The sequence below is a fragment of the Phyllobates terribilis genome, unplaced genomic scaffold, assembly GCF_046119375.1.
Source record: "Phyllobates terribilis strain yellow unplaced genomic scaffold, ASM4611937v1 Scaffold_1__5_contigs__length_1240528914, whole genome shotgun sequence".
Taxonomy (NCBI): domain Eukaryota; kingdom Metazoa; phylum Chordata; class Amphibia; order Anura; family Dendrobatidae; genus Phyllobates; species Phyllobates terribilis.
This window is the reverse complement of record NW_027362761.1, coordinates 53,658,756-53,730,844: the sequence shown is the minus strand read 5'-3', so window position 1 is coordinate 53,730,844 and position 72,089 is coordinate 53,658,756. Positions and strand designations below refer to the sequence as shown.

General features: G+C 43.8%; 1 protein-coding gene and 1 pseudogene across 1 annotated transcript; both read right to left on the bottom strand.

The window, feature by feature from the left end:
* Positions 1 to 25,967: 25,967 nt before the first annotated feature.
* Positions 25,968 to 27,252, bottom strand: LOC141257716 (general transcription factor II-I repeat domain-containing protein 2B-like). The gene has a single exon (XM_073672956.1). The coding sequence runs from the start codon at positions 27,237 to 27,239 to the stop codon at positions 25,968 to 25,970; it is 1,272 nt and encodes a 423-aa protein (XP_073529057.1). The 5' UTR covers positions 27,240 to 27,252.
* Positions 27,253 to 30,843: 3,591 nt separating this feature from the next.
* On the bottom strand, positions 30,844 to 32,817 carry LOC141257124 (general transcription factor II-I repeat domain-containing protein 2B pseudogene; annotated as a pseudogene).
* Between the last annotated feature and the right edge of the window lie 39,272 nt (positions 32,818 to 72,089).

Sequence of the window (72,089 nt, the reverse complement as noted above, 5' to 3'; positions counted from 1 at the left end):
CATTATACATCCTCAATGGGATGTACATTTTACTAGGTTTTTATAATATTATTCAATAAAGATTCATAATTTTTACTCACACCTTTTCCCTTCTTTTCCCTTTCCTAACCGGACCCTTATACTGAATGGTCGGCAGGCATTGGGGGTCATCATACTGAGTGGGGGGCTGGCATTGGGGTTCATTATACTGAGTGGAGTGCTGGCTGTGGGGGCCATCGTAATGAGTGATGGGCTGGCTCTAGGGGGGTTGTGAGAGCATCATACTGAGGGCCAATCATATTGTGTAGGGTGCTGCGGGGACCATGATACTGTGTGGTGTGGGGGCTCTGGGGTATCATACTGAGGGAGGTGATCATAGTGAGTGAGGCTGTGAGAGCATCATAGCATCATATTGAGGAGATGTAGTAGCAGCATTCTGAGGAGCCATCATGCAGTGTGTGGGTTTGTGGGGTTATCATACTGAGTGATGGCTGTGGAGGCATCATATCAAGTGGGGGTCATCATACTGAGTGGAGACTGGGAGAGCATCATACTGAAAGGATGTGAGAACACCTTGCTAAGGGGAAATCATAATGTGTAGGAACTTTAGGGACCATGATACTCTGTGGGGTGAGGAGGGGGAGCATCATATAGAGAGGCAATGACACTGTGTGGTGGGGTGAGGGGGCAATGATGCAGTGTGGTGTTAACATACTGAGTCATGGCAGTGGGGGGCATTACACTGTGAACAGGTGTTGGACTATATATGAAGAACTTGGCACTCAAATATGTATTTTTATAGAAATATTTAATTGCAATCCACAGTGAAACATAAGTATGACATTTTGGTCTTTAATAGACCTTCAGCAGATAAACAGATTGCTTCAGAAGTACATGCCACAGAAAGATGCTGAGTGCTTGTATATGTGAAATAGCTCAAAGTAGTAGTGGAGCAGCCACTTTAAGTATGGTGCCTGTGCAAGCCATTGGATTGCAGTTAAATACTTCTATAAATGAAAATGCGTCTTTGAGTGCCAAGTTCTTCAAATATTTGAATACCAGAATACCACAGGAGGGGGGTATTGAGGCGATTCATTCAATCTTGATCAATAAGGGTAAAGATTGAACTTTTGTTGATTTTGTATGTGGGGCTACCAATTTTATGTTGAAACATACTGCCTTTAAATTCGGGGAGCAGCGGTACCTGCATAACACTGGCACAGCCATGAGTACTCCAGTGGCATGTACATTTGCAAATTTATTCTTGGCTGAGTTTGAGGATAGTTATGTATATTTCGGACTTAATCCATTCCTTAAGTACATGAGATTATTCTTAAGATTCGTGGATGACATTTTTGTGGTTTGGGCTGGTAGTCAGAATCAATTTTATGATTTTGTGTCGTTCCTAAATTCTACCAATATGATGAACATGAGGTTTACCTCGGTTTTTGGAGGCTCTAAACTATTTTTTTTAGATGTAAATGACTCGCCCAGGGGGGGATATGGGGGGAAACTCGGTACCCGGGCCTTGACATTCTATGGGATGTCACGGCAGTCGGCTCCCGGGCCCGTACCCTGGGGTCTCTCTTTAAAAAGGGGGATTGTTAACAGTTTTGACTCGTGACGCCACCTGTGGTTCCCAGTAATGAGTACCGGCGCTGCTGCAGACCTCCGGGGGTGATGGGATGGCAACTGGGATGTTTCTGCTCCCTACAGGCAGAGCGGGCCCCCAGGGCAGAGTTGATGGAAGGGATGCAGGTGGTAATGCTGGGCGTTGTAGTGAAGGCGCGGTAGAGTGGTAGAAATAACTGACGGAGACAGTGAAGTGAAGTCGTCCGAGTTTACTCACAGTTCTTTTAGGTTCCTCGGGTACACTGTCCAGGTGTCAGCCTCCCGCGTCTCACTGCGTTTGCCAAGAAGGGGTCCAGCACTCCCTCAAGTATATCAGAAGCACTTAACGGGACCCCCTTTCTTTATGTTCCTTCCTTGACCGACTTCCCGCGCTGGGTCTTCTCCCTCCTGCCCTGCGCTCCCCCACACAAAGTCCCGATAGGGTACTCTGAGAAACCTCTGGGCAACCTGGAGATCCCGGACCTACTTGGTGCCCTTCACGGCGACTTGGGTGAGGTTGTGGCAACTGCACCATGGAAGTGCAGAAGCCTCCAGTTTTCCAACCGAGACCTGGAGTAACACGGCTGGTCCAGGGACTGGTTCCCTTCCTGCGGCCTGATCCCTCTGACGCTTTGCAGATTCGGGCGTACGGGTGCCATCCTTCACTCACCGTACTCCCTGGGATCCCTTCTGTTACCGGAGCCTTCCTCCCTGACTCCCCTCTCACTCCTGGGCCTCTCTTACTAGGCCCCAATACGGAGCAGAGCTCCTGAAGAGACTCTGCTCCTCTCCTCTCTTTCTGAATCCACTCCCTGACTAACTAACTAGTCTAAGATGGCTCCCCTTATTATACTACTCCTGACAGTGCTCTAATCAACTCTTCAACTTATCATTAACTGCTGGTACCTTCCTTTCTGCTTTCAAACATGCCACAATTACACTCATCCTGAAGAAGTCATCCCTCAACCCGACCCCTACATCCAGCTATCGGCCCATATCACTGCTCCCGTTCACCTCCAAACTCCTCAAAAAGCACGTCCACACTGTACTTACCTCCAATCTACTTTTTGACAAACTTCAATCCGGCTTCCACCCCCACCATTCCACCGAAACTTCCCTAACCAAAATTACCAACAATTTAGTGCCAAAGCTAACAAATATTTCTCTACACTACTTTTGTAGATATTTCCTCAGCCTTTGACACAGTCGATCACTATCTCCTACTACAGATCGTTTCTTTATTCGGTATCATAGACCTTGCCCTCTCCTCGATCTCCTCATACCTTTCAAACCGCACATTAAGCACCTCTCATTCCCACACTACCTCTTCAACCCATCCTCTCTCTGTCAGAGTCCCTCAAGGCTCTATCTTCGGACCCCTACTCTTCTCTATCCATGCCTTTGGCCTGGGACAACTTATAAAGTGCCACGGCTTCAAGTACCATCTATACGCTGATTATACTCAGATTTACCTCTCTGACCCAGACATCACCTCTCTGCTGTCTAAAATCCCAGAGTATTTATCAGCCATATCCACCTTCTTCTCCTCTCGCTTCCTAAAGCTCAACTTAGACAAAACTGAGCATCTCATATTTCCTCCATCTCACCTATCCTCCCTACCTGATCTGTCTATCACAATAAATTACATCACACTTTCCCCTGTACCTGAAGTCCGCTTCCTCCGAGTAACCCTTAACTCTGCCTTGTCTTTAAAACTGCACATCCATGCTCTTGCCGCCTCCTGCCGCCTCCAACTTTAAAATATTTCCAGAATCCGTCCTTTCCTCAACCCTCAATCTACTAAAATAATAATGTATGCTCTCATCAACTCCCGCCTTGACTACTGCAATATCCTACTCTATGACCTTCCTGCTAACACTCTTGTACCTTTCTAGTCTGTCCTTAACTCCGCTGCCCGATTATTCTACCTCACTCTGCCCAACTCCTCCGCTTCTCCCCTCTACAAATCCCTTCATTGGCTCCCAATTCCACAACATATCCACTTCAAGCTACTAACACTGACCTACAAAGCCGTCCATAATCTCCCCCATATATCTCTGAACTAATCTCCCAATATCTCCCATCACGTAATCTCCAATCCTCCAAAGATCTCCTTCTCTCCTCCACACTTGTACATTCCTCATTCAATTACCTGAAAGATTTATCCTGAGTATCCCACATCTTCTGGAATTCTGTACCCCATCACGTCCAATTATCCCCTACATTCAGAACTTTCAAGCGGAACTTGAAAACCCATCTCTTCAGAACAGCTTACAGTCTGCAATGCCATGCTGCCACCTCACCACTACCAGAGCTGCTGCCTCACCAACACCAGAGCTACTGTAATCACCAAACCTACTGTTTCGTTCCCCATTATCCTATAGAATGTAAACCCATAAGGGTAGGGTCCTCTCCCCCCACCCCGTACCTGTCTGAACTATTAGTTTGTTCATTGAAATTTCAAATTGTGTTTTGTATGTAACCCCATCTCATGTACAGCACCATGGAATCAATGGTGCTCTAAAAATAAATAATAATAATGAGGCCACACAAATGTCCAATTTTTTCCTAGGACTGAAAGAATTGGAGCGAGTTTTATCTAATATTCAGAAAAAGAAAGTTTTGATATAGGGATCCATGAATTTTATGTATTACCTTGATAGTTACCTACTGTATATTGTCGTCTAGACTGCTATTTTATACATACTTGGCAGTGTGCCTAACTAGGTATGCATAAAATAAGTATACACATGTAGTGTCTGTAATGACAAAACAAATGGAACAATCTACTGTAATATAATTAAACATTGTATTCATTAGCCCACAGTAGAAAATGATACCAGACACTGAATGCTGAACATATGAGAGCATGCACCAAGGAATTTGCTTGCTATCATTTAAAAATCTGCAAAAGGGCATTGGAGTATTGTTTAAGCAAACAAATCTTCTCCATCACAGTGAAATGATAGATATATCTATATGATTTATCATTGTAGTTGTGACGATTCAGAGTAAAATGTTAATAAGCCAGACGTTTAGATTTGTTAAGCCAAGAGAAGTACACTATTGTGTTTAAATTGACTTGTAAATATATGTGTATCTCTGTGGCTGTGATCAGAACAGTATTTGTATATTTGTATAACCCTGAATGCTGAATCCTATTTATTTGGAACAATCATGTTTACAATGCTAATGACAAATTGTACTAAAAATCAGCTAGAGGTATATTTGCAGTAATCCCTGTGATACCAACTATGTAAATGGATTAGCTAAAACAATGATAGCTGAGCCATGTGAGGCTGCCCTCTAAAAAACCCTTGACCTGTGAATGTGTTTTTAAAAAGGAGATATGCTTCTGTAGGAGTCAGACTTGGGACAGAGAACCAGGGAGATTCAGACAAAACTTTAGAAGGAGAATGAGAGACATCCTTCAGGACTGCAGATGGATTGCATGTCATTATACAAAGAGACACAGATTTGTATTCTACATAATTCTAGTCTAAGGGTACCGGCCCTGACTGGAAAGATATGGATCTGCTCCATTTAACCATCAGAGAGACATGGATACATTTTGGGGAGTCCAGGAGATGACAAAGAAGTCACCTGGCCCCATGGATATGTTGTTTTGGAGTTGCTAGGAGGGACCCACCAGTCGCCTAGAGCCCATGAAGACATTTGGAGTTTCCAGGAGGGACCCACCGGTCGACTGGCCCCATGGAAACTCTCGGAGAGTCCAGGGTGGGACCCTTGGGTCCCCTGGCCTTGTACCTCGATGGATTGCTAGCTTCCTAAGCTTGCCGCTACCTTCTCTCTGTGGAGGCCACCAGAAGCAGGGGGCCACTGGTTGAGGTAGTCGGCCCTGGAAGTCTACAGCTGTTCTATCCCAGGTGGGCGGAGAAGGAAGGGTGAGATTGCGTAATGTTGTACCATCTTGGGTATTTGCTGGGACTGTTCTGTGTGTTTATTGTCCGCTTTGTGGTTCAATCAAGTATTGCCACGCTGTTTTACCCTCACCCTGTGCTGTCTGACGCCGGGTCTTCACAGCAGTTTTGCTGCAATTGCAGAAGAAGTTTGAAAAGGAATATTTTCCTTATGCCACATTTACATGATCAGTATTTGGTTAGTATTTTACAATTAGAGGAAAAGTATAATAGAAACACGTCACCACTTTTGTATTTCTCATTCATTTTTCGTTTACAGAGGTATATGACCCCAAGGCTATAGGGTCTAATATCTTACCGGAGGAAGGCTATTTTGTACAAATATATAGCCGAAACGCGTTGTTCTATGTACCGTTTTTTTGATGATTTTTATCTAAGTAAATTTCTGAAGAATTTTAATACCTCCGCCTGGTGCCTGTCTCCTGGGAGCGCTGAATAGACTGGATGAATCCTTTCATTTTTGGTTTACAAATACTGATGTAAAACACTGACCAAATGCTGAAAAGCTGTAAATGGGAACCTGCAACATGTTGTAGATCTTACGCTCATGTCAAGATAATCATTGAATTTATAATATGAGAAATTTAATTCTTTAACAAAATTTGCAGAAAGGTAAGGGTGGACACAACTGTACTCTTAAAAGAATTGGGTTGTGGTCCTAATACCAGTTAATACATTAGCACGATCCTATTTGTTGTCCAGTGTCATATTTTTCATTTTGTTAATGCCTTAACAACCGACGATACGCATAAACACTGCGGCCGCTAAAGGGCCTTAGGCCCTCATCACTGTTTTAAAGCAGAGATCGACAATAAGTGTATAGCACCCCACAGTGTATGAACATTTTTGAGGTTTCAGCAACCAGGGGAAGCTGAGATCCTGTAGAACACAATCGGGACCAGTTTTTATGGTCCCCGATCACGTGATCACCATTGAAAAAAAAGTGCAAACAGAATTAAAAATGATTTCTCTGTCCTCTGACATGATCTAATTAGTCAGAGGAGAGAGAAAGAGTGTTACCATGCCCCCACAGTACCTTGGTACCAGAACCGCCATCCCTTGCCCCCCCTCCTCCTGTTCACGAAGCAAAATGGCGAGCGTATGTGCTGTGCGCCCACCGAGATCTGCCGACCTGCACACAGCAATGTCAGTAAACAATTTTATTGGTTCCTGTCATTTGGTCACTGTGATGGACCTTATCACAGTGATCAAAACTCCAATATTTGGTATATATTGCAGCCTTTGGAATGTGGCACTCTCTTCTTCCCTTTCTGTTGTTCTGGGAGAGACGCTTAAGTGATGTCCTGTCAGTGAAGAAAAAATCAAATTTCTACATCAATTCCAATAAATTCTTTCCAAAACTCCTAGTGAGATAAAAAAAAATGTATTTCTTTTATTTTATAATTTTTATTTCTGTTATTCTTTGAGGTTAGGGTTAGGGTTAGAACTAGGTTAGGGTTTTTTCAAAAGTTATAAAAAAAATAAATAATAATAATAATAATAAAAAAAATATTTTAGATTTACTAGTGTTAGATTAGATTTAGGGTTTTTGTTTTGATACTCCATCGAGCATCGTGGTGCTCGAGTGTCATATTCGACTTCCCAACCCGCATGTTTCACGCCTGTTAGACAGATAATAAACATGCGGGGATTGCCTGACATACACCGTAATGCCATAGGCATGTTGGCTACTGGCATTTCTGTGATTGGTCTGCTGCATCGTGTCATTAGGTCTTATATAAGAAATGGTGATATGATGCTCAACACACTGTCCTTAGAAAGCAGTTCAGAGACAGTTGTTATAGGAGGGAGAGTGTATTTTAGAGCAGGCATATAGGCAGTGTTTAGTATTGCTATTGAAGTACTTGTATGCCATTGATGTACCATTTGACAAAAAAGTCCTTTTCAGGGCGACATATTTTCTTTTCTCTAATAAAACCGCTGTTACCTACATTCAGTGGAGGGATAATTTTGAATTACAAGCGTATGGGAAAGGATTAACATAGCTATTGCAGAACTTCTATACTGCTGCATCATTAAAAGAAAAGTCCTTTTCAGAGCTACATATTTTCCTTTCTGTAATAAAACTGCTGTTACCTGCAATCAGGTGGAGGAGGGATAGTTTTGGATTAGAGGTATATAGGCAGGGTTTAATATTGCTGTTGCAGTCCTTTTATAGGTATACTGCTGCTGCAATCTAAAACCAAATGTCCATTTCAAGGCTATATAATTTATGACGCCAGAATCAGCATAACCATCCCGCATCTGTGTCTAATTAAACGCTCGCTGCTCACAATTAAAGAGGAAGCTTTGCATGTGGACCAGGTGGAGATGAAGAAAGAAAGTACACAGAGTGATACTACCCAGTGCAGCCTCATCTCATCTTCTCAGTGCGGATTGGGTGATAATAATGAAGGGGAGACTGAAGAGGAGGAGGAACAGGAGATGGTTGCCTGTGCTACAAAGGGTACTACCCACACCAGCTTCATCCAGTCTCTTCAGTGTGGATAGGCTGAAGAGGAGGAGGAGTTGGAGACTCATCCTCCTGGTGAGGACCGGGAAGTCTTGCCTGTTGAGAGTCTGGCATACATGGCTGACTTCATATCCAGCTGCCTTTCTTGTGACCCTTGTGTTAGATGAATTTTGGCCAACACTGATTACTGGTTGTTCACCCTTCTCAACCCATGCTACAAGGAGAACTTTTCATCTCTCCTTCCTGCAGCGGAGAGGGCTAGTAAAATGGTGCAATACCAGAAGGTCCCAGTTGAACAATTTGTACAAAAATTTCTATGTGACAACACTGGCGGCAGAGGTTATAGATCCTTGGACAATCAAGGAGGAGAGATGAGGGAGACAAACACCAGGTCTAACAGAGGTAGGGGAACACTATCAAAGGTCTGCGACCATTTCATTAGACTCTTCCGGCGCCCAGACCCTGATGCGCGGGGTAGTCTGACAAGAAGGAAAAAATTTTGGAAGATCGTGAAGGAATACCTTGCTGACCACACAGACAAGGATATACAGATCATGGTTTCTTTTTTTTCTTATCCTCCTTCCTCCACAATATCAACAGGGTCATCAGAGGTCATCAGACAGCCCTCACTCATAATCTTTATATGGTCATCAGGAGGCCCTCACTCAAAATCTTTATATGGTCATCATGCGGCCCTCACTCAAAATATTTACAAGGTCATAAGGCAGCCCTCACTCAAAATCTTTAGCGGGTCATCAAGCGGCTAATACTAAAAGTTTTTAGAGGGTAATCATGCGACCCTCGCTCTTAATTTTTTCAGGGTGTTTACGATGCCCTCCTTCATAATTTTTCCAGCATGTGAATGAAGCCTACCTCTATAATTGTCTTACAAATATATCTATATCCTCCAGGAGTAAATGTTTTTCAGCCCTTGCACTTAGGGCATAGGCTTTACCAGTGTAGGATTCCCAATCCTAAAAAAAAATTGAAAAAAAATGCTTTCTGATGCCCTCCTCTACGTGGATTTCAGGGTGTATTGCAGTCCCACCTTCTAATTTTTGGCAGCCCTTGTACTTAGTGCATAGGCTTTATGAGTCTAAAAGTCCCACTAACTAACAGTTTTAACATAATGTGTGTGATGTCTTCCATTATGTCTAATACAGGGTGTATCAGAGGCCCGCTTCCTTCTAATTTTTGGTAGTTCTTGCATTGTCAGCATAGGCTTTGTGAGTTTCAAAGACCCTCCTTCAAAAATTAAACAGAATGTGTCTGACCATGTCACACACACCACATGCCCAGTTAAGGTAGTAAAAAGCTAAAATTACATTTACTAGTGACTACTGGTGGGTGTAGTTTTATTTCCCCCTCTACTGTGTCATCTACTGTAGTTATAGGTGGGAAATATAGTGAGAGATCAACCGGCTATTAAAGGGTGGAGGAGGCATTTTTTTTTCTCTTTTTAATTTTGCCTTATATACAAGTTATTATACAGGAAAGAATGTTTTCTAACATTTTTTCCTGTAAAATCCATTTTACTTTGGTTTTGAATGTTTTATTGTAAGTTTGTTAAAGAGGAGTAATGCTCTGACAACATTGTTCCCAGCAGAGACCTCGGAGTCAGAGATGCGTTCAGGTGTCTTCCCCATGCTCTTCCCATTCCATTTGAGCACTGTTTCCTGCCTCATCAGCCCTACTGTTAGGGTCTTCCGGAAAAATGCTCATTTCCCATTGTCTTCCATTATACTCGCTACTCGAGTTGAGCCCGTCCGAGCATCCGACCTGCTCAATTTGAGTACTGAGCTCTCGAGCATTTTATTGCTCACTCATTACTATTGCCACCAAGTAAATTTATGTCCCAAGCCCATTATAAAGCCCTAATGTGATTCCTTCATTTTAATGATAATTCCCAAGCCCCCCCAAGAAACGACCCCACCTATGACTGCCTTAACAAATTGAGAGCCCTAATTTTCTTCCTAAAAGATTAATTTTTAAATTCTTATATCCCGAAGAAAAATGTTGCAGTTGACAAGCTCTTGATGAGTTTCAAGGTTCATCTGTCATTCCGGAAATTCATCCCCTCTAAGGAAGCCAATTAAGGTGTCAAATAATACAAAATGTGCGAGAGCACAACAGGGCACACGTCCATTTTCTAATATATGAAGGTTGGGACCATTAAATAAATCCTCAAATCGACCCCAGACAATTGTCATCCCAGGTAAAATTGTCTGGGAACTAATGACGCCATTTTTACATCAAGGTTCCCACATGTACACCAATATTTATTACACAAATATTCCTCTATACAAATCCCTCCATGTTGCAAATACAGGGGCCTGTGGAACAGTCAGGAAAAAATTAGTAGGCTTTCCATCACAATTGTTGTCCAGACATTTGGAGAAGGGGGCACCATTCTCACTGGCAAGTGACCAACTTCTTGCAGTGAAATGGAATGCCTGAAAAGACATCTACATGCTCACTACGCTGCATGTGGACACCACTGTGACAGTCAGAGACAAGTGTGCCACCAGGGACAAGTAAAAACTGGTCTGCAAAACAGACTATAATAAATTTATGCGAGACGTTGACCTGGGCTTAAACTGTATCTGGGGAAGCAAAAGACTAGGGCCTGGTATAGAAAGGTAGCAATCTACCAGTTTGAGGAGAAAATTGTTGAGTGTCTTATATTTGACTTAATGGCACAGGATGCAGTCTTCGAGTCAGAGGACGTCAGGAGATTATCACAGCGATATTTTATTCACCCCATCCCTGCCACTCCCACTCAAAACCGTCCCCAAAAAAGTTCCTGGGTTTTTAGGAAGCACGGTAGAAGGAGTGATTCCCGGTATTATTGCCCCATGTGCCCATCTCAGCCAGGCCTTTGTATCTCCCACTGTTTTGAGATCTACCACACAACTTTCCAGTATGAAATTGACATGAATAACACCAAATTGTGTGGTAGCTTCTTTTTTTATTAAATAATAGTGTTGAGCGAGCACTAAAATGCTCGGGTGCTCGAAGCTCGGGCCGAGCTCACTGTGATACTCGGGTGCTCAACCCGAGCAACGAGCCCAATGTTAGTCTATGGGAGACCCGAACATTTTTGCGGCGGCACCCCCGGCAGTCTGTAGAAAGCCTAAAAAGTGCCCAAAACGACAGTGACAGTGCTCAAATGATATGGGGACAGCATGGGGATCGCCCCTGGAAGCATTTCTGACCCCCAGGTCACTGCTGTCAACAACGTGGTCAGAGGTATTAAGCCACTTTTACAGGCTCACAATAAAATGTTCAAAAACGAAAGTGAAAGTGCTTTCCTGTGAAATATGTTAACCCCTTAACGACCATGGGTCTTTCTGTTTTTGTGTTTTCCTTTTTTGCTCCCCTTATTCCCAGAGCCAGAACTTTTTAAATTTTCGTTCAATATGGCCATGTGAGGGCTTATTTTTTGCGGGACGAGTTGTACTTTTAAACACCATCACTGGTTTTACCATATCGTGTCTTGGAAAATGGGAAAAAAATTCCAAGTGCAGTGAAACTGCAAAAAAAATGCAATTCCACAGTTGTTTTTTGGGTCCTTTTTTTACCACGTTCACAGATTGCTAAAAATGACCTGCCATCATTATTTTCCAGGTCGTTACGAGTTCATAGACACCAAACATGTATAGGTTCTTTTTTATTTAAGTGGTGAAAAAAAAATCCAAAGCTTGCTAAAAAAAACAAAAAAAATGGTTCCATTTTCCGAGACCCTTAGCTTCTCCATTTTTCGGGATCTGGGGCCAGGTCAGTGCTTATTTTTTGCGTGCCAGGCTGACGTTTTTATTGATACTATTTTGGGGTAGATCCGATGTTTTGATCGCCCGTTATTGCATTTTATTGCAAAGTTGTAGCGACCAAAAAAACTTAATTCTGGCGTTTAAAATTTTTTTCTCGTTACGCCATTTACTGATTGTATTAATTCTTCCTTTATATTGATAGATCAGGCGATTCTGAACGCGGCGATACCAAATATGTGTATGTGTTTTTTTTTTTATATATATATATATTTTATTTTGAATGGGGCGAAAGGGGGGTGACTTAAACTTTTATATATTTTTTATTTTTTTTATTTTTTAAAAAACTTTTTTTTTTACACTTTCTGCTTGCTTCTATAGTCTCCAGAGGAGACTAGAAGCAGCAGTTGTCTGATTGCTTCTACTGCATACAAGCGATGAGCAGATCGCTTGTATGCAGGAGAAATGCTCACTTGCTATGAGCGCTGACCACTAGGTAGTGCTCATAGCAATTAAGACATGACAACCACAGGCGTCTGCTGCAGACCCTGAGTTGTCATGCCCACCCATTGGTGATCCGCGATCACGTGACGGGGTCACTGATGGGCGGGGCTTAGGACTCCCGGAAGCGCGAGTTAAATGCCACTGTCAGAGATTTAACATGTTAACAGCGGCGGGTGGATTGCGATTCCAATAATCAGCTGACATGTGCTCGCTTCAGTGCGGGCTCACCGCCGGAGCACCCGCTGAACCAGCCTTCCCGACCTGGTGCGTACTATTACTGACCAGGTCGGAAAGGGGTTAAGGAACATCCTTTCCAGGGTAAAGACTTGTGTATAAGGTAAAATAAATAACCAAAAACAAAAATACTCCTCCACACCTTGGGCTATGTTCACAAGTAGCATTTTTTATGCGTTTTTGCACGTTTGTATTGCTTTCAACCGTGACAAATGCATTCACCGGGAAATGTCATTTTAACATTTTACAACCTTATCTGGCCATGTGCTGTGTGACACATGCATACAGTGCTAAAAAGACATGGGAACAGCATGGGGAAGACCCCTGGAAGCATCTCTGACATCCAGGTCACTGCCTAAAAGTGTGCCCATCAGAAGTGATCCTTGCCGCATCAGAAGATGCAGACTTGCAACTATCCCCGTGCAAGTCCTTGTCCCAGGGCACTGTTCAATTGTACCTCCCCCATAACTTGCAATACAAGCGCAAGTATGCAGCCTGCCACCCACCCATCCCCAGGCTGCAATACCATACTGCTAGCTTGCTTGCACTTGAAATTGGGCCTTTTAGGCATGTGGAGGTGGAATCTGGCCACCACGTCATGGCTGCGTCGGTAGCCTGGTATTCATACTCAGTCCCCAGCCGCCCGGAGGACGGGTGTCCACGCTTGGTCCCCAGCCGCCAGGGGGCAGCCGGGTGTCCATACTCAGTCCCCAGCCGCCCGGCGGCCGGGTGCCCACACACAGTCCCCAGCCGCGTGGGGGTGGCCGGGTGTCCATAAACGGTCCTCAGCCGCCCCTATTTGTCCCAGTGCACCTTATACACAAGCACGCATATCAAAACATTACCTGTGCCCTCCCCAGTGCATTTAGTGGGAAGGACAGCCTAACCACAAACACGTGGACAAGTGAATGTGGCCAGGAATGGTCCATCTCACTGACGCCTTCACACTGGGTTAATATTGTGGAAGCCGGCACACAGTTGGACACTGGGATGCAACACGTCCTCCAGACATAGAGGATTGCGGGTCCTGGGTCAATCAGGCTTCAACACAAAGTTCAGAAGGTAGACAGCAGCAGTGGTCGGCCTCCTACACAACGAGTAAATTATTCATGATCATGAGGCCATCCACCTCCTTAGCTTTCTGTTACTTGGAATGCAAGCGCATGTATGTAGTAGCAGCTAGGCCTGAGGTGGTCAGCGTTTTGGCGTATATTCTACCTCCTTCGAGGATTGCTGGATGTTTTCCTGCTACTATCCCAGTTCTATGACTCCCGTTAAAACAAAGCTTCAGGTGATGAATGATGGATGAGGTGGTGGCAAAGGAGAAAGAACAGGAGGAACAGGGACCATTCACATCAATATCAGGCCAGCCAACCACACATGTCTTGTAGGATATGTTTCTGTACCAAAAGGAGCGGTTCAGCTACACAGTTATAAGGCATACAGTGAATGCAATGCCTACCAAAAATTTTGAGGCACTCCAATGCCCCTTGGAAGTGACATGGAGGTCAGAGGGCCTTAACTAAACCGTTTTTTCCATTTATAGCAACTGGGTCTCCTGTACACTGTTGGCCTAAGCAGGGAATGGAAGGCTTTCCAAAAATTATTAGGCACTGCAATGCCCCTTGAAACAGACGTGGATTACAGCGTATTAAAAACCTTCTACCCATTAGAGTGGGTCTCCCTTAGTGTTCGTCTATGCATTGAAAAGCAAAAGCTGACAAAAATTAGGCGGAAATGCAATGCCCGTTGCAAGAGTCGTGGAGGTTAGAGGTAATTAAAAACAACATGTCAATGCCCCTTGGAAGAGCTGTGGAGTTCAGAGTGGTTTAACAAGACAGTTTTAATGCCCCTTGGAAGAGTGGTGGAGTTCAGAGTGGTTTAACAAGACAGTTTTAATGCCCCTTGGAAGAGTGATGGAGGTTACAGTGGAATAAAAAGACAATATCAATGCCCGTGGAAGAGAGGTGGAGGTCACAGTATCTTAACAAGACGGTTTTAATGCCCCTTGGAAGAGTGGTGGAGGTCGCAGTGGAATAAAAAGATAATATCAATGCCCCTTGGAAGAGTGGTGGAGGTTACAGTGGAATAAAAAGACAATATCAATGCCCTGTGGAAGAGACGTGGAGGTCACAGTAGCTTAACAAGACGCTTTAATGCCCCTTGGAAGAGTGGTGGAGGTCGCAGTGGAATAAAAAGACAATATTAACGACCTTTGTAAGAGACATGGAGGTCACAGTAGCTTAACAAGACGATTTTAATGCCCCTTACAAGAGCCATGCAGTACAGCATATTAAAAACATTATTCCCATTATTGGGGAGTGGGTCTCCCATAGTCTTTGCCTATGCCTTCCAAACAAAAGCTGCCAAAAATTAGGACAGAGGAACTTGAAATGCTGGCAACATGGACCACGGTCACCCTGGTGGTATAGTGGTCGTGGAGGCTGAGGATAAGGAGAAGAAGATTAAACAGCCGAAACGAGGAAGCGTATACCCATGTGTGGGTGTGAAGCGGTGCATGTGAATGCACCTCCCGAAATAACACAGTGGATTTGACTTTATGTTACTCTGCTGTCATTTGGTGGTGATGAGAAGTCTGGCCCAATCCAGCCCTTGTTCATTTTGATAAGGGTCAGCTTGTCAGCATTGTCAGTTGACAGGCGAGTGCGCTTATCAGTTATAATTCCCCCAGCGGCACTAAAAACACGCCCCGATAACACGCTAGCATCAGGGCAGGCCAGGACCTCCAAGGCGTACAGAGCGAGTTCATTCCAAGTGTCCAGCTTGGATACCCAATAATTAAAAGGCACAGAGGAATCACGGAGGACGCTGGTACGATCGGCAAGGTACTCCCTCACCATCTTTTGAAACTTTCCACTCCTTGTGAGAGTACCCCGCGCCTCAGGGCCTGTAAGCTGGGCGGGTGTCAGAAAACTGTCCCAGAACGTTGACAGTGTTCCCCTGCCTCTGCTGGATTGGAGTTGCATCTCTCTCGCCTGTACGCCTTGGTTGGGCAACGAACTGTGACCTCTGCCGCTAGCGTGTTCAGATGGGAATTTTTTTAAGAGTTCTGCAGCAAGGGCCTTCTGGTATTGCCCCATTTTTGTAGACCTCTCCACCTCAGGAATAAGAGAGTGAAAGTTCTCCTTGTAGCGGGGGTCTACAAGTGTCACCAACCAGTAATGACTGTCACCCAACATTTTGACAACGCGAGGGTCACGGTTAAGGCAGCGTAACATAAAGTTAGCCATGCGTGCCAGACTGGTAACGGGCAAGATTTTCGTGTCCTCACCAAGATGACGACTAGTGTTGAGCCACCCCCGTAGTGTTCGAGTTCGGTTCGGTTCGTCGAACACCCGTGTGTTCGCCGAACTGTTCGTCGAACTGTTCGTCGAACACCTTCGAACACCGTTAAAACCAATGGCAGGCAAACAAAAACACATAGAAACACATAGAAAACACCTTCAAAGGTGTCCAAAAGCTGACAAACTGCTCAGAAGACACAACTAACACATGGAAAAGTGACAAGTACATATAGTCATGCGAAAAGAAAAGAGGTGGAGGAGTAAAAGGAGGGGGAGACACAGATATAGGCATGTCATGCCCTTCTAAAATCCAAAAAGTGAGAAGCCGACACGTTCAGTCCGCTCCTGCCCGTGCCACCTCCGTGTCGCCGGGTTTGTGCCAGAGCCGCGGTGAACCCTGACGGCCAGCCCCCCTCTCCCAATACTGGTGCCTGTCCGCTTGTGGGTCGAGCGAGCCCCCCTGTGGTGGAGGCAGCTCTAAGCTTTTTAATTTAAATTGTCTCTCTAATTTGAATGAATACACTTTAAATCCATTTACAAGCATCTATTGGAGGGCAAGTCTCATGCCAGCAGCCGCGTAATTCCAGCTCCAGTAGCGTCCACTAAAGCTGCTGCAGTTAAAAAGCTTTTATAAGGATCGAGCTCGGCTGTCCACCGCAAGGCATCCTACTGCCAGTCCCAGCCCCTATGCCTTGGGGTGCCTCCTGATGCTCTTCACTGAGTATCCCGTGGTCCCGAAGCATTTCCTTTGAAAAAATTAAGTGTCCAAACTACAGGTGGTGTAGCTTGCTTAACAGCCGGGATAATCCGCTGACTAGCAGACACTGCTACTAGGCACAAAGTATTTCCTGGGCTAGATGCAGTTAAAAATTTGTAATTAGATACTCTCGTTGGATGCTGAGAAAGCATTCCATAGAGTCTCCTGGCACGCCATATATGATTCTCTTAAAAAGCTTGGGGTAGGGGTCTAGGGGACCCTTTTATAGCCAAAATCATTGCCCTGTATCACAATACGTCACCTAGGCTGAAGATAAATGGAACTGTAGCACCCTGAGGGCTCGGTTGCTACAGAGGTATTGCACCTCACCCAGAGGTGTGATATCTCACTCTCAGGTAAGGATGGAGTGTGGATCAGGACCCGACACCTGCATGCATTACACCACATTGCCGTGGGGCAGGGCAACCAATATGCCTCTGAGATGGGCACGACAGTCCCTGTCCCTGGCTGGAGTGGGGGGAGGGAACACTGAGGAAGGGGAACCCTGTAGTGCAGGAGCAGGGAGGAAGCAGTTCCTGGGTGCATTGAGAAGGGAGTATAAAAGGTGGGCACCATCTTAGTTCAGTGCAGAGAAGTCTGAGCAGAAGTGGCAGGGAGCAGGGGCTCTGCATGAGCTCTGCTCCGGAGGCGGGCCTAGTAACAGAGGCCCAGGCCTGGAAGAGGGAGAAGGAAGGAAGAGGAGCGGAGAAGGCTCCAGGAACGAGGAATGAAGGGATCCCAGGGGTGCGGACGGGCGAGTCGCCACCGCACGCCCGAATCCACCTGCGTGGAGGGGTCAGGCCAAAGGGGGAGACCGGTCCCCGAAACTAGTGGAGGCAGGAAACGACCCTCAGCTAGAAACCGGAGGCTGTGACATTTTATGTGGCGCAACCCCTCGCTACACCCGCTAGGAAGGCACCACATAGGGTCAGGGAAACTGGCGCCAAGTTTACCAAGAGGAGGCCCGAGGCAGCCGGACAGAAGGGTTGGTAAGAAAGGCCAGACAAAGGACACACAAAGGGGGTCCTGTGAAGCGCTCCAAAGTTATCTGGGAGTTGTCTGAGCCCCTCACCTGGTGAGCACAGTACGACGTGGGCAGCCGTTACCTGCAGACGTGGTCTGGATAATAAGAACTGTGAGTAAAGGCCCTGGACTGCATCACTGACTCCGTGTCGTTACTGCTGCTGCCCTGCACCATCACCCCCATCCTCCGCATACACTGCCCTGAGGCTATACTCCTCCCGTGGGGAGTTATGCTACGCTCTGCTGCACCCACAACACCAGCCTCAGCGGTCTGCCCTGCAGCGGCGGTTCACTCTGACCGCAATCCACGGGTGGCGTAGTCGGACATTTAAACATCAAAACCACATAAATAGTTCCGCCACTGGTTTGACCACCCTGAGCCACGGAACCGGGTCGCCGACACGAAGACTACAACCACCAGCATCCACCAAAAAGGGTCCGGCTCCGGGTGTCCCAAGGCCCAGGGGGTGCATCAGAACATTTTCATCACCTTTCACAATCACCAATGGGACAAGGCAGGGATGTCCTCTGTCCCCTCTCTTATACATCCTAGTGACGGAGCACCTGCTCTCATCAATTCGCCATAACCCCAATATTAGGTGGATTGAGGTGGGAGGCACCGAGTACAAGTGCTCTCTATTTGCTGATGATGTCCTAGTATATATCACTCAATCACATATATCCATCCATGCTGTTATGGCTGAAATAGATCACTTTGTTACATGGTCAAATTTTAAAATCAATGCAGCAAAGTCTGAGGCCCTCGATGTCTCCCTCCCCAAATCCATATAGGATTCCATCCAGTCCAACTTTCCCTTTGCCTGGCCCTCACAGGGTATCAAATACTTAGGAATTCCTATTCATAGAGACCTCTCCCATCTATGTTATCTTAATTTTGGGCCCTTTATTGAACAACTCCATACAGACCACGGTTGGCAAGTTAGAACTGTAAGATTCACTATGTGAACCACTGGTGTTTTGTGGAAAAGCACATGTGCACTGTGTTCCAAATTATTATGCAAAAAGTGTTTAGGAGTGATAAGGGAAGAATTTGTTTGTTTGTCAGTTAAACTCATTGATGGTGATGTGTGTCAGGGGTCTTTATATCACTGTAAGCAATTGCAGACACCTGTGCTAATTAGTTTGGCAGGTGTGTCCAATGAAAGGCAAGACTACTTAAGAAGGCTGTCTCACATTATTAAGCAGCCTACATTTTCTGCCAAAATGGGAAAGAAAAAGGATGTGTCGGCTGCTGAGAAGCAACAAATTGTGGAGTGTTTAGGTCAAGGCATGACTACAATCAACATTGTGCGATGATCAGGATGAAGTGTCTTGGCAATCAAGAAGTATGTAGCTGATTCACAGTACACACGTGTGCGTGCTGATAAGGGCAAATTGAGGATTCTTTCCTACAGGCAATTACATCAGGTTAAAAGAGCAGCGGCAAAAAAGCCTTGTCATAGCAGCAGACAAGTTTTTGAAGCTGCTGGTGCCTCCAACGTCCCCCGAACAACAAGATGCAGGGTCCTTCAGAGGTTTGCAGCTGTGCATACGACCTCCTCTATCCACTTCACACAAGCAGAAACGGCTCCAGTGGGCCAAACATTACATGAAGACTGATTTCAAAACTGTTTTGCTCACGGATGAGTGCCGTGCAGCGCTCGATGGTCCAGATGGATGGAGTGGAGGATGGCTGGTTGATGGACACCCCACGCAAACACGGCTACAGCGCCAACAAGGAGGAGGTGGAGTAATGTTTTGGGCTGGAATCATGGGGAGAGAGATTGTCGGCCCCTTTAGGATCCCTGAAGGCGCTAAAGATGAACTCCATAATGTATGTGGATTTTCTCAAACAGCACTTCCTGCCATGGTTCAAGAAGAAGAACCGTGTATTTCACAGCAAGATCATTTTTTTGCATGATAATGCACCATCTCATGCTGCACATAAAACATCTGCATCTCTGGCTGATATGGGCATAAAAGGGGACAAACTTATGGTGTGACCCCCATGCTCCCCTGACCTCTACCCCATTCAGAACCTCTGGAGCATCATCAAAAGGAGTGTCTATGATGGCGGGAGGCAGTTCACATCTAAGCAACAGCTCTGGGAGGGTATTCTGTCCTCATGCAAAACAATTGAAGCAGAAACCATCCAAAACCTGACAAATTCAATGGACGAGAGAGTTCAGAAGCTCCTTTCGAACAAGGGGTCCTATGTGAAAATGTAACATCACCTAGAATAAATTTTTTAGTTGAAAACTGTTTGATTTCAGTTTCTAACAACCTGTTAATGCTTATTATTTCAAAAATGACCATTTTTTTGGTCTTTATTAAAATGAAAAGGTTGATCGAAAAGTTTGGGGGATCTAAGAGTGTGGCAACCCAGTAGTCATGATTACTTCGAATTCTGACAATATGAGGGTCATGCTGCAGGTAGTGCAGCAAGAAGGCACTTATGTGTCTTGCGCATCTCGGAGCCCCAAAATTATTTTACGGGCTAGATGCAGCTAAAAATTATTATTAATTTTAAATCTGGTGAAGCTTTAGTATAGATGGCCTAATAGGATCAGTGCTGCACACTGCTACAAAGCCCAAATTATTTTCCAGTCAAGATACAGATAAACATGATTAGTAATTTTAAATCTGGTGGAGCTTATTATAGATGGCCTAATAGAATCAGTGCTGCACACTGCTACAAAGCCCAAATTATTTTCCAGCCAAGATACAGATAAACACGATTAGTAATTTGAAAGCTTAAAACGGTTGGTAGGGTGATTTTAACCAATCATCAAGCTTTTACTCTCCCCAGGATGACACAGGGGTAGAAAAGTCGTTTCGGATCCATGATTTGTTCATCTTTATGAACGTGAGTCTGTCTACATTATCAGTGGAGAGCCGCGTGCGCTAATCTGTCAGCACACCACCAGCAGCGCTGAACACACGTTCAGACAGAACGCTGGCTGCGGGGCATGACAAGATCTCCAAGGCGTAAGTGGCTAGCTCCGGCCATTTATCCAGATTGGAAGCCCAAAAAGAGCAAGGGTCCAGTGACACAGTCATGGCTTCAATGTTTACTTGGAGATACTCCTGTACCATCGTCTCTAGGCGTTGACTATGTGTCAGACTTCTTGTCTCCTGTGGCCTTGCAAAGGATGGGCTAAAAAAGTGGTGAAATGATTCCGCAAAATTGATGTTACCAGCAGATACTGTGGTTCTGTTACGGTTTGAGTGCTGAACACTTGACGGTCCCACGGTTGGCAAGTTGGAACTGTGAGATTCACTACGTGCACCACTGGTGTTTTGTGGAAAAGCACATGTAAGATTCTGCAACAGTCTCTGCTGATACTCCAGCATGCGTGCATCCCTTTCTATGTCAGGAATAATTTCTGCAAATTTACTTTTGTACCGGGGATCTAACAGTGTGGCAACCCAGTAGTCAGGATTATTTCTAATTCTCACAATTCGAGGGTCATGTTGCAGGTAGTGCAGCAAGAAGGCACTCATGTGTGTTGCGCATCCAGGAGCACCAAGTCCCTGTTGTGTTGGTGGTGAGGTAACAATCATGCTTCCTTCCTCTGTCCTCTCCCCCCAACCTCGCACAACAGAAATGTGATCAAGGTCTCTCTCATCTGATGAGTCTTCCATCAGTTCGTCCTCCACTTCTTCCTCGGCTCCTGCACCTTCCTCACTAGTTTGGCTGCTACCATGCGCCCTGGTAAAACCATCTCCCCCACCCTCACATGCCTGCCGCCTTGGTGCTGCCGACCGTCTGGACCTTGCAGATGTTAGCCCTTCCGCATACAACTCCTCCTCCTCTACTTCCTCCACCTCCTCTTGTGCCACCACCTAACTCCGAATTCTGTTTAACATGTGCTCCAGCATGTAAATCACCGGAATAGTCATGCTGATAATGGCATCGTCAGCACTAAACATCTTCGTCGCCATTTCAAAACTGTGCAGAAGGGTGCATAGGTCCCTGATCTGAGACCACTCCTCCAGCGTGATTTGCCCCACCTCTGGATCTCGTTGGCCCAGGCTATACGTCAGAACGTATTGCACCAGGTCTTGTCGGTGCTGCCACAGTCGCTGCAACATGTGCAGAGTTGAATTCCCCTGGGTAGGCACATCGCATTTTATCCGGTGAAGTGGCAGGCCCAACGACTTCTGTAGAGATGTAAGTCGCTGAGCTGCGGGATGCGAACGGCGGAAGTGAGCACACAGCAACCGTGCCCTCTGCAGAAGGCCATCTAGTCTGGGATAGTGGGCTAAAAATTGCTGGACAACCAGGTTCAACACGTGAGCCATACAAGGCACGTGTGTGACATTGCACCGGCGAAGGGCCGCACTCAGGTTTGCAGCATTGTCGCACACGGCCTTCCCTGGTTTCAGGTCCAGTGGAGAAAACCATTCATGAAATTGGTTCTCCAGAGCTGACCACAACTCCTCAGCTGTGTGACTCACATTTCCCAGACATTTCAAAGTAAAAACCGCCTGATGACGTTGAGCCCTACTGCCAGCATAGTAAGGAGGTGTGCAGGATCCCTTCTGTGCAGTTAGAAAGCTTGTGGCATGACCAGACAGGCTTTGGGTGCAGGTGGAAGACCGAGAGGAGGTTGAGGAGGCAGAAGCAGTGGAGGAACTTTGACATAAAGAGGATTGACGCACAACTCGTGGGGACGGCAAGACTTGGACAGCAGCCCCTTGTCCTGCTGTCACCATAGTTACCCAGTGCCCAGTCAGTGACATGTAACGCCCCTGTCCATGCCTACTCGTCCAAGTGTCTGTGGTGAAAGCACCCTGTCACACACAGAGTTTCTCAAAGAAGCGGTGATGTTGTGTGCGACATGCTGGTGGAGCGCAGGCACACCTTTCTTTGAGAAGTAGTGCCGACTGGGCATCTGGTAGTGGGGCACTGCGACGGACATAAGGTCTCGAAAATCCTCTGTGTCCACCAGGCGGAAAGGCAGCATTTCTGTAGCCAAGAGCTTGCAGATGGTGAAATTCAACCTCTTAGCTTTCTCATGGCTAGGAGGAAATGGTCTTTTACTTGTCCACGTCTGAGGGACCGAGGGCTAGCTATTAAGCTTAGACGGGGTTGATAAGGGTGTCCCCGGCAAGCTGCCGGTCTGTGAGGAAGATGCAGGCAGACATGTTAGGTTGCCTTGATCCAAAGGTGGTGCTATCGATGTCGGACAGCGCTCAACACCAGCTGGTGTTACCACCTCCAAAGAAAATGATGACCTGCCAATCACGCTGGCTGTTGCGGGTAAAGAGGTGGCAGGTCTGCACCCCAAAACAGATGTGACTGCTGTCCCCCCAGTCACAGAGGATGAAGAGGCCGCAGATGCACAAGATATGGCAGACGGTGGTTGGCCCGGCCGGCTAGGCCGCATTGTAGCACACTGAGCTTCCCACTGCAACTTATGCTTCATGTCCATGTGCCGGTTCATGCATGAAGTACTCAAACTATGTATTTTTTGGCCTCTACTTAGCTTTTGCTGACAAATGTTACAGATAATACGAGTTGGGTCATCTTTATCGATCTGAAAAAATGCCCAGGCTATGCAAGGCTTAGCACCCATGCGACCTGAAGAGCCACCACGACTTGTGGTGAGAGGCAGAGTTGTGTTTGAGGATGCAGTTGTTGACGTGCTTCCAGTACTACGTCTCTGTCCAGGAAGGCGCAACCTGACCTCGTCGTCATTAGCATCTTCCTCCACCTCCTCTGCTGACCTCATCTCTTGGCTGACTGTGGGTTGACAGTAAGTGGGATCTCCAACCTCATCATCATCACCCTGTGCGTTATCACACCCGTCGTCCTCAGAGCCAACCTGTTCCTGCCCTGACAAAAAACTAAAGTTGTCGCTCCAATCAGGTATTTGAGTCTCATCATCGTCTTCCTCATTGTCTCCACTAACAGGAGTTACAGTTTGGGAATGAGGGTCTACATTATGGTCAGAACCTTCTGCGTCTGGTCCTGGATCTGACTCATAAAGATTCTGGGCATCAGTGCAGATCATTTCCTTGCCTGGATTCACAGAAGCTCTGGAGTCGACCTCTGATTACCAGGCTATAGTATGAGTAAACAGGTCTGCAGACTCAACCATCTGTTCTACCTCATACTCAGACGGACAGCTGGATATTAGGGAGCTGTAAGGAAGCAAGTGCGATTGGGGTGACACCTTTGAGGACTGGAGTATTTGTGATGTTGAAGTTGATGTGGAGGAGAGCCCACTTAAAGAAGCACTTGATATCCGTTGAAGCACCTGCTGTTTTTGTGCCTCATCTGGAATTTTTAGCGATTGGCGTGGCCGTAAGAAAGGGATCTTATCACATTGTCCGCTAAAAGAAGTAGACATTTTAGTTTGACTGGAAGATGGTCTTTCTTCTGCAGATGTTACTGTTGCTTTAACACCTACCCCACGGACACAACCTTTTTTCCCCTTCCCAACACGCCTATTCCCCTTTCCACCAGCAGCAGGCCTTTTTCCACTCATTTCGGTGGTTAACTAATTCACAACTCTGGAGTTGTTTGCACAAAAAAACAATGGATGGGAACCGAGCAGAGCTGAGTGGCCAAACTGTGGTATTAGGCCAAAACTATTGGCTGGGTTAGATGCAGAAAAGAATTATATTCAATTTGCAACCTGATGGAGGTCAGTATAGATGGACTAATAGAACAAGTCCCACACACAGCTAGAAGCCCAAATATTTTTTCAGAGGTAGATGCAGAAAAAAATTGTATTCAGTTTGCAACCTGATGGAGGTCAGTATAGATGGACTAATAGAACAAGTCCTACACACAGCTAGAAGCCCAAATATTTTTTCAGAGGTAGATGCAGAAAAAAAATATATTCAGTTTGCAACCTGATGGAGGTCAGTATAGATGGACTAATAGAGAAAGTCCCACACACTGCTAGAAGGCCAAATATTTTTTCAGAGCTAGATGCAGACAAAAAATTATTTTTAATTTGCAACCTGATGGAGGTCAGTATAGATGGACTAATAGAGAAAATCCCACACACTGCTAGAAGGCCAAATATTTTTTCAGAGCTAGATGCAGAAAAAAATTATATTTAGTTTGCAACCTGATGGAGGTCAGTATAGATGGACTAATAGAACAAGTCCCACACACAGCTAGAAGGCCAAATATTTTTTCAGAGCTAGATGCAGATAAAAATTATTTTTAATTTGCAACCTGATGGAGGTCAGTATAGATGGACTAATAGAGAAAGTCCCACACACTGCTAGAAGGCCAAATATTTTTTCAGAGCTAGATGCAGAAAAAAATTATATTCAGTTTGCAACCTGATGGAGGTCAGTATAGATGGACTAATAGAACAAGTCCCACACACAGCTAGAAGCCCAAATATTTTTTCAGAGGTAGATGCAGAAAAAAATTATATTCAGTTTGCAACCTGATGGAGGTCTGTATAGATGGATTAATAGAACAAGTCCCACACACAGCTAGAAGCCCAATATTTTTTCAGAGGTAGATGCAGAAAAAAAATATATTCAGTTTGCAACCTGATGGAGGTCAGTATAGATGGACTAATAGAGAAAGTCCCACACACTGCTAGAAGGCCAAATATTTTTTCAGAGCTAGATGCAGACAAAAAATTATTTTTAATTTGCAACCTGATGGAGGTCAGTATAGATGGACTAATAGAGAAAGTCCCACACACTGCTAGAAGGCCAAATATTTTTTCAGAGCTAGATGCAGATATAAATTATTTTTAATTTGAAACCTGATGGAGGTCAGTATAGATGGACTAATAGAGAAAGTCCCACACACTGCTAGAAGGCCAAATATTTTTTCAGAGCTAGATGCAGAAAAAAATTATATTCAGTTTGCAACCTGATGGAGGTCAGTATAGATGGACTAATAGAACAAGTCCCACACACAGCTAGAAGGCCAAATATTTTTTCAGAGGTAGATGCAGATAAAAATTATTTTTAATTTGCAGCCTGATGGAGGTCAGTATAGATCAGGGGTGGGCAATTAATTTTGCCAGGGGGCCGCATGAGAAATTGGGATGGTTTTAGAGGGCCGGACTAATATAATTAACTCCGTTCTACCCAATACTGTATATATACATATGCTATCTTTTCATAAACAAACAGTATGTTAAACAATGCTAAGATTTAAAATACAATGAAAATACGGAGGACCTAATTACATCATTATTTAATGATAAGATGTTGAATTGCAACCAGCTTGTGATTGTTCACTTTAGAAAATTGTTAACTTTAACAGTGTTTGGAAAAAACTTGCTATTTTAGGTCAAGATATCATGTTAGTTTTTTAACGAACGGCATCCCTTTAACTTCGTAAAGAACAGAAAATTAAACATTTCAATAACATGAAAATGTTCAATGAGAGTAATCTAGTCTGTTTTGGGCCTGAACAAGTTCATTGAAGTTAGGTTCAATATCTGAGGTGGATATGCGAAGAACAGCACACAAGTGATCATCACTGAGAGAGGATCTGTATCTGGATTTGTTGAACTTCATCAGTGAGAATGTTTGTTCACATACGTAGGTAGATCCAAAGAGAACCAACATCCTCTGAGCATGCCTCCTTATGTTTGGAAAGTTTTCCTCTTTGAGAGAAGAATAAAACTCCAGCAGTGATACTGATTTAAAAAGCTCTGCCAGTAGATTGTCAGACTGCAGATCAATGAGTTCTAACTGGACATCACTGGGTGCATTATCCACACAGCATGCAAAGGGAGAGGAAATCGTGTGCATTTCACTCTCAACTCCTTTGAAGTCTTCAAATCTTCTGGAAAATTCATCATATAAAGCCGCTAACATGGATGAATACTTGTCGAGGTGATCAGCTGATGGTGTGACTTCTTTCAGTGTTGGCACGTGAGTGAGAATTTTGTCCTTCAATTGGCTAGAAAGAAACTTCAACTTTCTCATGAAAGCTGTCACCAAGCTGAACATTTCATGTGCAAAGAGGCCTTTGCCTTGGAGCTTGCTATTTAGCTCATTCATTAGTGTAGTCACATCAATGGCAAAGGCCAGATCTGCCATCCAGTGCTTATCTGAGAACTCTGGGATGTCTTTGCCTTTCATCTTACAAAAATCCTGAATCTCAGCTCTCAGGTCCCATACTCTTTTAAGCACCTTTCCAAGGCTGAGCCATCTCACAGCGGTGTGGTAGCCTATGTCACTATGTTCACTTTCTTGCTCCTCCAACAGTGCAACAAACTGTCTGTGATTCAGCCCTCTTGCCCTGATAAAATTAACTGTCTTAGTTACAACATCAACAACATGGCTGTTTTTTAGCACCGACTTGCACAGCACTTCTTGATGAATAATGCAATGCAAAAATATCAATTTCTGTTCTGGGTTTATTTCATTCACTTTATCTTGCATCCGCTTCAAAAGTCCAACGTTTTTCCCTGTCATATTTGGACAGCCATCGGTTATAACACTTACTAATTTGTTCCATTTTAGGCCCAGTTTGTCCATGGATGCATTTACTTCGGTGAACAAATCACTCCCTGTTGTGGTACCTTTCATTGATCGCAAAGCTAACAGCTCTTCGGTCATCTCGAATTTTTTTGTTATTCCGCGTACAAAGATAAGTAACTGGGCGGTATCACGGATATCACAGCTCTCGTCCAGAGCCATGCAAAAAAAAAATAAAATCATCAACTTTGTTTTTCAGCTGAAACTCCAAATTCCCCGCAATGTCTTCTACCCGTCTTGTTACGGTTCGTCTGGAGAGGGGCACATTTGAAAATGCTTCTTTTTTCTCAGGACAAATTATCGCTGCAGAGTCCACCAAACATTCTTTGACGAACTCCCCTTCACAGAATGGCTTACTGTTTCTTGCAATTTTGTGGGATATTACAAAGCTTGTCCTGACGGCTGCATCCCTGGATGTGTGGAGCTTTGTAAAAAATCCTTGCTGCCTTTGCAGTTTTGATAGCAAATCTTCAGATGCCCGTGCCTGCTCTGCCTCTGTCAAGTTCTTGTATTTCTCTGCATGTTTAGTCTCATAATGGCGACTTAAATTGTAATCCTTAAACACAGCTATCTGCTCTCCACAAACTAAGCATACAGCTTTACCTTTGGCTTCAGTAAATAAATATTTAGAAGTCCATTCCTTTTTAAAAACTCTGCATTCTGCATCAATCTTCCTTTTTTTAATGTTAGCTGACATATTTAAGGGCTAACTGTGACCCGCAGATGTCAGGGTCTACTCTGGTGCAAGGATGATAAAGCTCACTGCGTCTGCTGGGACTCCTGTGGTTCCTGATGTATCATGAGAACAGGAGTGGTACACACATACCACGTGCTTCCTCCCCTGTCCCCTGCAGCAGCCACTCTGTTCTTCTGACACTCGGGCAGAGAATCGGGACTCCCATTGGAAGAATTGTCTGCCCGAGTGTCAGAAGAACAGAGTGGCTGCTGCAGGGGACAGGGGAGGAAGCACGTGTACTCATCATTCCTCAGGAACCGGAGGAGTCCCGGCAGACGCGGTGAGCTGTGTCCCGCGGCCGGTCACATACAGAAACATTCCCCCCTTCCTTTTCATAACCAGTGTAACACAGCCCAACTCACATGCTCCAGAGACCATACAGTACGCCTGCCCTGCAGGCTCTGGAGCAGCACCAAGGCCCCCACCACAGCCCCCCTCTATCCCCGCACTGACTTACATAGCCGCTGCTCTGTCAGCGGTGCGCGGGATGAGTCACCGCCTCAGTCCATCCAGGGATCCCAGCTTCAGAGGTTGCGAGCTGCCCCCGCCCCCTAGACCCGCCCCCTAGCATCAGAGAGGACGCGCCCGGCGTGTCTATCAAGCGCCCGGCGTGTCTCTAAGTCACGGCAGAAGGAAGGAACCGGAGGAGTCCCGGCAGACAAGGTGAGATCATGCATCCTTGCTGATCTGCCGGAGCGCCTCCGCGGGCCGGTCACTGACAGCCGGCGGGCCGGATGCGGCCCACGGGCCGCCCCTTGCCCGGGTCTGGTATAGATGGACTATTAGAGAAAGTCCCACACACTGCTAGAAGGCCAAATATTTTTTCAGAGCTAGATGCAGAAAAAAATTGTATTCAGTTTGCAACCTGATGGAGGTCAGTATAGATGGACTAATAGAACAAGTCCTACACACAGCTAGAAGCCCAAATATTTTTTCAGAGGTAGATGCAGAAAAAAAATATATTCAGTTTGCAACCTGATGGAGGTCAGTATAGATGGACTAATAGAGAAAGTCCCACACACTGCTAGAAGGCCAAATAATTTTTCAGAGCTAGATGCAGATGAAAAATTATTTTTAATTTGCAACCTGATGGAGGTCAGTATAGATGGACTAATAGAGAAAGTCCCACACACTGCTAGAAGGCCAAATATTTTTTCAGAGCTAGATGCAGAAAAAAATTATATTCAGTTTGCAACCTGATGGAGGTCAGTATAGATGGACTAATAGAACAAGTCCCACACACAGCTAGAAGCCCAAATATTTTTTCAGAGGTAGATGAAGAAAAAAATTATATTCAGTTTGCAACCTGATGGAGGTGTGTATAGATGGATTAATAGAACAAGTCCCACACACAGCTAGAAGCCCAATATTTTTTCAGAGGTAGATGCAGAAAAAAATTATATTCAGTTTGCAACCTGATGGAGCTCAGTATAGATGGACTAATAGAGAAAGTCCCACACACTGCTAGAAGGCCAAATATTTTTTCAGAGCTAGATGCAGACAAAAAATTATTTTTAATTTGCAACCTGATGGAGGTCAGTATAGATGGACTAATAGAGAAAGTCCCACACACTGCTAGAAGGCCAAATATTTTTTCAGAGCTAGATGCAGATATAAATTATTTTGAATTTGCAACCTGATGGAGGTCAGTATGGATGGACTAATAGAGAAAGTCCCACACACTGCTAGAAGGCCAAATATTTTTTCAGAGCTAGATGCAGATAAAAATTATTTTTAATTTGCAACCTGATGGAGGTCAGTATAGATGGACTAATAGAGAAAGTCCCACACACTGCTAGAAGGCCAAATATTTTTTCAGAGCTAGATGCAGAAAAAAATTATATTCAGTTTGCAACCTGATGGAGGTCAGTATAGATGGACTAATAGAACAAGTCCCACACACAGCTAGAAGCCCAAATATTTTTTCAGTGGTAGATGCAGAAAAAAATTATATTCAGTTTGCAACCTGATGGAGGTCTGTATAGATGGATTAATAAAACAAGTCCCACACACAGCTAGAAGCCCAAATATTTTTTCAGAGGTAGATGCAGAAAAAAATTATATTTAGTTTGCAACCTGATGGAGGTCTGTATAGATGGATTAATAGAACAAGTCCCACACACAGCTAGAAGCCCAATATTTTTTCAGAGGTAGATGCAGAAAAAAAATATATTCAGTTTGCAACCTGATGGAGGTCAGTATAGATGGACTAATAGAGAAAGTCCCACACACTGCTAGAAGGCCAAATATTTTTTCAGAGCTAGATGCAGATATAAATTATTTTTAATTTGAAACCTGATGGAGGTCAGTATAGATGGACTAATAGAGAAAGTCCCACACACTGCTAGAAGGCCAAATATTTTTTCAGAGCTAGATGCAGATATAAATTATTTTTAATTTGAAACCTGATGGAGGTCAGTATAGATGGACTATTAGAGAAAGTCCCACACACTGCTAGAAGGCCAAATATTTTTTCAGAGCTAGATGCAGAAAAAAATTATATTCAGTTTGCAACCTGATGGAGGTCAGTATAGATGGACTAATAGAACAAGTCCCACACACAGCTAGAAGGCCAAATATTTTTTCAGAGGTAGATGCAGATAAAAATTATTTTTAATTTGCAGCCTGATGGAGGTCAGTATAGATCAGGGGTGGGCAATTAATTTTGCCAGGGGGCCGCATGAGAAATTGGGATGGTTTTAGAGGGCCGGACTAATATAATTAACTCCGTTCTACCCAATACTGTATATATACATATGCTATCTTTTCATAAACAAACAGTATGTTAAACAATGCAAAGATTTAAAATACAATGAAAATACGGAGGACCTAATTACATCATTATTTAATGATAAGATGTTGAATTGCAACCAGCTTGTGATTGTTCACTTTAGAAAATTGTTAACTTTAACAGTGTTTGGAAAAAACTTGCTATTTTAGGTCAAGATATCATGTTAGTTTTTTAACGAACGGCATCCCTTTAACTTCGTAAAGAACAGAAAATTAAACATTTCAATAACATGAAAATGTTCAATGAGAGTAATCTAGTCTGTTTTGGGCCTGAACAAGTTCATTGAAGTTAGGTTCAATATCTGAGGTGGATATGCGAAGAACAGCACACAAGTGATCATCACTGAGAGAGGATCTGTATCTGGATTTGTTGAACTTCATCAGTGAGAATGTTTGTTCACATACGTAGGTAGATCCAAAGAGAACCAACATCCTCTGAGCATGCCTCCTTATGTTTGGAAAGTTTTCCTCTTTGAGAGAAGAATAAAACTCCAGCAGTGATACTGATTTAAAAAGCTCTGCCAGTAGATTGTCAGACTGCAGATCAATGAGTTCTAACTGGACATCACTGGGTGCATTATCCACACAGCATGCAAAGGGAGAGGAAATCGTGTGCATTTCACTCTCAACTCCTTTGAAGTCTTCAAATCTTCTGGAAAATTCATCATATAAAGCCGCTAACATGGATGAATACTTGTCGAGGTGATCAGCTGATGGTGTGACTTCTTTCAGTGTTGGCACGTGAGTGAGAATTTTGTCCTTCAATTGGCTAGAAAGAAACTTCAACTTTCTCATGAAAGCTGTCACCAAGCTGAACATTTCATGTGCAAAGAGGCCTTTGCCTTGGAGCTTGCTATTTAGCTCATTCATTAGTGTAGTCACATCAATGGCAAAGGCCAGATCTGCCATCCAGTGCTTATCTGAGAACTCTGGGATGTCTTTGCCTTTCATCTTACAAAAATCCTGAATCTCAGCTCTCAGGTCCCATACTCTTTTAAGCACCTTTCCAAGGCTGAGCCATCTCACAGCGGTGTGGTAGCCTATGTCACTATGTTCACTTTCTTGCTCCTCCAACAGTGCAACAAACTGTCTGTGATTCAGCCCTTTTGCCCTGATAAAATTAACTGTCTTAGTTACAACATCAACAACATGGCTGATTTTTAGCACCGACTTGCACAGCACTTCTTGATGAATAATGCAATGCAAAAATATCAATTTCTGTTCTGGGTTTATTTCATTCACTTTATCTTGCATCCGCTTCAAAAGTCCAACGTTTTTCCCTGTCATATTTGGACAGCCATCGGTTATAACACTTACTAATTTGTTCCATTTTAGGCCCAGTTTGTCCATGGATGCATTTACTTCGGTGAACAAATCACTCCCTGTTGTGGTACCTTTCATTGATCGCAAAGCTAACAGCTCTTCGGTCATCTCGAATTTTTTTGTTATTCCGCGTACAAAGATAAGTAACTGGGCGGTATCACGGATATCACAGCTCTCGTCCAGAGCCATGCAAAAAAAAATAAAATCATCAACTTTGTTTTTCAGCTGAAACTCCAAATTCCCCGCAATGTCTTCTACCCGTCTTGTTACGGTTCGTCTGGAGAGGGGCACATTTGAAAATGCTTCTTTTTTCTCAGGACAAATTATCGCTGCAGAGTCCACCAAACATTCTTTGACGAACTCCCCTTCACAGAATGGCTTACTGTTTCTTGCAATTTTGTGGGATATTACAAAGCTTGTCCTGACGGCTGCATCCCTGGATGTGTGGAGCTTTGTAAAAAATCCTTGCTGCCTTTGCAGTTTTGATAGCAAATCTTCAGATGCCCGTGCCTGCTCTGCCTCTGTCAAGTTCTTGTATTTCTCTGCATGTTTAGTCTCATAATGGCGACTTAAATTGTAATCCTTAAACACAGCTATCTGCTCTCCACAAACTAAGCATACAGCTTTACCTTTGGCTTCAGTAAATAAATATTTAGAAGTCCATTCCTTTTTAAAAACTCTGCATTCTGCATCAATCTTCCTTTTTTTAATGTTAGCTGACATATTTAAGGGCTAACTGTGACCCGCAGATGTCAGGGTCTACTCTGGTGCAAGGATGATAAAGCTCACTGCGTCTGCTGGGACTCCTGTGGTTCCTGATGTATCATGAGAACAGGAGTGGTACACACATACCACGTGCTTCCTCCCCTGTCCCCTGCAGCAGCCACTCTGTTCTTCTGACACTCGGGCAGAGAATCGGGACTCCCATTGGAAGAATTGTCTGCCCGAGTGTCAGAAGAACAGAGTGGCTGCTGCAGGGGACAGGGGAGGAAGCACGTGTACTCATCATTCCTCAGGAACCGGAGGAGTCCCGGCAGACGCGGTGAGCTGTGTCCCGCGGCCGGTCACATACAGAAACATTCCCCCCTTCCTTTTCATAACCAGTGTAACACAGCCCAACTCACATGCTCCAGAGACCATACAGTACGCCTGCCCTGCAGGCTCTGGAGCAGCACCAAGGCCCCCACCACAGCCCCCCTCTATCCCCGCACTGACTTACATAGCCGCTGCTCTGTCAGCGGTGCGCGGGATGAGTCACCGCCTCAGTCCATCCAGGGATCCCAGCTTCAGAGGTTGCGAGCTGCCCCCGCACCCTAGACCCGCCCCCTAGCATCAGAGAGGACGCGCCCGGCGTGTCTATCAAGCGCCCGGCGTGTCTCTAAGTCACGGCAGAAGGAAGGAACCGGAGGAGTCCCGGCAGACAAGGTGAGATCATGCATCCTTGCTGATCTGCCGGAGCGATTCCGCGGGCCGGTCACTGACAGCCGGCGGGCCGGATGTGGCCCACGGGCCGCCCCTTGCCTGGGTCTGGTATAGATGGACTATTAGAGAAAGTCCCACACACTGCTAGAAGGCCAAATATTTTTTCAGAGCTAGATGCAGAAAAAAATTGTATTCAGTTTGCAACCTGATGGAGGTCAGTATAGATGGACTAATAGAACAAGTCCTACACACAGCTAGAAGCCCAAATATTTTTTCAGAGGTAGATGCAGAAAAAAAATATATTCAGTTTGCAACCTGATGGAGGTCAGTATAGATGGACTATTAGAGAAAGTCCCACACACTGCTAGAAGGCCAAATATTTTTTCAGAGCTAGATGCAGATGAAAAATTATTTTTAATTTGCAACCTGATGGAGGTCAGTATAGATGGACTAATAGAGAAAGTCCCACACACTGCTAGAAGGCCAAATATTTTTTCAGAGCTAGATGCAGAAAAAAATTATATTCAGTTTGCAACCTGATGGAGGTCAGTATAGATGGACTAATAGAACAAGTCCCACACACAGCTAGAAGCCCAAATATTTTTTCAGAGGTAGATGCAGAAAAAATTATATTCAGTTTGCAACCTGATGGAGATGTGTATAGATGGATTAATAGAACAAGTCCCACACACAGCTAGAAGCCCAATATTTTTTCAGAGGTAGATGCAGAAAAAAATTATATTCAGTTTGCAACCTGATGGAGGTCAGTATAGATGGACTAATAGAGAAAGTCCCACACACTGCTAGAAGGCCAAATATTTTTTCAGAGCTAGATGCAGACAAAAAATTATTTTTAATTTGCAACCTGATGGAGGTCAGTATAGATGGACTAATAGAGAAAGTCCCACACACTGCTAGAAGGCCAAATATTTTTTCAGAGCTAGATGCAGATATAAATTATTTTGAATTTGCAACCTGATGGAGGTCAGTATGGATGGACTAATAGAGAAAGTTCCACACACTGCTAGAAGGCCAAATATTTTTTCAGAGCTAGATGCAGATAAAAATTATTTTTAATTTGCAACCTGATGGAGGTCAGTATAGATGGACTAATAGAGAAAGTCCCACACACTGCTAGAAGGCCAAATATTTTTTCAGAACTAGATGCAGAAAAAAATTATATTCAGTTTGCAACCTGATGGAGGTCAGTATAGATGGACTAATAGAGAAAGTCCCATACACTGCTAGAAGGCCAAATATTTTTTCAGAGCTAGATGCAGACAAAAAATTATTTTGAATTTGCAGGTCAGTATAGATGGACTAATAGAACAAGTCCCACACACTGCTAGAAGGCCAAATATTTTTTCAGAGCTAGATGCAGAAAAAAATTATATTCAGTGTGCAACCTGATGGAGGTCAGTATAGATGGACTAATAGAAAAAGTCCCACACACTGCTAGAAGCCCAAATATTTTTTCAGAGCTAGATGCAGAAAAAAATTATATTCAATTTGCAACCTGATGGAGGTCAGTATAGATGGACTAAAAGAATGATGCTATGCCCAAAAGATTTTACTTCACTAGGTGCAGTAAAAAAATTGGTATTCTATACACAGGTGGTATATCTTGCACCACAGATAGGCTACTCCACTGACTAACACACTCTGCAATAGGCCAAAAAGGATTAGCTTTGCTAGATTCAGCCAAATGCTGTGAAAAAAACTTGCACAGCACTGGCACAGACCTGCCTGGCAAAAACTGATAGGAACTGATGTAACCTAGTCCTGAAAAGGACTGCAATTACAATTAGTCTTTACTCCCACAATCTATCTATTTAAGAGCACAGACCTGCCTGATAAAAGTCGTAGGAAATGCTGTAACCTAGTCCTTAAAAGGACTGCAATCACAACTATTCCCTACTCCCAAGCTATCTGTAGATTTGTGCGAAAATTGGCTTGAAATTAACAAGGTATAGCGCACACAGCAACAGCGGTGCCGTCTAACACGCAGCTGCAGCAGTGAGAAAATGGTGGCGACGGGGAAAATGGCTTGGTCTTATAGGGCAAGGACATGTGACATACACTGCCAATGACACATGCCCTTGCTTGTGTGAAAAAAAGCACTTCGCTCCGTGTGTGCGCTGCTGATAGGCTGACAGATTGCACCTCCCCACTGTAAATGCGGGAAAGAGAAAAAAAAATGGAGATCTTCATTATTCCTGCAGAGATCCATCCCCTGCCCCTCCCCCCACCCCGCTGTACACTCAAACTGCGTATTAACATTAATTTTCATCATTACTGAGAAAAAATCCAGTTATGATTTTGGTGCACGAACAGTTATCGAACACAACCTCGAACAGCCGAATTTTTCTCAAATCGTTCATGTTCGCCGAACGGCTCGAACACCGCCCAAAACAGCTCGAATTTGAGATTGGCGAACAGTTCGAGTCGAACAACGCTCATCTCTAATGACGATTGACCATGCTCTCCTCCTCCTCCTCCTCTTCCTCCTCCCCCCTGTCCTCAGGCCACCCACGCTGAACCGACGGTATGACACTTGTACAGGTACTACCGTGTACAACGCATGATAGCAGCTCCTGTTCTTCCTCCTCCTCCTCCTCTCCCTCATTGTCCCCCAATGCACGTTGGGATGAGATGAGGCTGGGCTGTGTGTAATCGCCCGATACGGCTTCTTGATCCATCTCATCATACTCTGGCTGCAATGCCTCCTCTTTAATTCTCTGCAGAGAGCGTTGCAAAAGACAGACAAGTGGGATGCTGACACTAATGATGGCGTCATCGCCACTCACCATCTTGGTGGCCTCCTCAAAGTTTGTCAGGATGGTACATATGTCAGACATCCAGGTCCACTCCTGAGGTCTTATGTGTGGAGTCTGACCTGAATATCGACGGCCTTGTTGCAGCTGGTACTCCACAACTGCTCTCTTCTGCTCACAAATCCTTTGCAACATGTGGAGGGTAGAGTTCCAACGTGTGTGGACATCACACAACAGTCGGTGTGCCGGAAGCTGCAAACGCTGCTGCAACACAGCAAGGGCGGCGGAAGCTGTAGCCGACTTGCGAAAATGAGCTGACAGGCGGCGTACTTTCACGAGCAGATCTGGCAACTCGGGGTACGATTTAAGAAGCCGCTGAACCACGAGGTTAAGCACATGAGCCAGGCATGGTACGTGTGTGATCTCACCTCGCCTCAGAGCCGCCACCGGGTTACGGCCATTGTCACACACGACCATGCCGGGATGTAGGTTCAGCGGTCTCAGCCACAGATCTGCCTGTTCTTTCACAGCTGTCCACAACTCACAAGCAGTGTGAGGTTTATCACCTAAGCTTATGAGTTTCAGCACAGCCTGTTGCCGCTTGGCGGAGGCAGTACTGCAATGCTTCCAGCTTGTAACTGATGTGGTGATATCTGAGATGGAGGCTGAACATGAGGAGGAGGAGGAGGAGGAGGATGCGCAGGAGCTGTACACTGTGGGGGCAACTCTGACTGACATAGGGCCCGCAATCCTCGGTGTGGGGAGGATGTGTTCCGTCCCAAGGTCCGACTGGGTCCCGGCTTCCACTATGTGTACCCAGTGTCCCGTCAGGGAGATGTACCATCCCTGGCCACAAGCACTTGTCCACGTGTCCATTGTCAGGTGGACTCTCCCAGTAACTGCGTTGTTGAGGGCACGGCAGATGCTTTGGGACACGTGCTTGTGTAGTGCGGGGATGGCACACCGGGCAAAATAGTGTCGGCTGGGGACCGAGTACCGAGGGACGGCCACCGCCATAAGATTGCGGAAGGATTCCGTCTCCACCAGCCTAAAAGGCAGCATTTCCAATGCAAGCAGTCGTGAAATGTGCGAATTTAGGACTGTGGCCTGTGGAGCGTTAGCTGCGAATTTCCGCTTTCGTTCAAAGGTCTGGGATATGGACAGTTGAACGCTGCGGTGGGACGTGGACGTGGACGTTGATGCTGTTTCTTGAGAAACTGCCATAACAAGTGAAGACTGATAGGAGGGGGCATCTTTACATGCAGTATGGACAGGGGATTGCCTTGCACACACAACAGGGGGTTCTATTGCACGCACAACAGTGGAAGAAGCAGTGGTGACACCCGCTGACACTGGTCGTGGACCCTGGGTTTCGCCCCACAAAGTCGGGTGCTTTGCTGCCATGTGCCTGATCATGCTGGTGGTGGTCAGGCGGGTAGTTTTGTCACCCCTGCTGATGCTGGCATGGCAGGTGGAACATATGGCCTTTTTGGGGTTATCAGCAGAGTCTTTAAAAAAATTCCAGACTCTGGAAGACCTACCGCTTGTACTGGCAACGTCCCTCGTGTTGGTGTTACGGGGAACGGTTGCCTGCCTTCTGTCTGCGGCCACCACACTGCTTCTTCCTGCCTGTTTTGGTACTCTGCCTCACTCCCCCTGTGTGCTGCTGGCCTCAGTCTGCATGTCCTCCTTCCACATTGGGTCAGTTACTAGATCATCCACCATAGAATCATAGAATCATAGAATCATAGAATCATAGAATGGTAGAGTTGAAAGGGACCTCCTGGGTCATCTGGTCCAACCCCCTGCTCAAAGCAGGATTCACTAGATCATCTCAGACAGATACTGTATCTGTACAGCCTCTGTTTGAAGACGTTCATTGAAGGGGAACTCACCACCTCTCGTGACAGCCTGTTCCACTCATTAATCACCCTAACTGTCAAAAAGTTTTTTCTAATATCTAATCTGTGTCTCCTCCCATTTAGTTTCATCCCATTGCTTCTAGTCTTTCCTTGTGCAAATGAGAATAAAGATGATCCTTCTACAATGTGACAGCCCTTGACATATTTGTAGACAGCTATTAAGTCTCCTCTCAGTCTTCTTTTTTGCAAGCTAAACATTCCCAAATCCTGCAACCGTTCCTCATAGGACATGGTTTGCAGACCAGTCACCGTTCTGGTCGCTCTTCTCTGAACTTGCTCCAGTTTGTCTATGTCTTTTTTAAAATGTGGTGCCCAAAACTGTACACAGTATTCCAGATGAGGTCTGACCAAAGAGGAGTAAAGACCGATAATGACTTCACGTGATCTAGACTGTATGCTTCTGTTAATACATCCCAGAATTGTATTTGCCTTTTTTGCTGCTGCATCACACTGTTGACTCATGTTCAGTCTATGATCTATTAGCATACCTAAGTCTTTTTCACATGTACTGTTGCTTAGCTCTATTCCTCCCATTCTGTATATGCTTTTTTCATTTTTATTGCCCAGATGTAGTACTTTGCATTTTTCCCTGTTAAAAACCATTCTGTTGGTTGCTGCCCACTGCTCCAGTTTATTTAGGTCTTTTTGAATCCTCTCTCTCTCTTCTCTAGTATTAGCTATCCCTCCTAGCTTTGTGTCATCAGCAAATTTAATCAGTTTACCCTCAATTCCTTCATCTAAATCATTGGTAAAGATGTTGAGCAATACAGGTCCCAGGACGGAGCCCTGTGGTACCCCAATTGAGACATTCATCCAGCTGGATGTGAAGCCATTTACAACCACCCTTTGAGTCCGATCACTAAGCCAGTTATGAATCCACCTAACAGTTGCCTGGTCCATTGCATACTTGGTCATTTTTTCAATAAGGATGGTGTGAGATACTTTGTCAAATGCTTTGCTGAAGTCAAGATATACTATATCTACAGCATTTCCCTGATCCACCCAGTCAGTGATTCTGTCATAGAAGGAAATTAAGTTAGTCTGACATGACTTGTTAGTTACAAACCCATGCTGACTCTGGTTAATCACTTCATTCTTATCCATGTACTTACATACATGTTGTTTAATAATTTTTTCAAAGATCTTTCCTGGTATAGAAGTCAGACTCACCGGCCTATAGTTCCCTGGGTCCACCTTCTTCCCCTTTTTGAAGATAGGAACAACATTTGCTCTTCTCCAGTCTTCTGGGACTTCTCCTGTTCTCCAAGAATTTTCAAAGATTATGGAGAGTGGTTCTAAAATTTCTTCTACGATCTCCTTCAGTACTCTGGGGTGTAATTCATCTGGACCTGGAGACTTGAACTCATTTATGTTAGCTAAATATTCCCTCACAATCTTTCTGTTTACAGATAACTTGGATTCCTCTATTCCTTTAAAAGGACAGTAAAGATCAGTTGATGTTACATTTTCTTTCTGAGAGAAAACAGATGCAAAATAGGAATTAAAAAGTTCGGCCTTCTCAACATCCTCTCTTACCATTTCTCCATTTTCATCCTGTAAAAATCCTATAGCATCTGTGACTTTTCTTTTACTTTTGACATACCCCCAAAATCCTTTTTTATTGCTTTTGACATCTCTTGCAAGCCTTAATTCATTGTCAGCTTTAGCTAACCTGATACGTGCCCTACAGGATCTGCAGACTGCATTATAATCTTGTTTAGATATGCCTCCCTCTTTCCATTTAATAAACATTTCTTTCTTTCTTTTTAGCATGTGCTTAAGTTCTGTGTTCATCCATCCTGGTTTCCTTAAATGCTTCCCATTCTTCCTACTTTTCGGGATTGTTAACGATTGTGCTTTGAGAATCTCATTTTTAAAAATTTCCCATCCTTCCTGGACATTTTTGTCCTTAAGGACATCCAGCCATTGGATCCCTCCTATTCTCTTTCTGAGTCTCTTAAAATCTGCCTTTCTAAAATCTAACCTTGAAGTTTGAGTCTTCACATATCTTCCTCCTCTAGTTATCCAAAATTCTATAATAGCATGATCGCTGCCTCCTAGGGTCCCAGCCACCTTTACCTCCTCAACCATTTCCTCCCTGTTTATAAGGATTAGATCCACCTCCTCCTCTTCCACTTGCGCACCACAATCCTCCTCCTCACTTCCTGGCAATTGTGTCTCGTCATCGTCCACTTCTTGTGACAGATTGCCAACGTCGACTTCCTGTGGCCGTGGCTGTTCAAATATTTGGGCATCACAACATGGGATCTCCTCTTCCACCACTTCAAGCGTATCAGGCGAGGGGCCCTAATATGGAAATGGACCAGTGAACAGCTCTTCAGAGTGTCCAAGTGTGGGATCACTTGCTGTCTGACGACACTCGGCATGATGGGAGGAAGGAGCATCAGGGTGAGGAGGAGTATGCGGTCGAGACTCACGGCTACTAAGAGTTGACCGTGTGGAAGACAGACCGGAGGTGGTGGTGCCCAGGTAACTGGAAGTATTGTCTGCTATCCAATTAATAACCTGTTCACACTGATCAGTTCTCAATACTGGTGTTGTTCTGTGCTTCCCTAGTAATTCGGTCAAGAAGTGGGAGCGAGAAGATGTGGCTGTTGGTTGTGGCACATTTTCACCTTGGCCACGGCCCCGTCCTCTGCACGAACCATCACCAGAACGTCCACTTCCACGTCCCTTGCCACGCGCCTTGCCCATTGTAAATGAAGTAAAATAGCTTACACTTGCACTATCAATGGAAAAAGGGTAATAAAGAGTAGATTAGAACCGTGGAAGAGGAAAACCACAGTTATTGTTTACTGGGGTATACCACACTTTTTTAAATAGAGATATTTGTGGCTGAACAGTGAGCGACACACTCAAACTGCTTTTTTTTTAGATACCAAAGGCCCAAAACTGGATAGTACAGCGATTTGACTCGTGGAACTGCGAAACCACACTGGGATGTCGGGCCTACACAAGACTATTTTCAACAGATATATTTTTGTGTCACAACAGTCAGGAGACACTACTGTTTTTCTTTACAGAAAAAACTACCAAAACCTGAATAATAGAGATTTTTTACTGTGGAACAGCAAAACCACAGTTATAATTTACTGGTGTATACCAGGCTTTTTAAAATATATATATATTTGCGGCTGAACAGTGAGCGACACACTCAAACTGTTTTTTTTAGATACAAATGGCCCAAAAGTGGATAATACAGAGATTTGTACCGTGGAACTGCAAAACCACACTTGTATTTCTCGGGCCTACACCAGACTATTTTCAACAGATATATTTGTGTCTGAAAAATCAGGGAGACACTATTTTTTTATTTTTTACAGCAAAAAATGCAAAAAGCAGGATAATAGAGATTTTTTACCGTGGAACAGCAAAAGCACACTTCTGTCTCTCTGGCCTACACCAGACTATTTTCAACAGATATATTTGTGTCTGAAAAATCAGGGAGACACTATTATTATTTTTATACAGCAAAAAATGCCAAAAACAGGATAATAGAGATGTTTTACCGTGGAACATCAAAACCACAGTAATAATTTACTGGTGTATACCAGGCTTTTTAAAATATATCTATATTTGCGGCTGAACAGTGAGCGACACATTCAAACTGTTTTTTTTAGATACAAATGGCCCAAAAGTGGATAATACAGAGGTTTGTACCGTGGAACTGCAAAACCACACTTGTATTTCTCGGGCCTACACCAGACTATTTTCAACAGATATATTTGTGTCTGAAAAATCAGAGGCACACTTTTTTTTTTGGGGGGGGGGGCACCAAAAGGTTAATAAGATGGGTATTTGTACATTGTGAAGGAGGAAAAAAAAAAGAGGATTTAGATAAAAAAAAAGGATTTTTCCTGGCCCCCGGGACCTGGAGCTAAGTCCAGCAATTTCAGCAACAGGAGCAGCACACAGGACTGTAATGCAGTGTTTGCTGGTATAACCACTGCGTCTCCTATACAGCCTGTCTGCCTGCCTGCCTGATATACCTGGGATGGATATTAGTCCTGAGAAGGACTGTTTGTTTGATCTGGCAGCCTTTACAGACCCTACACTAACTATTTTGCAGGACATATCTCTCCCTAAATCAGCAGCACCGTCCCTACACTGTCTGATCCGGAGCGACTGTGTCCAAGATGGCGGCGCCCGGTTTTAAATACTCGAGGTGACGCTGTGCGGCCAGCCAATCACTGTAATGCTCACAAACAACATGGCTGCGGCATTACAGTGACTGGCTGGCAATCCCTGCATGTTCATTGGATCTGTAAAGGGCGCCAAACATGCAGGGCGGAGACCCGAGCTCCCGCCCGAGTAACCCGGAAATGCTCGGTGCTCGCCGAACATCCCGAGTAGCGTGATGCTCGGGCGAGCACCGAGCAGTGTCGAGCATGTTCGCTCAACACTATTAAATAATTTATATTTTCTGTTTAGTGGGCCCCAGCAGAGAGGATTTTTTATTGCACAGGTAACAAAAAGAATATTTTTATCAGTAAAATACATTTTACCCCATTTCACAATTCCAGGACTTGATCACTCACATACTAAACTATTATTCAGACAAATTTTCGTCCACATGACCACATCTGTATACTCCAGAATGTGGACCCCAAAAATGTTCTTGAGAAGTCAGGTCATCCAGCAATTAATTCCAGGATTTGATCACTCACATACCCAAACTATTATTCAGAAAAAATTCTCGTCCATGTCCACATCTATATTCTCCAGAATTTGGACCACACAAATGTACTTGAAAAGTCATGTCACCTGACAATGAATTCCAGGACTTGATTACTCACATAAACATTTTTGACCATTTATCTTAGTTTGACTGTTTTTGCTACTATGTCTTGCTGCACAAAACTTTTCTTTGCATTTATATTACTTATATTATTTATATTGATTATACGGGCATTATTATTTTGTTGGAGAAGCTCTAATAATGAGGCTGTTCAGTATTTATACACTATGGGCTTTACTGCTTGGTTCTTGCCGAACCTCCTTTACCAGACAATACTTTCAGGAGTCTGTAGGGGATTGTTTGTTTTGTGCATATAGCGGCTCCTACCTTGGCGTGCGGGAGTCTGATATGGTGTACCACATCTATTGGCACATTAACTCCATCGATTCCTATATGAGGGACAAAACAGACATTGTATGACCAGTCTCTTTGAAAGATAACCCTTTCATTCTAGCCCTGCCTGCTGGTGTTCTTTCATCTTTGGAACAATCTCAAGTTTGCCACATAGTTGGCCGCATTTTCCTCCACATTTTGCGCTTCACTCCAGTACAGTTTATTCTTCCAGCTTCAATATACCCAATTGCCTGACAACTGTTTTGTTAGCAAGACCAAATATTATAATCAGCAAATATGTTTTTAGGGACATGTCGCCCTTTGTGAGTGATATTTCCTGGAAGGATTTTCTTGTTTCTTAGCTCAATGTCTCTGTAAGCTTTGAATGGGTCCTGAAATTCCATCCATTTTACCCTAAAGGCCATCTATTATAGGCACAGCCGTGTGTACAGTGCTCACATTGGTGCCATATTGGATGTATTTCTGAACACTGAAAAACTAGTGCAATAAAATGAGGTGTGTTCTTCAGAATGTGCAAATAAAAGTGACAGTGAAAAAAAGCAAAATTGTAATTTTTCAAATGTGTGTTGCATCAACTGCATAAAAAATTATGGTATCCAGCTACACACTCTCTTGTGTAGAGACAGGATCCCTGGTTGCATCAATGTATTAGTTACTGGGCTTCTTGCTGCAGTTTTGATAAATTTACTGTTTTATCTGCTGCAGATCTACCAGTTCTCTGAATGCTGAAGCTCTATATAACCCCGCTCACTCCTCTGATTAAGAGTTTTCTGTGTGTAGAAAACTGCTACTCAGTAGTGTGGGTGGGATTATGCAGAGCTCATAAATATGGAAAACTTTATAGCAACAGGTTTACTAGTCCTCACGTGATATTCTTTTGCTGAAAAAACTGTGATTTTATTGAAACTACAGCAAGTAGCCCAGTAAGTGATACATCACTGGAATCAGAGTCTCTTTCTCTCCATTATGTTGCTCTCATATTATATGGCAAAAACCTGGTGACATTTTTTTTTGAGATTTGTGCAAGTTGTTTAAATTCGTTGGGACATGCAAATTTCATGAAATTTGACTCTAAGTCATTTTACATTGGATCAATTCAATCATCTCTATGTACCACCCATATTTAATATTATTGCGCTATATCTCCACAATATAAAATAAGACAGTCCAATATCCTGATTCTCAGTTTAGTATTTGAACCTTTTCTTACGTGCAGGCAACTAACCAGTTGTGAAATGCTAGTAAACTTAATTTTCACAAATTGAGTAATGATAATAGTAGTATGTAAATCGCTTGTTTGATGTTGTATGTGGGGGTTGTATACCTTTACAATAAGAGATGAAAGATGATCATCTTAAATATAAAAAGATGTAGGCCTTTGGTGTTAGAGTGGTTCCCCAGAAATAGCAGACCAATTCAGATATACGTGGTTGTTGTCAGTTGCAGAACTTTACTCAGAAATAGCTTAGTCTTACATGAGACAACAATCTTGATGGTTTTAACACAGGCCTTACACAGGGCAACAGTCTAGTGTGAATAAAGGTAGATAGTAGATAATAGCAACAATTGGTTTACAGTTGCGGCAGCTTGCTGCCATTTCCCACAGCAGCAGCTCTGTTACTCTGCAACAGCCTTTGTTGCAACACTGCTAAAAGTGTTGCAAACTCTTTCTTAGTGCTTGTCATACTCATAACCCTTTTCATGGTCACCTACATTTAGCCACAATATCCTTTAATAGCTTGATTGCCAATAAGCGTGCACTTGTGGCCGATACTTTACAGTTGCACTATTTTAATCCCTCACACTAAGGCCACGGCCCCACTATCAGTATTTGGTCAGTATTCGGTCAGTATTTTTTCTCAGGCGTGGGAGCCAAAACCAGGTGAGGAACAATCAGAGAAAAGGTATAATAAAAAGAAGTGCACCAATTCTGCATTTATCACCCACTTCTGGGTTTGGCTCCCACTCATGAGAAAAAATACTGACCGAATACTAATAGTTGGGCTGTGGCCTAAGGCAACCATCACCTAGCCATTTCTGACATATCACTCCTCATTACTGTAAAGCATCAGCTTAGAGAAAACTCTAGTGTGGCAGTACATCACTAATTACAGATGGTAACTTCTCACATCTTACAAGGGGATGCACTTTTTATACTCAAGAATAAGAATCTATGCTCCCCTTTGCTGTGGCAATCTTTGCCTATAGAAATGGTGACTGTTTTGTGCAGTTTGGCAAGTTCTCTCTGCCTGGGACAAACCTCAAAGGGTACAACACAGTCAAGCTTTGTATATGCTCCCCTGTGGCCTCAACCTAAGACCTAGAGTGGCCCACCATAATAATAAGTTCTTGCTTACCACCATTGCTAGCCACCTAACAGTGCTAGAGTTTATTTGGCACAACTCTTTCCTGCATAAGGCTGTGTGCCCACGATGCATTTTTTAAGCGTTTTTGCAGCGGCAAAAACGCTGCAGAAATGCTTAAAAAACGCATGGTATAAGGCCTGCCATGTTCCCCAATGCTAATCCGCATGTGCTGTGCACATGCTGCGGAAATTTCCGCTGCGGGTTATCATTGCGGAAAAAAACGCAGCACTACCAATTATTTTGCAGAAGCACTGCGTTTTCGCCGCCATTGACTTGCATTGGAACGCATGGAATCTGCATCACTGTATATGTAGATGCGGAATCCATGCGTTCCAATGTGCGGATGGTACCCGGGTGTGGAGGACAGGAGACTCTCCTCAAGAGCCGGGTACCATAGAACCTGTGAAAAAAAGAATAAAATAAAAAATAAATGTTATATTTACCTTCTGACGGCCCCCGCTCTCCTTGTCTTCACTTGCCGGCAGCTTGCGGTGGACTGAAGGACCTGCGCTGACGTCATAGTCATGTGACGGCAAGTCCTTCAGTGTACCGCTTGCTGCCGGCAAGCCAGGACGGAGCGAAGCAAGACTCCGGGGGCCATCAGAAGGTAAGTATAGATTTATTTTTTATTTTATACCATTCTTTACGATCACACTATATAAATCCATGCCTTTTGCATGGATTTATATAGTGTGACCAAGTTGTCAAGCACTTTTCCAAGTGATGCTAAAATCGCTTGGAAAGCGCTTGTCAACCCGCATGCGGAAATGCATGTGAAGAACGCTACACATTCGCATGTCCCTGGTAGGAAAACACATGTACAATCCACATGTACAATCCACATGCGTTTTTTCTGCCAGAGAGATGCAGAATCGCTCAGGAAAAAATCCTGAGTATTTCTGCATTGTGGGCACAAAGCCTTAGTTTTTTTGTGATTCTGTCATCTACTGATGGGAAACCCTCACCTTTTATACTCTCTGTGAAGATACAAGGCATGTGAATACATTTGTTATGTTTATTCCCAGGTAGTGATGGGCGAACGCGAACACTAAAGTTCGGGGTCCATACTGAACACCTACTGTTCGATTACAGACCCAAACTTCCTCAGGAAGTCTGCGTTAATGTTTGGGTTCGGGTGTTTCCCACGCTGTCACTTGCGTGTCAGCATGATCCCACAGCTGTGACAGTGACCCGCGGTAAAAATCTTACTGCGGGTCATAGGTGCTGCTGATGGTACTAGTACCACCATCAGCCGGCGCCTACTGCCATATGAAATAGCGAGTGCAGGCGCCGCTGGAGGGGAGCAGTAGTCTCTTATCAGCGGTGCCTGTGCTCAAAGTAAAAAAAAAAATGTTAAAATTAATAAAAAAATATTCAAATAAAAATAAAACACATTATACTCACCAACATCTTGTCCCCGATGTTCTCCGCACCTGCAAAAAAAAATAAAGAAAGAAACACCATATACTCACCTTACAGCTAATTCCCAAAGCCCATGATCACCTGTAATAAAGGTAAAATAATAAACCAACCTCATCCTCACCTGTCCACCACTGTCCAAATATCGAGGGTCCCACGATGATCTCATGAACAGAATGGCTACATTGTAAAATTTGACCGTTCATTTGTCGGCAATACACTGACGCTCATTGCCGGCAAATGAGGTCAGCGCATGCGCGGTGAGTATTTTCCCGCGCTTGAAAAAGTTCCTCACTAGGGATAAAACGTTGCCATGTTGACATGATGGATCAATAAAAGTACCATATAAATGACTTTTGTGGAGTGCTGCCTCTATATTCTTTTTGTATCTATCCATATACCATATATCTATTATCTCTCTATCAATATATCTATCTATCCCTATATCTATCCATATATCTATTAACTATCTATCTATTTATCCATATACCTATCTATCAATAGATTTATTATCTATCCATATATCTATCCATCGATCAATCTATTATCTATCTATTTATATAGATATATGGATAGATAATAGATAGATATATAATAGATCGATAGATAGATATATGGATAGATATATGGATAAATAGATAATTAGATAAATAGGTTGATAGATAATAGTTATATCTATTTATCTATTTATCCATATATCTATCTATCATCTATCTATCCTTATATCTATTATCTATATATCTATCCATATATGTATTATCTATCTATCCATATAGCTATTAATCTATTTATATATCTATTCATATATCTATTATCTATCTATCAATATATCCATCTAGCCATATATCTATTATCTATATATAAATCTATTTATCCATATATCTATCCATATATCTATATATCTATCTATAGATCTATTATATATTTATCTATCTATTATCTATCCATATATACAGTTATATGAAAAAGTTTGGGCACCCCTATTAATCTTAAGCTTAATGTTTTATAAAAATTGGTGTTTTTGCAACAGCTATTTCAGTTTGATATATGTAATAACTGTTGGACACAGTAATGTTTCTGACTTGAAATGAGGTTTATTGTACTAACAGAAAATGTGCAATCTGCATTCAAACAAAATTTGACAGGTGCATAAGTATGGGCACCTCACCAGAAAAGTGACATTAATATTTAGTAGATCCTCCTTTTGCAAAAATAACAGCCTCTAGTCGCTTCCTGTAGCTTTTAATGAGCTCCTTGATCCTGGATGAAGGTATTTTTGACCATTCCTCTTTACAAAACAATTCCAGTTCATTTAAGTTTGATGGTCGCCGAGCATGGACAGCCCTCTTCAAATGATCCCACAGATGTTCAATGATATTCAGGTCTGGGGACTGGGATGGCCATTCCAGAACATTGTAATTGTTCCTCTGCATGAATGCCTGAGTAGATTTGGAGCGGTGTTTTGGATCATTGTCTTGCTGAAAAATCCATCCCCCGCGTAACTTCAACTTTGTCACTGATTCTTGAACATTATTGTCAAGAATCTGCTGATACTGAGTGGAATCCATGCGTCCCTCAACTTTAACAAGATTCCTGGTGCCGGCATTTGCCACACAGTCCCAAAGCATGATGGAACCTCCACCAAATTTTACTGTGGGTAGCAAGTGTTTTTCTTGGAATGCTGTGTTTTTTTGCCGCAATGCATAACTCCTTTTTGTATGACCAAACAACTCAATCTTGGTTTCATCAGTCCACAGGACCTTCTTCCAAAAAGAAATTGGCTTCTCCAAATGTGCTTTTGCATACCTCAGCCGACTCTGTTTGTGGCGTACTTGCAGAAACGGCTTATTTCGCATCACTCTCCCATACAGCTTCTCTTTGTGCAAAGTGCGTTGTATAGTTGACCGATGCACAGTGACACCATCTGCAGCAAGTTGATGCTGCAGCTCTCTGGAGGTGGTCTGAGGATTGTCCTTGACTGATCTCACCATTCTTCTTCTCTGCCTTTCTGATGTTTTTCTTGGCCTGCCACTTCTGGCCTTAACAAGAACTGTCCCTGTGTTCTTCCATTTCCTTACTATGTTCCTCACAGTGGAAACTGACAGGTTAAATCTCTGAGACAGCTTTTTGTATCCTTCCCCTGAACAACTATGTTGAATAATCTTTGTTTTCAGATCATTTGACAGTTGTTTTGTGGAATCCATGATGCCACTCTTCAGAGGAGATTCAAACAGGAGAACAACTTGCAAGTGGCCACTTTAAGTAGCTTTTCTCATGATTGCATACACCTGGCTATGAAGTTTAAAGCTCAATGAGGTTACAAAACCAAAAAAAGTGCTTTAGTAAGTCAGTAAAAAGTAGGTAGGAGTATTTAAAACAAGAAAATGATAAGGGTGCCCATACTTATGCACCTGTCAAATTTTGTTTGAATGCAGATTGCACATTTTCTGTTAGTACAATAAACCTCATTTCAAGGCAGAAACATTACTGTGTCCAACAGTTATTACATATATCAAACTGAAATAGCTGTTGCAAAAACACCAATTTTTATAAAACATTAAGCTTAAGATTAATAGGGGTGCCCAAACTTTTTCATATAACTGTATATATCAATATATCTATTATCTATCTATCTATGAATATATCTATCTATCTATCTATCTATCTATCTATCCATATATCTATTATCTATCTATCAATCAATATATCTATCCATATATTTATTACCTATCTATCAATACATCTATCTATCCATCTATCTATCCATATATCTATTATCTATCAATATATCTATCCTTATATCTATTATCTATCTATTAATAAATCTATCTATCCATATATCTATCCATATATCTATTAATTATCTATCTATTCATATATCTATCCATATATCTACTATCTATCTATCCATATATCTATCTATATATCTATTAACTATCTATCCATATACAGTACAGACCAAAAGTTTGGACACACCTTCTCATTTAAAGATTTTTCTGTATTTTCATGACTATGAAAATTGTACATTCACACTGAAGGCATCAAAACTATGAATGAACACATGTGGAATTATATACTTAACAAAAAAGTGTGAAACAACTGAAAATATGTCTTGTATTCTAGGTTCTTCAAAGTAGCCACCTTTTGCTTTGATGACTGCTTTGCACACTCTTGGCATTCTCTTGATGAGATTCAAGAGGTAGCCACCGGAAATGGTCTTCCAACAATCTTGAAGGAGTTCCCAGAGATGCTTAGCACTTGTTGGCCCTTTTGCCTTCACTCTGCGGTCCAGCTCACCCCAAAACCATCTCGATTGGGTTCAGGTCTGGTGACTGTGGAGGCTAGGTCATCTGGCATAGCACCCCATCACTCTCCTTCTTGGTCAAATAGCCCTTACACAGCCTGGAGGTGTGTTTGGGGTTATTGTCCTGTTGAAAAATAAATGATGGTCCAACTAAACACAAACCGAATGGAATAGCATGCCGCTGCAAGATGCTGTGGTAGCCATGCTGGTTCAGTATGCCTTCAATTTTGAATAAATCCCCAACAGTGTCACCAGCAAAGCACCCCCACACCATCACACCTCCTCCTCCATGCTTCACGGTGGGAACCAGGCATGCAAAGTCCATCCGTTCACCTTTTCTGCATCGCACAAAGACACGGTGGTTGGAACCAAAGATCTCAAATTTGGACTCATCAGACCAAAGCACAGATTTCCACTGGTCTAATGTCCATACCTTGTGTTCTTTAGCCCAAACAAGTCTCTTATGCTTGTTGACTGTCCTTAGCAGTGGTTTCCGAGCAGCTATTTTACCATGAAGGCCTGCTGCACAAAGTCTCCTCTTAACAATTGTTGTAGAGATGTGTCTGCTGCTAGAACTCTGTGTGGCATTGACCTGGTCTCTAATCTGAGCTGCTGTTAACCTGCGATTTCTGAGGCTGGTGACTTGGATAAACTTATCCTCAGAAGCAGAGGTGACTCTTGGTCTTCCTTTCCTGGGGCGGGCCTCATGTGAGCCAGTTTCTTTGTAGCGCTTGATGGTTTTTGCAACTGCACTTGGGGACACTTTCAAAGTTTGCCCAATTTTTCGGACTGACTGACCTTCATTTCTTAAAGTAATGATGGCCACTCGTTTTTCTTTACTTAGCTGCTTTTTTCTTGCCATAATACAAATTCTAACAGTCTATTCAGTAGGACTATCAGCTTTGTATCCACCTGACTTCTGCGCAACACAACTGATGGTCCCAACCCCATTTATAAGGCAAGAAATCCCACTTATTAAACCTGACAGGGCACACCTGTGAAGTGAAAACCATTTCCGGTGACTACCTCTTGAAGCTCATCAAGAGAATGCCAAGAGTGTGCAAAGCGGTCATCAAAGCAAAAGGTGGCTACTTTGAAGAACCTAGAATATAAGACATATTTTCAGTTGCTTCACACTTTTTTGTTAAGTATATAATTCCACATGTGTTAATTCATAGTTTTGATGCCTTCAGTGTGAATGTACAATTTTCAAAGTCATGAAAATACAGAAAAATGTTTAAATGAGAAGGTGTGTCCAAACTTTTGGTCTGTACTGTATATATATATTATCTATCTATATATCTATCCATATATCTATTATAATAAATAATAATAACAATCTATCTATCAATATATCCCGGACCCCAAAGACTGCCAGATCCTGAGCCGCTATAGATTCAGTGCCCACAATCTGGCCATCGAGGTTGGACGGCACAGACAGAGCTACAAGCCCAGAGAGAAAGATAGAGAAACAAGGGGTGCCCTGGGTGAAACCTGGGGATTAATGACAGGGATGGGGCGATAAAACTGGTCACCTGACCGGGTTGTGTACCCCTGCACAACCCCGGGAATAGCCTGGAGAGCGGAGGTCCACAGTGCCGTGGTGTTCCTGCAGCTTAGGCGATCACGTGACCGGCAGTGATGTCACGGCAGGTCCTTCTGAGGCACAGGTCCTCAAGCAAAATCGACTCCCAAGGGAAAGGCAGCACCTGCCGCGGATCCTCGGAGAGGGACAAATACAGAGCAGATGAAGGACAAAGCCGCAGTCTATGGAGCACCAAAGAATGGATGGTGAAGAGGAAATAATAAAAAAGCACCAAAATTATTGCCTCTTCATCATCCATTCTTTGGTGCTCCATAGACCGCGGCTTTGTCCTTCACAAGCCCAGAGAGGACAGACTGTGCCCACACTGCGACCTGGAGGCCCTGGACGATGAGACCCACTTCCCGCTACACTGCACCAAATACTCAGCAGTGTGGGACACCCACTTCAGGAGACTCTCTGATCTCTTCCCGAACTTCAGATCCTTGGAGGAAGAGAAAACATATATCCTCCTGGGGGAAGAGAAGCGCGCGGTGGAGATAGCAGCGCAGTATGTGAACACATGCCATAGGCTGCGAGAAAGAGAACTATGATACGTCATGGACTTCCATAGCCCCTACCCTGGATGTGCCCCCATCCATCATCCCCACAGTCCCCATCCATTATTCCCACAGTCCCCATGCATCAACCCCACAGCCCCCATCCATCATCCCCACAGTCCCCATCCATCATCCCCACAGTCCCAATCCCTATCCCCTAATGTACACTTGCTTTGGCAAAAACTAATGTTTATTTGGTCATGCCAATAAAGCTTCTTTGAATTGAATTGAATAGATCTATTCATATATTTATGATCTGTATATCTATCTATCAATATATCTATCTATCTCTCCATATATCTATTAAATATCTGTCTATCCATATATCTATCCATATGTCTATCAATCTATTATCTATCTATCTGTTATCTATATATCTATCTACATATATAGAAAGGATATATTGGAACAGCACCATTTCACAGATACACACAGTGGGTGCCAGGCCTCCAAGCAACCAGTCCAAATTGCATCTTAATAGAAAAAATATATTAAGGCAGCACTCCAAATAAATTAAATTCTTAGAAAAAATTGACTTTATTGAGCCCAAATGGCAACGTTTCGGTTCACAGAACCTTTCTCTGTGAACCGAAACGTTGCCATTTGGGCTCAATAAAGTCCTTTTTTTCTAAGAATTTAATTTATTTGGAGTGCTGCCTTAATATATTTTTTCTTTCTACATAGATAGATATATGGATAGATAACTAGAAAATAGATTGATAAATATATGGATAGATATATGGATAGATAGATAGATAGATAGATAGATAGATAGATAGATAGATACAGTTAGGTCCATATATATTTGGACAGAGACATCATTTTTCTAATTTTGGTTCTAGACATTACCACAATGAATTTTAAACAAAACAATTTAGATGCAGTTGAAGTTCAGACTTTCAGCTTTCATTTGAGGGTATCCACATTAAAATTGGATGAAGGGTTTAGGAGTTTCAGCTCCTTAACATGTGCCACCCTGCTTTTAAAGGGACAAAAAGTAATTGGACAATTGACTCCAAGGCTATTTCATGGACAGGTGTGGGAAATCCTTTCATTGTGTCATTCTCAATTAAGCAGATAAAAGTCCTGGAGTTGATTTGAGGTGTGGCGCTTGCATTTGGGAGGTTTTGCTGTGAGGTAAACATGCGGTCAAAGGAGCTCTCCATGCAGGTGAAACAAGCCCTCCTTAAGCTGCGAAAACAGAAAAAACTCATACGAGAAATTGCTACAATATTAGGAGTGGCAAAATCTACCGTGTGTTACATCCTGAGAAAGAAAGAAAGCACTGGTGAACTCATCAATGCAAAAAGACCTGGGCGCCCATGGAAGACAACAGTGGTGGATGATCGCAGAATAATCTCCATGGTGAAGAGAAACCCCTTCACAACAGCCAACCAAGTTAACAACACTCTCCAGGAGGTAGGCGTATCAATATCCAAATCTACCATAAAGAGAAGACTGCATGAAAGTAAATACAGAGGATTCACTGCATGGTGCAAGCCACTCATAAGCATCAAGAATAAAAAGTCTAGACTGGACTTTGCTAAAAAACATCTAAAAAAGCCAGCACAGTTCTGGAAGAACATTCTTTGGACAGATGAAACCAAGATAAACCTCTACCGGAATGATGGAAAGAGAAAAGTATGGCAAAGGCGTGCTACAGCTCATGATCCAAAGCATACCACATCATCTATAAAACACAGCGGAGGCAGTGTGATGGCTTTGGAATGCATGGCTGCCAGTGGCACTTGGCCACTAGTGTTTATTGATGATGTGACACAGGACAGAAGCAGCCGAATGAATTCTGATGTATTCAGAGCCTTACTGTGTGCTCAGATCCAGCCAAATTCAGCCAAACTGATTGGTCGTCGTTTCATACTACAGATGGACAATGACCCAAAACATAAAGGCAAAGCAACCCAGGAGTTTTTAAAGCAAAGAAGTGGAATATTCTTGAATGGCCAAGTCAGTCACCTGGTCTCAACCCAATTGAGCATGCATTTCACTTGTTAAAGAATAAACTTCAGACAGAAAGGCCCACAAACATCAACTGAAAACCTCCGCAGTGAAGGCCTGGCAGAGCATCAAAAAGGAGGAAACACAGCGTCTCGTGATGTCCATGAGTTCAAGACTTCAGGCAGTCATTGCCAACAAAGGGTTTTCAACCAAGTACTAGAAATGAACATTTTATTTACAATTATTTAATCTGTCCAATTACTTTTGGTCCCTTTAAAAACAGGGTGGCACATGTTAAGGAGCTGAAACTCCTAAACCCTTCATCCAATTTTAATGTGGATACCCTCAAATGAAAGCTGAAAGTCTGAACTTCAACTGCATCTAAATTGTTTTGTTTAAAATTCATTGTGGTAATGTCTAGAACCAAAATTAGAAAAATGTTGTCTCTGTCCAAATATATATGGACCTAACTGTATATAAATGATATATGGATACATCTATTTATATAATCATCTAAGGCTGAGTTCACACGATGCGTTTTTCATGCGTTTCCGCGGCGTTTTTGCAGTTCCGTAAACGCCGCGGAAACGCATGAAAAACGCATGGTAGAAGGGCAGCAATGTTCCCCAATGGAAATCCGCATGTGCTGTGCCCATGATGCGGATTTTTCCGCAGCGTAAACGCTGCGGTCAAAAATCCGCAGCATGTCAATTAATTTTGCGGAAACGCTGCTCTTTTGCCGCCATTGACTTGCATTAGACCGCATGGAATCCGCATCACTGTATATGTTGATGCGCTTTTCATGCGGTCTAATGTGCGGATGGTACCCGGGTGTGGAGGAGAGGACTCTCATCCAGACCCAGGTACCATTAAAAAAAAAAAGAATAAAAAATATATATATTCTCACCTTCTGACGGCCCGCGCTGCGTCCTGCCGGTTTCCCGCGCACTTCGCGGTTGAATGAAGGACCTTCGCTGACGTCAGAGTCATGTGACGGGTCACGTGACGCTGACGTCGGAAGGTCCTACAGTCTTCACTGCCGGCAGCCGGGACCGATGAAGCAGGACACCGGGGGCCATCAGAGGGTAAAGTATAGATTTATTTTTTATTTTTTGACATTTACACACTATATAAATCCATGCCGGTTGCATGGATTTATATAGTGTAAAGTTGACAAGCACTTTCCAAGTGATGCTAAAATCGCTTGGGAAGCGCTTGTCAACCCGCATGCGGAAATGAAAGTGAAGACCGCTTCATTTCCGCATGTCCCTGGCAGGAAACCGCATGTACAATCCGCATGCGTTTTTTCCTGCCAGAGAGATGCAGAAACGCTCAGGAAAAAATCCTGAGCATTTCTGCATCGTGTGCACATACCCTAATTCTGTCTGTTTGTCTGTAACGGAAATCCCGCGTCACCGATTGGTCGCACAATCCGCCCGAGTCCAATCAGCGACATGCGCAGTCCGGCCGCGAATTGGCGCGGGATTTGAACGACGCTTTACTGATTGGTCACACCTGGCCGGCCGCGACCAATTAGCGATATTGGCGCGGCTACTTTAAATTAACCCCCCAATGTATCCCCCCGGGGCCCCTAATGAAATTCGTAAATACCTCATGTTGCCAAAACTGCCTGTGCGCGGCGCTATTCATTGAGAGAGCGCACGGTGGATGCCGGGTGTGACTCGATGGGGGATAACCCCGCCCACAACCCATCACTCACCGTGGAACGCGGAACAGGAGACCCCTGGCTGCAGCCGCAAATAGTCGTGACGTAAGCGGAAGCAAGAGCCGGGTGCAGCCGGGGGTCACGTGCTGCCTGTGCGCGCTCAGCGATAGCGCCACACGCAGGCAGTATTGGCAAAATGAGGTATTTACGAAATTCATTAAGGGCCCCAGGGTTGATAAATTGGGGGTTTAATTTAAAGCAGGCCGCGACCAATCAGAGATATTGATGCGGAATTTAACCCCCAGTCATAGCGCGACGTAGTTCACTCACTTTTACTGAACACGTTCTGTCAGTCACAGTGCCACGTAGTTCACTCACATTTACTGAACACATTCTGTCAGTCACAGTGCCATGTAGTTCAGTCACATTTACTGAACAAGTTCTGTCAGTCACAGTGCCACATAGTTCAGCCACGTTTACTTAAAAAGTTCTGTCAGTCACAGTGCCACGTAGTTCAGTCACGTTTACTTAACAAGTTCTGTCAGTCACAGTGCCACGTAGTTCAGTCACGTTTACTTAACAAGTTCTGTCAGTCACAGCGTGCTGAACAGATACTTCTTTACTGTACGCTATCACGATTTACGCTTCCTGTCTTCCAATGGGTCGTAAGCGAAAATACACCAATGAGGATGACAGAATAAACTACATACATATTCTAGAATACGTGCGTTAGAATTGGACCACCATCTAGTAGATAGATATATGGATAGATAATAGAAAGATAGATAAACAGATAATAGATCGATAGATAGATAGATAGACAGATAGATAGATAGATTTACATAAAAGATTATATATATTTATCTATTATCTATTGACCTATCTAATTATCTGTCATTCTATCTATATATCTATAGATATAAATATGTGATATATATTATCAGTGCTTTGCATGTGTAGTTTACTGTTCATGTTCTTTATTAATAAATGATTCAATTTCTGTAAAAAAAATGGTGTGGGGTCCCCAGTAATTTTATTAACCAGCAGAGGGAGAGCGGACAGCTGGGGCTGATGTTTATAGCCTGGGAAGAGGGTAATATTCATGGAGCTTCCCAGGCTACTAATATCATCCCCCAGCTGTATACTTAGTCTTTACTGGCTATTAAAATGGGGGACCCCCCCCCCCAGAAAAAAAGATGTGGAGTCCCCCAATTTTAACAGCTAGCAAATGCTATGAAGACAGCTGGGGGCTGATATTAATACCCTAGGAAGGGGCCATGAATATTGGCTCCCTCCGAGGCTAGAAACAGCAGCCCTCAGCTGCCCCTGAAATGACGCATCCATAAGATGTGCCAATTCTGGCACTAAGCCTTGCTCTGCCCACTGCCCTGTAGCGGTGGCAGCGGGTTATAGGGTTGGGGTTGATGTCAGCTTTTAATGCTAGCTGACATCAAGCCCAGGTTAGTAATGGAGAGGTGTCTATAAGAGGCCTCCATTACTTACCCCAATAGTGATGGTGAAATGTAAAATAAAGACACCCACACCCAGAATAATATATTTTAATTGAAATAAAGACAGACACCTTTAATGTTCTAAATTAAACCATACTTACTATTACGCCCATTCCAGTTGAAGCCATTGTCACCTGCAATGAAAGTAAAATAATAAACCAACCTCATCCTCACCTGTTCGCCGTAGTCCAAATATTGAGGGTCCCACGATGATTCCATGAACAGTAAAATATGACTGCTCTGTTCATTTGCCGGCAATACACTGACGCTTAGTGCTGGCAAATGAGGTCAGCGCATGCGCGGTGAGTATTTTCCCATGCTTGCGTCAATGAGTTCAACTCATTGGGGTCAGCTCAAGCGTGGGGAAATACTCACCGCGCACTCACTCCTACGACATTAGTGATTAGTTACTGCTCAAGATGCTCGGCGCTAAGTGAGTAGTTCCATGATGCTCAGACAGGAGCTTGGGTCCCCGCCCCGCATGTTTGGTGCTCTTTAGACAGCCAATTTACATGTAGGGATTACCTGCCACTCACTGTATTGCCGTAGCCATGTTGGTTGTGGCATTACAGTGATTGGCTGGCTGCACAGCCTCATCGGGTCTATATGAGACACGCTGACCCTATGCTCATCACAGTCTACCCTTCAGACAGGCAGAGTAGGGAGAGGTGCTGCTGAGTGAGGGACACAATTGGCGGTTTATTAGTTAGGTATAGGTATTCCACAACAAGATATACACTGGTCAAAAAAATAAAGGGACCACTCAAATAACACATTCTAAATCTGAATGAATGAAATATTCTCATTGAATACTTTGTTCTGTATAAAGTTGAATGTGCTGACAACAAAATCACACAAAAATCATCAATGGAAATCAAATTTATTAACCAATAGAGGCCTGGATTTGGAGCCACCCCCAAAATTAAAGTGGAAAAACACACTACAGGCTGATCCAACTTTGATGTATTGTCCTTAAAACAAGTCAAAATGAGGCTCAGTATTGTGTGTGGCCTCCACGTGCCTGTATGACCTCCCTACAATGCCTCTGCGTGCTCCTGATGAGGTTGCGGATGGTCTCCTTTGGAATCTCCTCCAGACCTGGACTAAAGCATCCGCCAACTCCTGGACAGTCTGTGGTGCAATGGTGGATGGAGGAAGACATGATGTCCCAGATGTGCTCAATCGGATTAAGGTCTGGGGAACGGGCAGGTCAGTCCATAGCTTCAATGCCTTCATCTTGCAGGAACTGCTGACACACTCCAGCCACATGAGGTCTGGCATTGTCCTGCATTAAGCAAAACCCAGGGCCAACTGCAACAACATATGGTCTCACAAGGGGTCTGAGGATCTCATCTCGGTACCTAATGGCAGTCAGGCTACCTCTGGCTAGCACATGGAGAGCTGTGCGGCCCTCCAAAGAAATGTCACCCAACACCATTACTGACCCACTGCCAAACCGGTCATGCTGAAGGATGTTGCAGGCAACAAATTGCTCTTCACGGCGTCTCCAGACTCTGTCATGTCTATGACATGTGCTCAGTGTGAACCTGCATTCATCTGTGAAGAGCACAAGGTGCCAGCAGCGACTTTGCCAATCCTGGTGTTCTGTGGCAAATGCCAAGCATCCTGCATGGTTTTGGGCTGTGAGCACAACCCCCATCTGTGGATGTCGGGCCCTCATACCACCCTCATGGAGTCGGTTTCTAATCATTTGTGCAGACACATGCACATTTGTGGCCTGCTGGAGGTCATTTTGCAGGGCTGTGGCAGTGCTCCTCCTGTTCCTCCTTGCACAAAGGCGGAGGTAGCGGTCCTGCTGCTGGGTTGTTGCCCTCCTACGGCCCCTTCCACGTCTCCTGATGTACTGGTCTGTCTCCTGGTAGCGTCTCCAGCCTCTGGACACTACGCTGACAGACACAGCAAACCTACTTGCCACAGCTCACATTGATGTGCCATCCTGGATGAGCTGCACAACCTGAGCAACTTCTGTGGGTTGTAGAGTCCGTCTCATGCTACCACGAGTGTGAAAGCACAACCAATATTCAAAAGTGACCAAAACATCAGCCAGAAAGGATTGGTACTGAGATGTTGTCTGTGGTCCCCACCTGCTTAACCACTCCTTTATTGAGGGTGTCTTGATAATTGCCAATAATTTCCATCTATTGTCTATTCCATTTGCACAACAACATGTGAAATTGATTGTCAATCAGTGTTGCTTCCTAAGTGGACAGTTTGATTTCACAGAAGTTTGATTTACTTGGTGTTATAATCTGTTATTTAAGGGTTTCCCTTTATTTTTTTGGAGCAGTGTATATCCATCTGATCCAACAGTCCTTCTAAGGACTAATCCAGCTGCATATATTTCTGGTGATATCAGGAGTTAGGCAGGCAGAGTTTGTGGACACTATACAGCAGAATTGGGTCCATTGCATGTTCTGTCTGCTGCTGCTGTTACAGATATCCATAGCCCTAGCTATCAGGGATAATTTTTTTTTGCTCTTAATCCTGATTATTTTCTTAAAAAGCAATACAGTACACCATTTTACTGCTCCATTTGCGTGTTAGCAGAATACAGCCAGATTTTTTTTATTTTATTTGCATTGCTGTATTGTGGAAGCAAAGAAACTTGTCCATCATTAGACGTGATCTGATGTTACTGCCATAATAATTGTGACATTTTTTTGAGCGTGCCAAATATTACACTCCATTTAATGTCTGCCAGTTGTGTGTTATTGAACCTATTCACACTTGGTAGCTGACCAATTGAATATTACAAGGCCACTGCCTAAATCTGTGGTCATCAGATGTGATCACATATTACTCTGGTAATAATTGTGACATTTTTTGGAGCATGCCAAATATTACCCTCCATTTAAAGTCTGCCACTTGAGTGTTGTGCATCCTATTCACACTTGGTCGCTGACCAATACCACATCTATCTTCTTCACCTATGCAATGGACAGGGGATTGGCATGCACGCACAACAACGGTACAGGCAGTGGTGTCACCCGCAGACACTGTTTCTAAACCCTGGCGTTCAGCCCAAGTAGTCGGGTGCTTTGCTGTCATGTGCCTGAGCGTGCTGGTGGTGGTCAGGCTGGTAGTTTTGCTGCCCCTGCTGAAGATGGCATGACAGAGGGTGTAAATGGCCTTTTTGGGGTTATCTGGACAGTCTTTAAAAAAGAGCCAGACTCTGGAAGACCTAACAGTTGGACTGGCAACTTCCTTCGTGTTGGTGTTCCGGGGAACAGTTGCACTTTATCACAGTCACCTTCATATGACCGTGGCTGCTCAAATACTTGGGCATTGCTACATGCAATCTCCTCTTGCTGCGCTTGAAGCAGGTCATGCAAGAGGCCTGAATATATAAATGGAAAAGTGAATAGCTCTTTAGAGTGTCCAAGTGTGGGATCACTTTTCTCTGGACATTCGGCAGGGTGGGATGATTAGGGTGAGGAATATATGGTCCAGACTCACGGCTACTGAGACTGGACCATGTGGAAGATGGTTGTGGTGGCAAACTGACAGGAAGCATTATCTGCTATCCAAGCAACAACCTTTTCACACTGTTCTGGCTTCAATCATGGTATTCCACGGCCCCCTACAAAATAGGACAGGAAGCTAGAGTGACATGATGTGGGTGCTATTGTGCTCCCTCAACAGGCACAATTTCAGCTTGCCCACGGCCTCAGCCTCTGTGTGCACCATCACATCACGTCCACTTCCCACTCCTTTACCACGCGCCTTTCCCATTTTAAATGGAGTATATTATTTGTCACGTTTGACATAAAATGCCAGGATTATTACCGCAGTAATATCTGATCATGTTTGATGACCATGGTTTTAGGTAGTGGCCTTATAGTATGGTATTGGACAGCGACCAAGTGTGAATAGGTTTGAACAACACACAACCGGCAGACTTTAAATGGAGGGTAATATTTGGCACGCTCCCAAAAATTTCAGGATTATTACCACAGCAATATCGGATCACGTCTGATGACCACTGTTTTAAGCAGTGGCCTTATAGTATGGTATTGGTCAGTGAACAAGTGTGAATAGGTTTTAACAACACACAACTGGCTGACTTTAAATGGAGTATAATTTTTGTCACGCTCTCGAAAATGTCAGGACTATTACCGCAGTAATATCGGATGACATCTGATGACCATGGCTTTATGCAATGTCCTTATAGTATGGTATTGGACTGCGACTAAGTGTGCATAGGTTTGAACAACACACAACTGGCAGACTTTAAATGGTCAAATTTATAAAGTAGCATGCAAATCTTAATGATTTCAGCGCCTTCTACTCCTGCAAGACACGTGCTGGTGTGAGCAGGGGGGGTATTGTGTGCCCTGCAGGATTTTAATCCTTGACGGCGTAGTGTGTTACCATTACAAACAGTAATGTTTGAGATTATGGTCCCAGATCTCTTTATGTCATTGACAAGATCCTCCCTTGTAGCTCTGGGCTGATTCCTGACCTTTCTCAGAATCATCCTTACTTACAAGGCAAGATCTTGCATGTAGCCCCAGACCGAGGATGATTGACAGTCATCTTGTGTATCTCCCATTTTCAAGTTCAAGCAAGTGCAATTAATACAGGTAATGAGTGCAGAGCAGGAGGGCTTCTTAAAGGAAAACTAACTGGTCCGTGAGAGCCAGAATTCTTGCTGGTTTATTTAAAAATCATACAATGTGATTTTCTGGTTATTATTTTTCGATTCTGTCTCTCACAGGTGAAGCGTACCTACTATAAAAATTACAGACCTCTCCATTCTTTGTAGGTGGGAACACTTGCAAAATCGTCAGTGTGTCAAATACTCATTTTCCCAACTGTGTGTATGTATATATATATATAAATACCTTGCAATATCTTCCATAATAGTGTAATTTTTCTAGTTGAAAAAATCAGCAGCAATTTATTATGTGAAATCAATAGGTTTACGATTATAGTGGTCAAAATAAAAGATTGATAGGCTCAATATAGGTAAGTTTCACACAACAGTAAAGCATTCACATTTTAGGGTCTGTAATATAACATATAGAGCTCTAGGAAGTGGACTCAAGCCCATGGCACTAAACATGCAGCTCTGGTATATAGCGGTTTTATGGCCATCTCCTTGCATTTTATTGCGTTATACTTTCTTGCTTTATAATTTTATTTTCTGACATTTATAAACTCCTAGACCTTTGTGTGCATGAAGAAGAAAGTAACTATAATTGACAATGGAAAGACTAGTCGGCATTTGTTTGTTCTTACTAGACTAGAGAACTAATTAAAAGATTAATTGAAAATATCAAACAATCACATACCGTATCTTCCAATACTTTTTAATTCAGATATACTGCATTTAGGTAGCAAATAAATTGATCTAAAAATAAATGTGTAAATTACCAGATTTTTCTATGGAAGATAAAAATAATACAAAGTAGGTTTCTAGAAATGTTGTTATTCAGATCTGCCACCTCTTTTGCTTGAATAGCTAGGTCTAATATGATTACCTACACAGTTACAGGCTGTTCTGCCAAATGAAACAGATGTCAAGGTCAAACTGTAGACTCAAAGGACAAAGACTAAAATGAAAACCTCGTTTAGGAATAAAGATAAAAGAATGAGCTCGCAGTCCTAAAAAAAATATGTTTTTGCTTGAATTTAGGTTGAAATTATCTTATTTGTATAGATAAACTGGAATGATTGAAAAAGGAGTGCTTGAGCTATTCAATGTAACATCTGTGAGGCTTTTTGTCTTCGATACTTTTATTTTATGCGTTCATTTGCTACAAACCAAGATCCGAAAATTTGGAGCTTTACAATCAATTTAATCAGAGCAGTCAAAGCATACATTAACAAATGCGTAATATTTTTGCTTCTCCAAAGTATACAAACTTGTGTTTTCCCTTTGATTAAAGAAATGCACACTTGCTAGCCTCAGGTCTAACAAAGTGATGTCATAACACATTTCATTCCAGATTTCAGAAGAGCTCCTGTGTATCAGTCTCTGAAGCATTTCAAAATTTTAAGCTTTGCTGAAAATGTGCAAAACAGACTACACAAAGTAAGTCATGTCATGTTTGCAAAAACCATTCCACTGCCAATTTCTAATATCTCTGTACAGGGATTTGTCTTCTACAAAGAAATCTCATTTGTACTTTTAAATATTATTTACAAAAAAAGAAGTTAAGGCACTTAACATTGTTGTAGAGAAATAAGGGCATTTGTAAGGAGTTTTATTCAGGTTGAGACAGGTTAGCATAGTCATTACAGTCTCTCAGTGAGATCACAACTTAAGCCCACGTTCACACGTTCAGTATTTGGTCAGTATTTTATATCAGTATTTGTGTTTCAATTATTTTTATTTGGTATTAATTTTTATATGGGGATGAGAAAGGGGAAAAAGGGAAAAAATGGGAAACAAGGGAAGGGCAATATTTATTAAGGAAGGGCAACAAGGAAAGAAAAGGAAAGAGGAGGAGAGTAAATAAGGGGAGAACAAAGATTGTATAGTCATATTTGTACAATTTACATCAGAAATATAAGAAAAGAACGATAACCTTAAAGAACAATATTACGCAATGTACGGAAGTTAAAAGTAGAGTAACAAATTAAATACCTGAGAGAAACAAATTAAGGGAATATTTGACTCCAAGGATCCCATTTTTTATAACATTTTTCGAACATATTATATTGTAATGACAAATTTACATTCATATGTTTTATATAGTGATATTTTCTCAATATTATCAGAAAATTTAGATGAACCTGTTTTTTCCATAAGGCTGCTATTGAATTTTTTACCACCAGAAATATGTGAATTATAAGGAGCCTAAGAGGAGGAGCGAGTTGTTCCATTTCAAGAGAAAGGAGAGCCATTTGGGGTGACAGTGAAATTTCTCAGTTAGGCTATGTGCACACAGTCATGATTTGAAGCGAAATTTCCTGAGCATTTCTGCATCTATTTCACAGGAAAAACACTGCGGAAAAACTGTACGGATTTGACGTGTTTTTTATGCAGTTTTTGAAGTGTTTTTTGAAGGGCTTTTGTACATCAATGAATGCTTTTTGGAGTTAAATAAAATTATTTGGTGGGATATTGCTTAAACCCTTGGACTACTGTCAGAACTGGGGTGACTATATTGGTTAATTTAAATGATTAAAGAATATGTCTGTTGTATTTCAAATAAAGTGTTTGGTCCTGTGTCTGTGTGTTTATTTAACTCTTTACTTTACTTTAATTAGATTTAGTGAAAGGGTCTGATTTGACACCTTTTGTCATCACCAAACAAAAGAGCTAGGTGTCAGCTAATTCCATTCTCCCAATCTCATTAGCATTAGCATTTCCATTAATGTAACTTATGCGGCAGCTGTAAGCTGCTATTTTTAGCCTAGGGAGGTGCCATTTGCAAACATAGTCTCTGGCCATTATTAACAGCTCACAGCTGTCTGGTTAGCCCTTGATGAGCACTCAGCAGCGCTTTGGACACAGCGTATTTTTGCAACATCCAAAACGCGGTCTTTTAATTCTGCACTTTTGTTGTCAGTACATTTCAATCCACCCCATAAAATGACATTTCAATCGGTCAAAATCTGCAGCGGAGACTAGTGTGTCCACTACAGAAATTGACATGCTGCGGGTGAGTTCGGTTGCGTCACCACGATCAAGAGCCCCTGCTGGTTTGACGCTGGGTGTTTATACAGCGTGAAACCCGCAGCATCCAGATGTTACAGTATCGTGGATGGGATTTCTAGAAATCCCATTTCACTATGGGTGCATCAGAGGCTGCGGATCACCCATGGACACAGACATGCGGCTCGTCATTCAGGACTGCAGCATGTCAAATTCTCTTGCGGAGTCGCTAGTCTCCACTACAGAAATTGACATGCTGCATAGCTTGGGTATGTAGCCATGATCAGGAACCACTGCAGGTTTGACGCTGCGTGTTTATACAGTGTTAAACCCGCAGCATCCAGATGTTACAGCACGGTGGATGGGATTTCTAGAAATCCCATATTCACTCTGCATGCATCAGAGGCTGTGAATCACCCATGGACACTGACATGCGGCATGTCTTTCAGGACTGCAGCATGTCAAATTCACTTTTGGAGTCGCTTGTCTCCGCAACATAGATTTGACCACTACAATGTATTGAAAGCGGTAAATCCACATGGTTCAGTGAACACATGTGGATTTACCTGCGTTCAATAGAATGCAATGCTTTGGACGTAGCAAAAAATATGCGTACAAAGCGCTGCTACGTCCGGTTCGTGGGCACAAAGCCTAAAATGTTTTAAAAAATGGCATAGGCTCCCACGTCATTTTTATAACCAGCAGAGGGAAAGCCGACCACTGGGGGCTGATATTAGTAGCCAGGGAAGGGGCCATTAGCCAACAATGTTCCCTGGCTATTAATATCAGCCCACAGCTGTTTGTTTAGCCTTTACTGGCTAGATTACAGAGGGACCCCAGAAAAAAACTGACGTGGGGTCCCCCTTTAAAATCTAACCAGAAAAGGCTAAACAGATAGCTGTGGGCAGATATTAATAGCCAGGGAAGGGGCCATGAATACTAGCCCTCCTCTGCAGCTATTAATATCACCCCTCAGCAGTCCCAGAAATGGCGCATCCATAAGATGCGCCAAATCTGGCACTTAGCCTCCACTCTTCCTACTGCCCTGAAGCAGTTGCGAGTGGGGTTATGGGGTTGGGGTTCACGTCACCCTTGGATTGGCGGCTGACCTGAAGCCCAGGTTAGTAATGGAGGGCATCTATAAGACGCTCCCATTACTAACTGCGTAGTAAAGTGGTCGCCGCTTTTTCAATAAAGACACGGCCAGAATAAAGTATTTTAATGAAATAAAAAACACATGGTTTTACTAATTTTTTTTTATTGCACTCTGTCCGCAAAGCCATCAATCTTCTGATGCCACTGCTGTAGAATACAGCAATGTACACTGACAGGGGTGTAAAATCTCTCCTGTCAGTATACATTGCTGCTGCAGGAGTGAGGTCACTGGGGTTCATCAGCTGAAGATCAGCGGATTAGCCCTGGTGAGTTCACCACCATCAGCTGATCACTCACGTGACTGCAGGTCCTGGAAGCGCAGTACACTGCTGGGAGTGAGTGCACTCCCTGCAGTGTACCGCCGGGGACCAGGAGGACATCGCGGGGCGCTGGGCAGCATATTGTTTTTTATTTTTACTTTTTTTTCTTTTTTTTACCGCGGGCACGGCTACTCGGCAAAGCAGACTACTCCTCCCCCCAGCTGACCTGCTCTCGCTGTTATCAGCGGGAGCGGTGGTCGGATGAAAGGAGTAGTAGTCCTCCTTTCCCGACCCAGGTACCACCTGCACCGCGTTTGCGCCACAAATTCGCGGCTATTGGCTTTAAACGCAGCAATTCCGCAGGTATAAATACTCTACCTGTGGATTTGCTGAGGTTCAATTCAAGTCAATGGGTGCAAATTTGCGGTGGAAAAGCCCGCACAATGGTCATGCTGCAGTTTTTACCGCAATGGTAATCCTGAGCGGAAATTTCCGCATCATGTGCACGGCACATCAGGATTACCATTGCTATAGCTGACAGATCTATTAACAAGCGTTTTCGCAGTGTTTCCGTGGCGGAAAAAACGCCGCGGAAACGCAGTAAAAGCACTTCGTGTGCACATAGCTTTAAGAGGTTTATTAATTAACTGAGACACCTGATACCACAGATTTTTGATCTTCGGACAGTTCCAATAAATATGCATTAAGTCATTTTTTTCCCACATTTTCTCCAGCAGTTAGGTGAATACGTTGAATTAATTTTAGAAAGTCTAATTGGTGTATATTACCATCTGGTAAGAATCTTATAATACGATTCTTGGAGGGACATACAGATATTGGATGCTAAAGTTAGTTTTATACTCTTTTCCCATTGATCTAGTGAAAACGATTTTTTTAAGTACTCTTCCCATTTAATCATATGAGAGTTTTTTTCAAAGTGACAATCTGTGTTTATGTTAGGGGTCCGAATGGTAGAACCACTGTGCCGTGGAACAAGGAGGGACCAGAGGGGCGTAACTATTGGCCTCACCCAAACCAACCCTGGCAACATGGTGGCTTAGTCGACTCTGTGAGCCAGGGAGGGACCTGGAAGGTGGGCCAGGTGACTCCCACGGGACTGATGACAGACACTGACTGGCATGACAGATAGGCTGGCAGATGAGCACAGCTGGTAGGCAGGCAGGCACTGCTGGTAGACAGACAGGCATGGCTGGCAGGCAGACAGGGGGGCACGGCTGATATGCTGGCGGGCATGGCTGATAGACAGGCTGGCGGGCATGGCTGATAGGCTGGCAGGCACAGCTGATAGGCTGGTGGGCATGGCTAATAGACAGACTGGTGTGCAGCATTGGAATCTATGAACTGGAGAGAGTGTTAGCACACAAACTACAATATTGCAAAGGCACCTCCATCTTGGGGGAAGTGCCTTAAGTAGGGCATGTCCTCCTGTCATTGGCGGGGGCATTTTAGGTTAGCTCTCATGGACACTTTAAGAAAGAGGGAGTGTGTACGCGCGAGTCCTAAGCATAATGCCCGGGGATTTGCACGTGATGCTTGCAGCCCGTGCAGGCCTGGCGTGGAGCAAGACAAAGGGAGCGGGGCTCCTAGGACTGGGGCCACGGCGGTAAGGGGATTGGCGTCTCTGCCGGGCAGGAGCCGATGCTACAGTTTAGATGATTGTATAAATTATTAGTATATATATATAGTTCCCTAGTAACAGACCTCAGAAATCAGAAATAGGAGCTTTGCTATTTAAATGAGTTTGATTATGTTCTTTAATCAATAGGAAATGTAGAAAATCTGTGCTAGCTAAATTGTATTTTAATTTAAGATCTTTAAAAAGGAAGGAAAATGACACCATTATATATAACTTTAATCTTTTTAATGCCTGCCAGGGTCCAAGATTCGGGAATTTCTCCTTTACCCAAATAGTTGATAAAAATGAACATTTTTTATTTGCTCAAACTTAGAAATTCTTTTATTGGATTTTTCTTATTTTTTCCATGCTAGGATCGTGGCTCTAATGATGGGATTAAGAGGTTCTGTCAATGCCGGATTGATTAAATGTTTAATGAGAAGTTCTTTAAGAGGAAAATTTTTATTATTAAATATTTCCAATACTAACCAAGCATTCGATGAATCATGTACTAACTAGTGTTGAGCCACCCCCGTAGTGTTCGAGTTCGGTTCGGTTCGTCGAACACCCGTGTGTTCGCCGAACTGTTCGTCGAACTGTTCGTCGAACACCTTCGAACACCGTTAAAACCAATGGCAGGCAAACAAAAACACATAGAAACACATAGAAAACACCTTCAAAGTTGTCCAAAAGCTGACAAACTGCTCAGAAGACACAACTAACACATGGAAAAGTGACAAGTACATATAGTCATGCGAAAAGAAAAGAGGTGGAGGAGTAAAAGGAGGGGGAGACACAGATATAGGCATGTCATGCCCTTCTAAAATCCAAAAAGTGAGAAGCCGACACGCTCAGTCCGCTCCTGCCTGTGCCACCTCCGTGTCGCCGGGTTTGTGCCAGAGCCGCGGTGAACCCTGACGGCCAGCCCCCCTCTCCCAATACTGGTGCCTGTCCGCTGGTGGGTCGAGCGAGCCCCCCTGTGGTGGAGGCAGCTCTAAGCTTTTTAATTTAAATTGTCTCTCTAATTTGAATAAATACACTTTAAATCCATTTACAAGGATCTATTGGAGGGCAAGTCTCATGCCAGCAGCCGCGTAATTCCAGCTCCAGTAGCGTCCACTAAAGCTGCTGCAGTTAAAAAGCTTTTATAAGGATCGAGCTCGGCTGTCCACCGCAAGGCATCCTACTGCCAGTCCGAGCCCCTATGCCTTGGGGTGCCTCCTGATGCTCTTCACTGAGTATCCCGTGGTCCCGAAGCATTTCCTTTGAAAAAATGAAGTGTCCAAACTACAGGTGGTGTAGCTTGCTTAACAGCCGGGATAATCCGCTGACTAGCAGACCCTGCTACTAGGCACAAAGTATTTCCTGGGCTAGATGCAGTTAAAAATTTGTAATTAGATACTCTCGTTGGATGCTGAGAAAGCATTCCATAGAGTTTCCTGGCACGCCATATATGATTCTCTTAAAAAGCTTGGGGTAGGGGTCTAGGGGACCCTTTTATAGCCAAAATCACGGCCCTGTATCGCAATACGTCACCTAGGCTGAAGATAAATGGAACTGTAGCACCCTGAGGGCTCGGTTGCTACAGAGGTATTGCACCTCACCCAGAGGTGTGATATCTCACTCTCAGGTAAGGATGTAGTGTGGATCAGGACCCGACACCTGCATGCATTACACCACATTGCCGTGGGGCAGGGCGACCAATATGCCCCTGAGATGGGCACGACAGTCCCTGTCCCTGGCTGGAGTGGGGGGAGGGAACACTGAGGAAGGGGAACCCTGTAGTGCAGGAGCAGGGAGGAAGCAGTTCCTGGGTGCATTGAGAAGGGAGTATAAAAGGTGGGCACCATCTTAGTTCAGTGCAGAGAAGTCTGAGCAGAAGTGGCAGGGAGCAGGGGCTCTGCATGAGCTCTGCTCCGGAGGCGGGCCTAGTAACAGAGGCCCAGGCCTGGAAGAGGGAGAAGGAAGGAAGAGGAGTGGAGAAGGCTCCAGGAACGAGGAACGAAGGGATCTCAGGGGTGCGGACGGGCGAGTCGCCACCGCACGCCCGAATCCACCTGCGTGGAGGGGTCAGGCCAAAGGGGGAGACCGGTCCACGAAACTAGTGGAGGCAGGAAACGACCCTCAGCTAGAAACAGGAGGCTGTGACATTTTCTGTGGCGCAGCCCCTCGCTACACCCGCTAGGAAGGCACCACATAGGGTCAGGGAAACTGGCGCCAAGTTTACCAAGAGGAGGCCCGAGGCAGCCGGACAGAAGGGTTGGTAAGAAAGGCCAGACAAAGGACACACAAAGGGGGTCCTGTGAAGCACTCCAAAGTTATCTGGGAGTAGTCTGAGCCCCTCACCTGGTGAGCACAGTACGACGTGGGCAGCCGTTACCTGCAGACGTGGTCTGGATAATAAGAACTGTGAGTAAAGGCCCTGGACTGCATCACTGACTCCGTGTCATTACTGCTGCTGCCCTGCACCATCACCCCCATCCTCCGCATACACTGCCCTGAGGCTATACTCCTCCCGTGGGGAGTTATGCTACGCTCTGCTGCACCCACAACACCAGCCTCAGCGGTCTGCCCTGGAGCAGCGGTTCACTCTGACCGCAATCCACGGGTGGCGTAGTCGGACATTTAAACATCGAAACCACATAAATAGTTCCGCCACTGGTTTGACCGCCCTGAGCAACGGAACCGGGTTGCCGCCACGGAGACTACAACCACCAGCATCCACCAAAAAGGGTCCGGCTCCGGGTGTCCCAAGGCCCAGGGGGCGCGTCAGAACATTTTCATCACCTTTCACAATCACCAATGGGACAAGGCAGGGATGTTCTCTGTCCCCTCTCTTATACATCCTAGTGACGGAGCACCTGCTCTCATCAATTCGCCATAACCCCAATATTAGGTGGATTGAGGTGGGAGGCACCGAGTACAAGTGCTCTCTATTTGCTGATGATGTCCTAGTATATATCACTCAATCACATATATCCATCCATGCTGTTATGGCTGAAATAGATCACTTTGTTACATGGTCAAATTTTAAAATCAATGCAGCGAAGTCTGAGGCCCTCGATGTCTCCCTCCCCAAATCCATATAGGATTCCATCCAGTCCAACTTTCCCTTTGCCTGGCCCTCACAGGGTATCAAATACTTAGGAATTCCTATTCATAGAGACCTCTCCCATCTATGTTATCTTAATTTTGGGCCCTTTATTGAACAACTCCATACAGACCACGGTTGGCAAGTTAGAACTGTAAGATTCACTACGTGAACCACTGGTGTTTTGTGGAAAAGCACATGTACACTGTGTTCCAAATTACTATGCAAAAAGTGTTTAGGAGTGATAAGGGAAGAATTTGTTTGTTTGTCAGTTAAACTCATTGATGGTGATGTGTGTCAGGGCTCTTTATATCACTGTAAGCAATTGCAGACACCTGTGCTAATTAGTTTGGCAGGTGTGTCCAATGGAAGGCAAGACTACTTAAGAAGGCTGTCTCACATTATTAAGCAGCCTACATTTTCTGCCAAAATGGGAAAGAAAAAGGATGTGTCGGCTGCTGAGAAGCAACAAATTGTGGAGTGTTTAGGTCAAGGCATGACTACAATCAACATTGTGCGATGATCAGGATGAAGTGTCTTGGCAATCAAGATGTATGTAGCTGATTCACAGTACACACGTGTGCGTGCTGATAAGGGCAAATTGAGGACTCTTTCCTACAGGCAATTACGTCAGGTTGAAAGAGCAGCGGCAAAAAAGCCTTGTCATAGCAGCAGACAAGTTTTTGAAGCTGCTTTTGCCTCCAACGTCCCCCAAACAACAAGATGCAGGGTCCTTCAGAGGTTTGCAGCTGTGCATACGCCATCCTGTCGACCTCCTCTATCCACTTCACACAAGCAG

Excerpts from the sequence above, each read along its gene's own strand:
- LOC141257716 (XM_073672956.1), bottom strand. The coding sequence starts at position 27,239 with ATGGCTCTGGACGAGAGCTGTGATATCCGTGATACCGCCCAGTTACTT.